The sequence below is a fragment of the Neovison vison genome, chromosome 3, assembly GCF_020171115.1.
Source record: "Neovison vison isolate M4711 chromosome 3, ASM_NN_V1, whole genome shotgun sequence".
Taxonomy (NCBI): domain Eukaryota; kingdom Metazoa; phylum Chordata; class Mammalia; order Carnivora; family Mustelidae; genus Neogale; species Neogale vison.
The window spans coordinates 189,169,337-189,241,425 of record NC_058093.1 but is presented as its reverse complement, the minus strand read 5'-3'; the positions used below and the strand labels follow the sequence as shown (position 1 = coordinate 189,241,425).

General features: G+C 49.7%; 2 pseudogenes; one reads left to right on the top strand and one right to left on the bottom strand.

Moving 5' to 3' along the window:
- Window positions 1–36,059: 36,059 nt before the first annotated feature.
- On the top strand, window positions 36,060–36,178 carry LOC122903674 (annotated as a pseudogene).
- Window positions 36,179–46,268: 10,090 nt separating this feature from the next.
- LOC122903821 lies at window positions 46,269–46,387 on the bottom strand (annotated as a pseudogene).
- Window positions 46,388–72,089: the final 25,702 nt, after the last annotated feature.

Here is a 72,089-nt window from a genome sequence, read left to right as displayed (position 1 = left end):
GAATGGTGTGAAACCCTCAGGGTAGGAGAATCCTACATGGCCCCTTAGCCACCAGCACATGGTAAGATCTCCCTGGTAACAAACCTGCATTGTGACCCATCTTCATGAACTTCCATGTAAACTCCAAGCCTTGGTACTTCACCCTAGAGCAACCAGAATGAACCTGCCATGCTCCTCAGCTGCAATGGTAAATGGATGTGTGCTTTCCAGACATCCACGTGGGAGGGCTATGCTACCCAAACTTTTCACATCGGGAAACCTGGCATAAAGAAACCAAACTCCCCCTCTCCGGTAGAAGGAAACCTTGTTGTTTGGAGCATCTCACAAGCCCCATAGTGTGAAATACGCCATGGCCTCTTGAATCCACTCTTCCATTTGTCGGTCATCATAGACACAAACTCTAGTGTGAGCAAACATCTGACATCCACCCTTATTCTGGTGCTGGATGTCTCGAATAAACCACTGCACATTGGAACTGCCATCCTCTTGGCACTAAATTGAACCATTGCTTGTGTTTACAATTCAATCCTCATATGACTGGTCCACAAGCCTTCTTGATAGGGAAATCTGGAGCCACAACGCAGCATTCTGCCTTCTCCATCGAATGAAGAAGTGCCTGATGAGTCTGCCCAGAAACCCCACATGAGGATCTATCTTCTCGGCCCTCAAGTCAACCCCGATTTATAGGCTGCCATGGCCAGTAGTGCTTTGTCTGACAGAGCCTGAGCCCCAACCCCGTTTCAACCACCAAAGAGCGGGCCCCATATCCAGCATATGAGATGGTCATGGCCCACGTAGGTCATCTCTACCAATCCTTGATATTCAGGCCCCTGTCCCCAGACATTTGCTGGAATCCCTGCCAATGGGGGAACCTGAAGCACAATAGAGAACTCCTCCTTCCCCATGGCAATAAACCTGGCTATTGGGATGGGTGTCCAACCCTCAAATGGGAGCCAGATACAAGACCAATGAGACCACGCTTACTTCTCTGGGCCGCCCTGATCGCAAACAGGCATTATGACTCTCAGCCTGAGCATGCTTTCAAATAATCCATCTCAGTTGCACCACCATGATCCCACATTGCAGACATTGTACGCTTCTAGGCTCACATATTAAAACTTGGTGGGATTTTCCAGGTGCCCAGACCCAGAGCCTGTCTCTGGAATCCCTGTTTTGTGGCACCCCTAAGTTGGAAAACAGCACTCTTCCCTTCCCCGAAAAAGCCACCAAACTCTGGGGAGCTACCAGTATCCATAGAGAGGAAAAGTCCTCCATGGACCCATGAGAACACACGTGCATTCCGAGGCCATCCTGGACACACATTCCAGAGATAAAAGCCTGTGCTACCTCCTTCCAGTCACCCTAATTACATTTCCAGACAAGCTGTCCTCCAGGTCTATGCTATGGCCCTGCGATCACCTCACCACTCTCCCTAATCTGAATTTCTGTTTGCAGACTTCTCTACCAAAACCATGGCACACATGCTCTCCAGGACGGGGTGTCTGGATCCACACCACAGGACTGTCCCTGCCATCGCCAAGGAAACTGATCCCATCAGAGTGGCCCAAACCTTCTAGATTAGGAGAAACTGGCAAAACCCCTGAGCCTAAACCAATATTGGTGGCCACTCCAAACGCAAATGCGCAGTCTGAAACACCCTGATTACCTACATCAAGGCAGACAGCCAAATCAATGGACCTGAGTCAGATTGGTGAACCTAACATACACTAAGGATATCACTGGAATCCTCGGTTCCATTTTCAGACAACTGTCCTCATAGGCCTGTTTTGGAATGCAATCTTAAGATACAAAATGTGGTTCCTGGGCCACACAACAGAACATCTCCAGTCCCCTGAAAAAAAACATTCCTTTCCTTCTGTTCCAAATCCCAGGGTAGTAGAATCCTGCACAGCATCTTAACCACCAGCACATTCTAAGATCTCCCTGGTAACAAACCAGCAATGTGACCCATCTTCAAGATATTCCATGTCAAGTCAAGGACTTAGTACTTCGCTCCAGAGACACCAGAACAAACCTGCCATGTTCCTCAGCTGCAATGGTCAATGGAGTTGAGCTTTCCAGGCATCCACGCGGTAGAGCTCTGCTACCCAAACTTTCCACAAGGGGAACCCAGGAGCAAATAAACCAGACTCAACCTGTGCAGTAGAAGGAAACCTTGCTGTTTGGAGCAGCTCATAAGCTTCAACGTGAAAAACCCTCCATGGCCTCTTGAAGCCACCCCTCCATTTGTCAGTCATCATAGAAACAAACTCCAGGGGCGCCTGGGTGGCTCAGTGGGTTAAGCCGCTGCCTTCGGCTCAGGTCATGATCTCAGGGTCCTGGGATCGAGTCCCCCATCGGGCTCTCTGCTCAGCAGGGAGCCTGCTTCCCTCTCTCTCTCTCTGCCTGCCTCTCCATCTACTTGTGATTTCTCTCTGTCAAATAAATAAATAAAATCTTTAAAAAAATTAAAAAAAAAAAAGAAACAAACTCCAGTGTAAGCAAATATCTGACATTTGCCCTTACTCAGGTGCTGGATATCTCAAATAAGTAGCTGCACATAGGAACTGCCTTATGCTTGGCACTGAATTGAACCATAGCTTGTGTTTACAATTCCATCCTCACCTGACTAATCCACAAGCCCTCTTGATAGGGATTTCTGGAGCCACAACACAGCATTCTGCCTTCCCTATAGAAAGAAGTGCCTGGTGAGTCTGGCCAGAAACACCACATGAGGATCAATCTGCTTGGCCCTTGAGGGAGCCCCGATTTATAGGTTGCACTGGCCACTAGTGCTGTGTCTGACAGAGCCTGAACCCCGACCTAGTGTCAGTCACCAGAGAGTGGGCCCCACATCTAGCATTTGGGATTGCCATGGCCAAAGTGCGTCATCTCTACCCATCCTTGGTTGTCAGGCACCTGTTCTCAGACCTTTGCTGGAATCCCTGCCAATGGTGGAACCTGAAGCACAATAGAGAACTCCTCCTTCCTCATGGCAGGAAACTTGGCTTCTGGGATGGGTGCCCAACCCTCAAAGGCAAAACCAGTTACAAGACCAATGAGAACACGCCCACTCCTGAGGGCCACCCTGGGCCCAAACAAGCATTGTGACCCTCAGCCTGATCATGCTTTCAAACAATCCCTTTCAGTTGTACAACCATGATCCCGCATTGCAGGCCTCGTTCGCCCCTAGGCCCAAATCCTAACCCTTGGTGGGATGTCCCAGATGCCCAGAACCAGAACCCGTCTCTGCAATTTATGTTTCAGGGCAGCCCTAAGATGGGAAACAACACTCTTCCCTTCCCCGAAAAAGCCGCCAAACTGTGGAGAGCTGCCAGGATCCATAGAGAGGAAAAGTCTCCCATGGACCAATGAGACCACACCTGTATTCCAAGGCCATCCTGGACACACAATCCAGAGAGAAATGCCTGTGATACTGCCTTTAAGTCACCCTAATTAAAGTTCCTGATGAGCTGGCCTCCAGGTCTACGCATTGAGCCTGCGATCACATCGCCAGAAATTCGCTAACCCAAATTTGTTTTTCCAGACTTCTCTCCAAAAACCATGGCTCACATGCCCACCAGAATGGGATCTCTGGAGCCACACCACATAAATCGGGCTGCCATCCCCAAGGACACTGTGCATATCAGATTTGCCCAAACCTTCCAGATTAGGAGAAACCTGGAAGGCCCCTGAGTCCACCCAATATTGATGGCCACTCTGGACACAAATGGACGGTGTGAAACACCCTGATCACCTACATCCAGGGAGACAGCCAAGTCAATGATCGTGAGTTAAAATATTGAAACTGAAATGCCCCTAGCCTCTCAATGGAACCCCATTAGGTTTTCAGGCATCTGTAATCAGGGGCCTGTTCTGGAATACCAATTGATGACACATCATGTGTTCCCTGAGACACACGAAAGAACCTCTCCTGTCCCCAGAAGTATAATGTGCTCTTTGACCTCTGCCAAACCCACCGGTTAGAAGAATTCTGCATGGCACCTTAGCAACAAGCACATTCTAAAATCTCCTTGGTAACAAACCAACATTGTGCCCCATCTGCAAAAGATTCCATGTCAACACAAGGCCTTGGTACTTCATCCCAGAGCCACCAGAACAATGCTGCCATGTTCCTCAGCTGCAAGGGTCAATGGAGGTGTGCTTTCCAGGCATACATGCCGGGGAGCTCTGCTTCACAAACCTTCCACATGGGGGAATCTAGAGCAAACAAACCAGACTTCACTTGCCCAGTAGAAAGAAACTTTAATTTTGCAGCAGCTCACAGGCTTCAGCATGAGAACTTCTCCATTGCCACTTGACACCACCTCTCCATTGGTCGGCCATGATAGACACAAACTCCAGTGTGAGAAACATCTGGCATGCACCCTTATTCCGGTGCTGGATGTATCGAATTAACCACTGAACCCTGGAACTGCCTTCTGCTTGGCATTGAATTAAACCGTGGCTTGTGTTTACAATGCCATCCTAACCTGAATGGTCCACAAACCCTCTTGATAGGGAAATGTGCAGCCACAATGCAGCATTCTGCCTTCCCCATCGAATGAAAAAGTGCCTAGTGTGTCTTCCCAGAAACCCCACATGAGTATCAATCTGCTCAACCCCAGAGTCAACCCGACTTAAAGGCTGCCATGGCCACTAGTGCTGTGTCTGACAGAGCCTGAGCACCGACCGAGTTTCAGCCACCAGAGAGAAGGCCCCATATCTAGCATTTGGGATGGTCATGGCCCAAGTACGTCATCTCTACACATCCTTGGTATTCAGGCACCTTTCCCCGGACCTTGGCTGGAATCCTTGCCAATGGGGGAACCTGAAGAACAATAGAGACTATCTCATTTCCCATGGCAATAAACCTGGCTGTTGGGATGGGTCTCCAGCCCTTAAGGGGGGAGCCAGGTACAGGACCAATCAGACCACGCCCTCTCCTTAGTGCCACCCTGGGCACTAACAAGCATTGGGACTCTCAATCTGAGAATGCTTTCAAATAATCCTCTCAGTTGCACCACCATGATCATATTGCAGGCCTGCTATGCCTCAAGGCAGAAATCATAAAACTTATTGGGATTTTCCAGGTGCCCAGACCTAGAGCCCGTCTCTGGATTCTTTGTTTTGGGGCTCCCATAAGATGGAAGACAGCACTCTTCCCGTCCCCGAAAAAGGCAACAAACTCTGGGGAGCCACCAGGATCCATAGAGAGGAAAAGTCTCCCATGGACCCACGAGAACACACCTGCATTCCGAGGCCATCCTGGACACACAATCTAGAGAGAGAAGCCTGTGCTATCGCCTTCCATTCACACTAATTACAGTTCCAGATGAGCTTCCCTCTAGGTCTATGGATTGGGCTTGCGATCAGCTCGCCACTCACCCTAAACAGATTTTGTGTTTGCAGACTTCTCTACCAAAATCATGGCACACATGCCCTCCAGGATGGGGTCTCTGGATCCACACCACAGGACTATCCCTGCTATCGTCAAGGAAACTGTGCCGGTCACAGTTGCCCAAACATTCTAGATTAGGAGAAACCTGCAAGGCCCCTGAGCCTACCCCAATATTGGCGGCCGCTCTGAACATAAATGCACAGTCTGAAACACCCAGATCACCTACATCCAGGCAGACAGTCAAATCAATGATCCTGAGTCAGAATAGTGAACCTAACATGCCCCTAGGACGTTATTGGAACCCTACATTCCATTTTCAGAAATCTGTCCTCAGACGTCTGTTCTGGATTGTGATCTTATGATACAACATGTGGTCCCTGGGCCACACAACAGAACATCTCCTGTCCCCAGAAGGAAACCGTGCATTTCCATCTGTGCCAAATCCCAGGGTAGTAGAATCCTGCAGAGCACCTTAGCCACCAGCACATTCTAAGATCTCCCTGGTAACAAACCAGCATTGTGGCCCTTCTGTAATATATTCCATGTCAACTCAAAGACTTGGAACTTCGCTCCAGAGACAGCAGAACGAACCTGCCAATTTCCCCAGCTGCAATGGTTAATGGAGGTCAGCTTTGTAGGAATCCATGCGGTAGAGCTCTGCTATGCATCCTTTCCACATGAGGGAACCTGGGCAAATATACCAGATTCCACCTGTCCAGTAGAAATAAACCTTGCTGTTTGGAGCAGCTCATAAGCCTCACCATGAAAACCCCTCCATAGCCTCTTGACGGCACCCCTCCATTCGTCAGTCATCATAGACACAAACTCCAGTGTGAGCAAATATCTGACATCCGCCCTTACTCAGGTGATGGATATCTCGAATAAGCACCTGTACATAGGGACTGCCTTCTGCTTGGCACTGAATTGAACCGTAGCTTGTGTTTACAATTCCATCCTCACCTGACTGGCCCCCAAACCCAACTGATAGGGAATTCTGGAGCCACAACACAGCATTCTGCCGTACCTATAGAAAGAAGTGCCTGGTGATTCTGGCCAGAAACACCACATGAGGATCAATTTGCTCGGCCCTCGAGGGTACCCTGATATATAGGTTTCCTGGCCACTATTGCTGTGTCTGACATAGCCTGAGCCCCGACCTAGTATCAGTCACCAAAGAGTGGGACCTACATCTAGCTTTTGGGATTACCATTGCCCAAGTATGTCATCTCTACCCATCCTTGGTTTTCACGCACCTGTTCCCAGAACTTTGATGGAATGCCTGCCAATGCGGGAACCTGAAGCACAATAGAGAACTCTTCTTCTTCATGGCAGGAAACTTGGCTGCTGGGATGGGTGTCCAACCATCAATTGGGGGAGTCATTTACGACTAATGAGATCACGCCCACTCCTGTGGGCTGCTCTGGGCGCAAACAGGCATTTGATCCTCAGCCTCCGCATGCTTTCAAACAATCCCTCTCAGTTGCACCACCGTGATCCCGCATTGCAGGCCTTGTATGCCCCTACGCCCAAATCCTCACCCTTGGTGGGATGTCCCAGATTCTCAGAACCTGACGCCGTCTCCGGAATCCGTGTTATGAGGCACCCCTATGATGGAAAACAGAACTCTTCCCTTCCCCGAAAAAGCCACCAAACTGTGGAGAGCCGCAAGGACCCATAGAGAGGAAAAGTCTCTCATGGACCCATGAGAACACACCTGAATTCCTAGGCCATCCTGGACACACATTCCAGAGAGAAAGGCCTGTGCTACTGCCTTCAAGTCACCCTAATTAAAGTTCCTGATGAGCTGCCCTCCAGGTCTACGCATTGAGCCTGTGATCACATTGCCACAAATTCCCTACCCGAATATGTGTTTCCAGACTTCTCTTCCAAAACCATGGCTCACATGCCGACCAGTATAGGATCTTTGGAACCATACCACAGAATTCGGGCTGCCATCCCCAAGGACACTGTGCATATCAGATTTGCCCAAACCTTCCAGATTAGGAGAAACCTGCAAGGCCCCTGAGCCCACCCCAATATTGATGGCCACTCTGGATGCAAATGGACAGTGTGAAACACCCTGATCACCTACAACCAGGTAGACAGCCAAGTCAATGATCGTGAGTTAGAAGATCGAACATGAAATGCCCCGAGGCCCTCAATGGTACCCCATTAGGTTTTCAGGCATCTGTCATCAGGGGCCTGTTCTGGAATACCAATTTATGACACATCATGTGGTCCTTGAGCCACACGACACAACATGTCCTGTCCCCAGAATGATACCATGCTCTTCAACCTATGCCAAAGCCACAAGGTAGGAGAATCCTGCCTGGCACCTTAGCAACCAGCACATTCTAAAATCTCCTTGGTAACAGAACAGCATTGTTGCCCATCTGCAGGAGATTCCATGTCAACTCAAGGCCTTGGTACTACGCCACAGAGCCACCAGAATGAGCCTGCCATGTTCCTCCCTTGCAATGGTCAATGGTGGTGTGCTTTCAAGGCTTCCATGCTGGAGAGCTCTGCTTCACAAACTTTCCACATGGGCGATCCTAAAGCAAACAAACCAGACTTCACCTGCCCAATAGAAGGAAACCTTACTGTTGGGAGTAGCTCACAGGCCTCAGCGTGTGAACTCCTCCATGGCCTCTTGACACCACCCCTCCATTGGTCGGTCATCATAGACACAAACTTTAGTGTAAGCAAACATCTGACATCCACCCTTATTCCGATGCTGGATGTCTCGAATAAACCTCTACACATTGCAACTGCCTTCCACTTGGCATTGAATTTAACCGTAGCTTGTGTTTACAATTCAATCCTCACCTGACTGGTCCCCAAGCCCTTTTGATAGGGAAATCTGGAGCCACAACACAGCATTCTGCCTTCCCCATCGAATGAAGTGCTTGGTGAGTCTGCTCAGAAACCCCACATGAGGATCAATCTTCTCATCCCTGGAGTCAACACAGATTTATAGGCTGCCATGGCCACTAGTGCTGTGTCTGAAAGAGCCTGAGCCCCGACCGAATTTCAGCCACCAGAGAGCGGGCCCCATATCTAGCATTTCGGATGGTCATGGCCGAAGTACTTCATCTCTCCCCGTCCTTGGTATTCAGGCACCTGTCCTCAGACCTTGGCAGAAATCCCAGCCAATGGGGGAACCTGAAGCACAATAGAGAACTTCTCCTTCCTCATGGCAGGAAACTGGGCTCTTGGAATGGGTGCCCAACCCTCAATTGTGGAGCCAGTTACAAAACCAATGAGACCACGCCCACTCCTGAGAGCCACCCTGGGCACAAACAGGCATTGTGACCCTCAGCCTGAGCATGCTTTCATACAATTCCTCTCAGTTGCACCACCATGATCCCACATTGCAGGCCTCGTACTCTTTAGGCCCAAATCCCAACCCTTCGAGGGATGTCCCAGACGCCCAGAATCAGAGCCCATCTCTGGAATCCCTGGTTTGTGTCACCCTTAAGAAGGAAAATTGCACTCTTCTATTCCCCGGAAAAGCCTCCCAACTATGGATAGCCACCCAGATCCAAAGAGAGGAAAAGTCTCCCGTGGACCCATGAGACAACACCTGCATTTCAAGGCCAACCTGGACACACATTCAAGAGAGAAAAGTCTGTGCTACCGCCTTCCACACACCTTAATTACAGTTCCAGATGAGCTGCCCTCCATGTCTATGCATTGGACCTGTGATCACCTTGCCACTCACCCTAATACGAATTTTTGTTTGCAGACTTCACTACCTAAACCGTGGCACACATGTCGTCCAGGATGGGGTCTCTGGATCCACATGAAAAGACAGTCCCTGTCATACCCAAGGAAACTGAGCCCATCAGAGTTGCCCATACCATCTAGATTAAGAGAAACCTGCAAGGCCCCTGAACCTACCCCAACATTGGCAGCTGCTCTGAACGCAATTGCACAGTCTGAAACACCCTGATGACCTACATCCAGGCACACAGCCAAATCAATGGTCCTGAGTCAGAATAGTGAACCTAACATGCCCCTAGGATGCATTAGAACCCTAGATTTGGTTTTAAGACATCTGTCCTCAGAGGCCTGTTCTGAAATGCAAACTTATGATACATGTGGTCCCCGGGCCACACAACAGAACATCTCCTGTCCCCAGAAGGAAACTATGCCTTATCATCTGTGCCAAAGCTCAGGGTAGTAGAATCCTGCAGAGCACCTTAGGCACCAGCATATTCTAAGATCTCCCTGGTAACAAAGCAGCATAGTGGCCCATCTGCAAGAGATTCCATGTCAACTCAAAGACTTGGTACTTCGTTCCAGAGACAGCAGAACGAACGTGCCCTGTTCCTTAGCTGCAATGGTCAATGGAGTTGAGCTTTCCAGGCATCCATGCGGTAGAACTCTGCTACCCAACCTTTCCACATGGGGGACCCTGTTGCAAATAAACCAGACTCCACCTGTCCAGTAGAATGAAACCTTGTTGTTTAGAGCAGCTCATAAGCCTCAAAGTGAAAACCCTCCATGGCCTCTTGACGCCACCTCTCCATTGTTCGGTCATCATAGACAAACATGGGAAATGTCTCCCATGGATCCATGAGACCACACCTACATTCCGAGGCCATCCTGGACCACAATCCAGAGAGAATAGCCTGTGCTACCGCCTTCCTGTCACCCTAATTACAGTTCCAGACGTTCTGCCCTCTAGGTCTATACATTGGTCCTTGATCACATTGCCACCCACCCTAATCTGAATTTTCGTTTGCAGACTTCTCGCCCAAAACCATGGCTCACATGCTCACCAGAATGGGATTTCTGGAGCCACACCACAGAAGTCTGCCTGTCATCCCCAAAGAAACTGTGTATATCAGATTTTCCAAACCTTCCTGATTAGGGGAAACCTGTAAGGCCCCTGAGCCCACCCCAATATTCCTGGCTGTTGGGGTGGGTTTCCAACCCTCAAAGGTGGAGCCAGTTACAAGAACAATAAGAGCACGTCCATTCCCGAGGGCTGCCCTGGGCGCAAACAGGCTTTTTGACCCTAAGCCTGAGCATGCTTTCAAACAATCCCTCTCAGTTGCACTACCATGATCCCGCATTGCAGGCCTCGTACACCCCTATGCCCAAATCCTAACCCTTGGTGAAATGTCCCAGAGGCCGAGAACCAGAGCCCATATCTGGAATCCCTCTTTTGGAGCAACCCTATGATGTAAAACAGCACTCTTCCTTTCCCCCAAAAAGCCACCAAACTATGGAGAGCCACCAGGATCCATAGAGAGGAAATTCTCCCATGGACCCATGAAAACACACCTTCATTCCGAGGCCATCCTGGAAACACAATCCAGAGATAAAGGCCTGTGCTACTGCCTTCCAGCCAAGCTAATTAAAGTTCCTGATGAGCTGCCCTCCAGTTCTACACATTGGGCCTGCGATCACATCACCAGAAATTCGCTAACACTTATTTGTGTTTCCAGACTTCTCTCCAAAAACCATGGCTCACATGCCCACCAGAATGGGATCTCTGGAGTCACACCACACATCTCTGGCTGCCATCCCCAAGGACACTGTGCATATCAGAGTTTCCCAAACCTTCCACTTTAGGAGAAACCTGTAAGTCCCATGAGCCCACCCCAATATTTCTGGCCACTCTGGACATAAATGCACAGTCTGAAACATCCTGATCACCTACAACCAGGGAGACAGCCAAGTCAATAATTGTGAGTTAGAAGGTTGAAACTGAAATGCCGTGAGGCCCTAAATGGTACCCCATTAGGTTTTCAATCATCTGTCCTCAGGGGCCTGTTCTGGAATACCAATTTATGACACATCATGTGGTCCCTGAGCCCCACGACAGAACATCTCCTGTCCCCAGAAGGATACCATGCTCCTCGACCTGTGCGAAACCCTCAGTGTAGGAGAATCCTGCATGGCACGTTAGTAACTAGCACATTCTAAGATCTCCTTGGTAATAAACCAGCATTGTGGCCCATCTGCCAGAAGTCCCTGTTAACTTAAGGTCTTGGTACTTGGCCCCAGAGCCACCAGAACGAAACTGCCATGTTCCTCAGCTGCAATGGTCAACAGAGTATGCTTTCTAGGCATCCATGCTGGAGAGCTCTTCTTCACTAACTTTCCACATGGGGGAACCTAGAGCAAACAAACCAGACTTCACGAGCCAAGTAGAAGGAAACCTTACTGTTTGGAGCAGCTCAACAGGCCTCAGCATATGAACTCCTCCATGGCCTCTTGATGCCACCCTTCCATTGGTTGTTCATCATAGACACAAACACTAGTGTGAGCAAATATAGGACATCCTCCCTTATTCTGGTGCTGGATGTCTCAAATAAACCGCTGCACATTGGAACTGCCTTCCACTTGGCACTGAATTGAACCATAGCTTGTGTTTACAATTCTATCCTCACCCGACTGGTCCCAGGCCCTCTTGATAGGAGATTCTGGAGTCACAACGCAAAATTCTGCCTTCACCTATAGAGAGAAGTGCCTGGTCAGTCTGGCCAGAAACAACACATGAGGATCAATCTGCTTGGCCCTGGAGGGAACCCCAATTTATAGTTTGCCCTAGCCACTAGTGCTGTGTCTGAGAGAGCCTGATCCCGTCCTAGTGTCAGTCACCTGTGAGCGTGCCCCAAATCTAGCATATGGGATTGCCATGACCCAAGTACGTCATCTCTATTTATCCGTTTTATTCAGACACCTGTCTCCAGACCTTTGTTGGAATCCCTGCCTATGGCGGAACCTGAAACACAATAGGGAGCTCCTCCTTCCCCATGACAGGAGACCTGGTTGTTGGGATGGGCGTCCAACCCCTAAAGTGGGAGCCAGCTACATAGCCAATGAGATCACGGCCACTCCTGAGGGTCGCAGTGCACAAACAGGCATTGTGACCCTCAGCCTGACCATGCTTTCAAACAAGCCCTCTCAGTTGCACCAACATGATTCCACACTGCAGGCCTGTTATGCTCTTAAGCCCTAATTCTAAACCTTGGTGGGATTTTCCAAGGACCCAGACCCAGATCTCATCTCAGGAATCCCTGTTTTGGGCCACCCCTAAGATGGAAAACAGCACTCTTCCCTTCCCCCAAAAAAGCCAGCAAACTATGTAGAGCCTCCAGGATCCAAAGTGAGGTACCATCTCCCATGGACAAAAGAGATCACACCTGCATTCAGAGTCCATTTTGGACACACAATCCAGATAGAAAAGCCTGTGTTATCGCCTTCCAGTCACCCTAATTACAGTTCCTGACGAGTTGCACTCCAGGTCTATGCATTGGGCCTGAGTTCATGCTTTCCACTAACCCTAAGCATTTGTGTTTGAAGATTTCTCTCCCAAAATCATGGCTCATATGCCCTCTAGGATAGGGTCTCTGGATCCACACCACAGGACTGTGCCTGCCATCCCCAAGGAAACTGTGCCTGTCAAAGCTGCCCAAACCTGCCAGATTAGGAGAAACATTCAAGGCCCTGAGCCCACGCCAATATTGTAGGCAGCGCTGGAAGCAAATATCAGTATGAAACACCCTGATCACCTACATCCAAGCAGACAGCCAAGTCAATGTTTCTGGGTCAGAAAATTGAAACTGGCATGCCCCTAGGATCTCAGTGGAACCCTAGATTAGTTTTTCAGGCATCTGTCTTCAGGGTCCTGTTCTGGAATACCAATTTAGGATACAACATGTGGTCCCTGAGCCACACAACAGAACATCTCCTGTCCCCAGAAGGAAATCGTGCCCTTCGACCTGTGTCAAACCCTTAGGGTTGGAGAATCCTGCACAGCACCTTAGACACCAGCACATACGCTAGTTTTTGTATTGCTCCAGACCACAAGGATTACATCTGCAGGACAGGCGGGTCCTGTTGAATGGCTCCAGGATGTCCCATATGGAAGAACTGGAGAGCAGGGTTCGCAGGATGGATGCCTGTACAGTATACATCACATTCCCATTGGTTATTTGCGACAAGACATGTTAGATCTGCTGGCTCTGGGGTTTCTTTCTGCGGGGAAAGTCAAGTCCTGTTGGATGGCTCCAGGACGTCCCATTCGGAAGGACTGGAGAGCAGGGTTCGAAGGATGGATGCCTGTACATCATACCTTGCATTCCTATTGGCTCTTTGCGACAAAACATGTTAGATCTTCTGGCTCTGGGGCAAGCTACCCAGGGGGCTGAGTTGAAATGGACTCTCCTGAGAATGGGTCGTAATTTGGGTTTGTGTCTGTGGAGACCTTGTAATGTGCTGGTGGCTCAAGGGGCTTGCAGAATTCGCCTAACTGAAGGGTTTGATACGGATCCAATAAAAAAACTCCCCATATGGAGAGGAGAGAGGATCTGTTTGGTGCCTCAGAAAAGCCCCAGATTCTGGTCTTCAAACTATTTCCAGGAGAGACACCTGGAAACCAAAACTAGGGTTCACATTAGGGCCTAGGTTCCTGTCTGTTTCAATCTTCTGTCTCTGGGGACACTCTCTGAGTGTCTAAGAGGAGATATTTGCTCAGCTGGTGTCAGAGTGCCCTTCTTAGTACAAGGCAGCCTACACTATTGGCATGGCCTGGGAGGCCTTGGAGGTTTCTCCTAAGCTGTAGGGTTGTGGCCAATGGATTAAGCACAGTTTTCTTGTAGAGGACAGGCACAGTCCTTCAGTGTGTCTCCATTGGCCCTAGCCTGAAGGGTGTGTGGTTTCGGGCTGTGGGCACAGAAGTCTGAAAACAGAAACTCGGGTTAGGTGTGGCACTGCGGGTATGGCAGGCTGGATCCACAGACCAAGAGGGGAGCTCCTCGGCTTATGAAATAAAGGCGAATTGGAGGCAGTCACGCAAGCTTTTGTCTCTGGATGTTGTGTCCACCATAGCCGTGGAATGTAGGGGTGGCCTTAGGGTCTATGGAAGAGTCTCCCTCTTTGAGGAGTTGGGCCAGCTCCAAAGATTTTGGGGTCATTTTGTGGGAAGGGTGGAATCCTGTGGTCTAGCTCAGGTGTTTCTCCAGGAGAGGGACTCCAGATCACAGCCCTGGGTATGAGCGACTGGAAAACTCTAACTCTGGTGAGCTTTGGGAGCATAGGAGCTTGGCAAACCCAATATCCAGGCCCTGAGAGGCCTTACTTTGGCATGGGGCTCACACTGACGGTCACAATGCGAGTTTGTGCCCATGTCGGCACTCAAATTTGTGCTTGGCCTCAGGGGCCATGAAGGTTTCTCCTACCCTGAAGGTGAGATTCCATGCCAACAGCAAGCTTTACAGCCTTGCGTATGAGGAGTTCTGATTTGTGCTTCAGGTACCCACCTGTGCAGGGATTTGATATAATTTCTAGGTTCAGATGTCTGAAAACCCAGGTTAGGAGGAGATGACGGCCTAAGGCCATGGCGTGTCCGATGTGCTGGGTGTGCAGACAGCTGTCTCCTTGTCTGCCGGGATGTCTGGCCTCAGACTGTGTCAGACAGAGCATTAGTCCCCATGGCAGCCTATCCAATTGGGGTGCGGGCGAGACCCAAACAGGTTGATTCTCATTTGGGGTTTCTGGAGAGCCCCATTGGGCAACGTTATTCTTCTTGTGGGCTGGCAGAGGACTGTGTTGTGGTTTCGGAATTCCAAGTCTGTAGGGATTATTTGCCAGGAGTGTGAGGAAGGAAGTCTGAAAACACAAGCTAGCATTAGGTTTGAGGCCGAGGGCACAGCATGCCCACTCTGTAGAGGCTGAATCGAGATCTCCTGAATCTGAGGTCAGGGCGAGTATCAGACGTTGCCTCAGGCTGGAGTTTGTGTCCATGATGGCCCCTTACTGAAGGGGGTGGTGGCGTCATGAGCCAGGGAGGTTTCCCTACGATGGGAATTGTGAGCTGCTCCAAATCTCAAGGTTTCCTTCTGCAGGACAGTCGAGTCCTATTGGATGGTTCCAGGACGCCCCATACAGAAAGACTCGAGAGCAGGTGTCTAAGCATTGATGCCTGGAAATGCCACCTCACATTCCCACTGGCTTCTCAGGGCAAGGCAGGCTCAATCTGCGAGCTCTTGGGTGAGATACCCAGAGAGCTGAGTTGAAATGGACTCCCCTGAGGATGAGTCATAATGTGGGTTGGTGGCCATGGAGACCTTGGAATGGGGCGATGGCTCAGGGACTCTGCAGGGTTCTCCAACCTGAAGGGTTTGACACAGTTCCAAGAAGGAAGCTTCCCATGTGGAGACGAGAGGTGTTATGGTTGGTGCCTCAAGAAAGCCCCATATGCTGGTCTTCGAACCCAGGCCTCTGAGGAGTGACCCCTGGAAACCAAAGCAAGAGTTGAGATTAGGGCCTAGGGGCCTGTCCAGTTCAATCTTGTGGCTCTGCAGACATCTGTCTGAGTGTCTATGTGGAGTTAGTTGCTCATCTTTTGTAAGGATGCCCCTGTTGATCCAGGGTGACTTACAGTAGTGGGATGTCTTGGGATCCTTAAGGATCTCCTTAAGGAGATCCTTGGGATCTCCTATTCTGTGGGGTTGTGAGCAATGGAATGGGCACAGTCTTCTAGGAGTGAGTAGGACAGTCCTGTGGTGTGTCTCCAGAGGCCCCAGTCTGGAGGCTGTGTGTGTCATGGCAGTGGAGACAGATGTCCAAAAACACAAACTCGACTGAGCTCTGGGGCCGAGGTTATGGCAGGAGTGATCTACAGTCCGTGAGGGGAGCTCTTTGCAATTAGAAAGGAGGGTGAATGAGAGGCAGTTGTTCAGGTTTATGTCTCTGGATGTTGTATTCACGATGCTCCATTAATGTAGAGTGGCCTCCTGGGCCCTGGAAGAGTCTCCCTCTCTGGTAATTTGCCCAGCTCCCAAGAGATTGGGGTCATTCTGTGGGAAGGGAGGAGTCCTGTTTTCTGCCTCATGCGCCCCCCCAGTAGAGGGATTCTATAGAAGAACACTGGGTACAGACAACTGGAATACCCGCCCTCTGGTTATGTCTGGAGGCCTATGGACATGGCAATCCCCATATACGGGCTCTTGGTCCAGCCACTGAGAGGCGTTACTTGAATAGTGGACTCACACTGAGGGTCACAATGCGTGTTTGTGCCCAAGGTGGCACTCAATCATAAGCGGGGCTTCACTGAACATTCAGGTTTCTCCTACACTGAACCTTGGACATACCAACCTCAAGGTTTCTTGCAATGGGGAAGGAGGAGTTCTGATTTTTGCATCACGTTCAACCCTGGCCAGTGATTGGAGATAATGTATAGGTTCTGAAGCCTGAAAACCGAGGTTGGGAAGAGATGACGACCTAGTGCCATGGCGTTTCCGATGTGTTCAGTTTGGGGCCAGCTTTCTAGGTGTTGTTCAGGAGGTCTGCGCTCAGGCTGTGGCAGACAGGGCATTAGTGCACAGATAGGCTGTATAATTGGGGTACAGTCAAGTGGCGTGCAGAAGATAATCATTTGGGGTTTCTCGGTAACACCGTAGGGCATTTTTTTTTCTTCTGGAGGGCAGGAAGAGTGCTGCATTCTGGCTTTTGGGCCAGGAGTGTGATTATGTAAGTCTGAGAACACAAGCTTGGCTTTCTTTTTGGGGCGAGGGCATGGCAGGCACACTCTGCAGAGCTGAATCGAGATCTTGTGCATCTGAAGTCAGGGTGAGGTTCAGACGTTGGCTCAGGTTGAAGTTTCTGTCCATGATGGCCCCTTCATGAAGGGGGATCATCAAGAGGCCATGGGGGTTTTCTCATGATGGGAGTAGTGAGATGCTCCAAACCACAAGGATTTTCTGCGGGTCAATTGAAACCTGTTGGATGGCTCTAGGACATCCCATATGTAATGACTCCAGAGCAGGGTTCTAAGGATGGATGCCTGGGCAACCCACCTCACATTCCAATTGTCTCCTAGTGACAGGAAACGTTTGATTTGCTAGCTCTGGCGTAGCAACCGATGGGGCTGAGTTGAAGTGGATTCTCCTGAGGATGGGTCCTAATGTGGGTTTGTGTCCATGGAGATCTTGGAATGGGGCGTTGGCACCGGGGCCCTGAAGGATTCTCCTAACCAGAGGTTTTGACACAGCTCCAATGAGCTAGTTTCCCATGGGTAGACAAGATTTGTTCTCATTGGTGCTTCAGTAACCCCCCATATGCCGGCATTAGAAACCAGAACTCTGAGGAGAGATGCCTGAAAACCGAAGCAATGAATATGACTAGGGCCTAGGGTCCTGTCCGGTTTAATCTTCTTCTGTCTATGGGTCTGAGTGGTGGTAGTTCCTCGGCTGGTGTCAGATCACCCCTGTTTGTCCCGGGAAGTATACACTATTGGGATGGGCTCTGTGACTTTGGAGTTTTCTCCTAATTTGCAAGTTTGTGGCCAATGAAATGGGCAGAATTCCTTTTGGGAGGGAAGGCACAGTCCTGAGGTGTGGATCCAGGGTCCCAAGCGTGGAGGGTGTGTTGGTCATAGCTGTGGGGACAGAAGTCTGAAAACAGAAAGTTGGCTTAGTTTTGTGGACTTAGGTATGGGAGGCCCGATCTACAGATCTTGAGGAGAACTCTTCCGGATATTAACAAAAGGTGAGTGTGAGGACTTGGTCAGGCTTTTGTCTCTGGATTTTGTGTCACCGATGGAATGTTGGTGTAGCCCATGGGCCATGGACGAGTCTCCCTCTCTGAGGATTTGGCCCGATCCGAAGATTTTGGGGTCATTCTGTGGGATGGGAGGAGTCCTTTCTGATTTTTTACCTCAGGTGTGCAACTAAAAGAGGGATTCCAGAGAGAGCCCTGGGGAAGGACGAATGGAGAACCTGAACTCTGGTTAAGATTGGGGGCTTAGGGGCTTGGCAAGCCCATATGCAGGACCTTGGTCCTGCCACGGAGAGGTCTTACTTGAATACAGGGCTCACACTGAGGGTCACAATGCATGTGTTTGCCCAACACAGCCTTCAAGCATGGGAAGGGACTCATGGGCTTTGCTGGTTTCTCCTACACTAAACTTTGGACAACATGCCAACCACAAGGTTTCTTGCCATGGGGAAGGAGGAATTTTGAATTCTGAATTACGTTCACCCCTGGGCAGTGATTGGAGCTAAGGTCTAAGTTCTGAATCCTGAAAACCGAGTTTGGGAAGAGATGGTGACCTAAGGCCATGGTGGGTCCCATGTGCTCAGTGTGTGGTCAGCTGTCTGGGTGTTGGTAAGGAGGTCTGGGATCAGGCTGTGTCAGACAGTGCATTAGTGCCCAGGTTAGACTATATAATTTGGGTACAGTTGAGTGCTGTGTAGGTTTATTCTCATTTAAGTTGTCTGGGAAGCTCATTAGAGCTACATTTTTCTTCTGGAGGGCAGGGAGAGAGCTGCATTGTGGCTCCGGAATTGCCAAACTTGAGGGCTTCGGGGCCAGGAGTGTGAGGACAGAAGTCTGAGAACACAAGCTAGACTTATGTTTCAGGGCGAGGGCACAGCAGTCACCCTATGCAGATCTGAATCGAGATTTCGTGCATCTGAAGTCAGGACGAGGGTCAGACGTTGGTTCAGGTTGGAGTTTCTGTCCATGATGGCCCCTTCATAAAGGGGGCTGAATCTCTAGGCCATGGAGGTTTTCCCACGTTGGGAGTTGTGGGATGCTCCAAACTGCAAGGATTCCTTCTGCGGGACAATTGAGACCTGTTGGATGGCTCCAGGACGTACCTTATGGAATGACTCCAGAGCATGGTTCTAAGGATGGATGCCTGGGCATCCTGCCTCGCATTCCAATTGTCTCCTAGCAACAACAGAGGTGCAATCTGATGTCTCTGCGAGAGCCACTGGGGGGGCTTTGTTGAAATGGACTCTCCTCAGAATGGTTCCTAATGTGTGTGTATGTCCATGAGGACCTCGGAATGGGGTGGTGGCACCAGGACCCTGAAGGATTCTCCTAAGCTTTTGACACAGCTCGAACGTACAATTTTCCCTGTGGAGACGAGATTTTTTATGATGGGTGCCTCAGCCAACACCCATATGCTGGTATTGGAAAGCAGGCCTCTGAGGAGCCATGCTTGGAAAAAACAAAACAAAACAAAACAACGGATCCAATTATGGCCTAGGGGCCTGTCTAGTTCTATCTTCTTCTCAAGGGACATCCATCTATTGTCTGAGTGGAGGTAGAGGCTCAGCTGGTGTCACATGGCCCTTGTTTGTCCTGGGAGGCCTACACTATTGGGATGGCCTCGGGGACTATGGAGGTTTTTCCTAATTTGTACGATTGTGGACAATGGAATGGGCAGAATTCCCATGGACAGGGAAGCACAGTCCTAATGAGTGGCTCCAGGGCCCCCAGCATGGGGATGTGTGGGCCAGGACTGTGGGTAGAGAAGTCTGAAAACACAAACTCAGCTTAGGTTTGAGGACGTAGGTATGGCAGGCCTGATCTACAGACCGTAAGGAGAACTTTTCGGGATAAGAAGAAAGGGCGAATGTGAGGTGCTTATTCAGGCTTTTGTCTCTGGATTTCGTGTCAAAGATGGCAGTAGAATGTCGGGGAGGCCTCTTTGGACATGGACGAGTCTTCCTTTCTGTGGATTTGGCCCGATCCCAATGGTTTTGGATCAATCTGTGAGATGGTAACAGTCCTTTCAGTATTGTTACCTCAGGTGTCCCACCAAAAGAGGGATTCCAAAGCAGAGCCCTAGGGAGGGGTGAATGGACAACCTGAACTATGGTTAAAAATTGGGGACTAGGGGCATGGAAAGCCCAATATGTCATCCCATGGTCAAGACACTGAGAGGACTTACTTGAGGACCGGGCTCACGCTGAGGGTCACAATGCATGACTGGGCCCGTCGCGGCACTCAAACATAACCGGGGCCTCATGGGCCACACTGGTTTCAACTACACTGAACATTGGACAACATGCTAGCCACAAGATTTCTTGCCATGGGGAGGGAGTTCTGATTTGTGCATCATGTTCAACCCTGGGCAGTGATTGGAGATAACGTCTAGTTTCTGAAGCCTGAAAACCGAGGCTGTGAAGAGATGATGACCTAAGGCCATGGCGGATCCGATGTGCTCAGTGTGTGGCAAGCTGGCGGGGTGTGGGTCGGGAGGTCCAGACTCAGGCTGTGACACAAAGAACATTAGTGTCCAAGGAAACCAGTATAATTGGGGTACAGTCAAGTGGCGTGCATGTTGATCCTCATTTGGGGTTTCTGGGTAGCCCCAGAGGGCAATGTTTTACTTCTGGAGGGCAGGCAGAGTGCTGCATTGTAGTATGGAATTGCCAAACTGAAGGGCTTGTGGGCCAGGAGTGTGAGGACGGAAGCCTGAGAACACAAGCTAGGTTTAGGTTTCTGGGCGAGGGCACGGAAAGCACACTCTGCAGAGATGAATCAAGATCTCGTGCATCAGAAGGCAGGACTTGGATCAGACGATCACTCAAGTTGGAGTTTCTGTCCCTGATGACCCCTTCATGAAGGGAGGGGGGATCACGAGGCCATGGAGATTTTCCCACGAAGGGAGTTGTGAGATGCTCCAAATTGCAAAGATTCTTCTGGGGGACCACTGAGAACTTTTGGTTGGCTCCAGGACTCCCATACAAAAGGATTCCAATCAGGGTTCTAAGCATGGATGGCAGGGCAGCCCGGCTCTCATTCCAATCATCTCCTAGTGACAAGATAGGTTAGATCTGCTGGATATGGGGGATCAACTGAGGAGGCTGAGTTGAAATGGACTCTCCTTCGGATGGGACCTAATGTGGGTTAGTGTACATGGAGACCATGGAATGAGGCGGTGGCACCGGGGCACTGAAGGGTTCTCCTAACCAGAGGCTTTGACACAGCTCCAACATGCACATTTCTCACGTGAAGACGAGATTTGTTCTGATAGGTGCCTCAAGAAACAGCCATATGCTGGTATTGGAATCTAGGCCTCAGAGGAGAGATGCCTGGAAACCAAAGCAATGGATCCGTTTAGGGCCTAGGGGCCTGTTCCTGCCAATTTACATCCAGGAACATCTGTCTATGGGTCTGAGTGCAGGTAGGTGCTCAGAGGGGCTCAGAATGCCGCTGCTTGTCTTGGGCAGCCAACACTATTGGGATGGCCGTGAGGACTTTGGATGTTTATCCTATTTGTAGGGTTTTGGCCAATAGAGTGGGCAGAATTCCCTTGGAAAGGGTAGTTACAGTCCTCAAGTTTGCCTCCAGGGGTCTGAGCCTGTAGCGTGTGTGGGCCAGAGCTGTGGGGACAGTTTTCTGAAAACACAAACTCGTCTTGGGTTTCAGGTCGTAGGTATGGCAGGACTGATCTACAGACTGTTAGGAGAACTCTTTGGGATATGAACAAAGGGCGAGTGTGAGGTGCTTGCTCAGACTTTTGTCTCGGTATACTGTGACACCGATGGCCGTGCAATGTCCAGGTGGCCTCATGGGCAATGGACGAGTCCTCCTCTCTGGGGATTTGGTGGGATCCCAAGAGTTTGGGGTCATTCTGTGGGATGGGAGGAGTCCATTTTGTTTTCTTTACCTCAGGTGTTCCACCAAAAGAGGGATTCCAAAAGAGAGCCCTGGGGAGTGGTGACTGGACAACCAGAAATCTGGTTAAAAATTGGGGCCTAGTGGCATGGCAAGGCCATTATGACGCTTAATGTTCTAGCCACTGAGAAGACTTACTAGAGGACTGGGCTCACGCTGAGGGTCACAATGCGTGTTTATGCTCTCACAGCACTCAAGCATGGGTGGGCCCTATGGTGAACACTGGTTTCTCCTACACTGAACGTTGGACAACATGCCAACCACAAGGCTTGCTGCCATGGGTAAGGAGGAGCTCTGATTTCTGCATCACATTCACCCCTTGGCAGGGTTTTGAGTTAAGGTTTAAGTTCTTAATACTGAAAGTCTAGGTTGGGAAGAGATGACGAGCTAAGGCCATGGTGGGTCCAAAGTGCTCCGTGTGCTGTCAGCTGTCTGGGTGATGGTCAGGAGGTCTGGGCTCAGGCTGTGTCAGTGTATTAGTGCCCATGTTAGACTATATAATTTGGGTACAGTAGAGTGCCATGTAGGTCTATCCTCATTTGGGGTGTCTGGGAATCTCCATAGGCAACATTTTTCATCTGGAGGGCAGACAGAGTGCTGCATTGTGGGTCCAGAATTGCCAATCTTGAGGGCTTGGGGGTCAGAAGTGTGAGGACAGAAGTCTGAGAACACAAGCTAGACATAGGTTTCAGGGCGAGGGCAAGGCAGGCACACTCTGCAGAGCTGAATCAAGATCTCGTGCCTCTGAAGTCAGGGCATGGATCAGACGTTGGCTCAGGTTGGAGTTGCTGTCCATGATTTCCCCTTCATAAAGGGGGGGGTCACAAAGCCATCGATATTTTCCCACGTTGGGAGTTGTGATATGCTCCAAACCACAAGGTTTCCTTCTGCAGGACATTTGAGACCTGTTGGATGGCTCCAGGACGTCCCATAAAGAATGACGTCAGAGCAGGGTTCTAAGGCGGATGCCTGGGCAGCCCGCCTCTCATTCCAATTTTCTCCTAGTGACAAGACAGGTTGGATCTGCTGGCTCTGGGGGAGCAACCAAGGGGGCTGAGTTGAAAGGGAATCTCCTGCGGATGGGTCCTAGTGTGGGTTTGTGTTCATGGAGACCTTGTAATGGGGCGGTGACACCGGGGCCCTGAAGGTTTCTCCTAAACAGAGATTTTGAGTCAGTTCCAAAGAGCAAGTTTCCCATGTGGAGACAAGATTTTTTTCTAATTGGTGCTTCAGGAAACCCACATATGATGATTGGAAACCAATCAGAAAGGACATTAGTGCCCAGAGCAGCCTGTATAATTGTGGTTCAGTCAAGTGGTGTGCAGGTTGATCCTCATTTGGGGTTTCTGGGTAGCCCCAGAGTGTAATGGTTTTCTTCAGGTGGGCAGGCAGAGTGCAGCATTTTAGTTACGGAATTGCCAAACTGGAGGGCTTGTGGACCAGGAGTGTGAGGAAGGAAATCTGAAAACACAAACTAGGCTTAGGTTTCTGGGCAAGGGCACAGCAGGCACGCTTTGTAGAGCTGAATCGAGATCTCGTGCATCTGAAGTCAGGGGTGAGGATCAGACGATGGCTCAGCTTGGAGTTTCTGTCCCTGATGGCCCCTTCATGAAGGGGGGTGGATCACCAGGCCATGGAGGTTTTCCCACAATGGGAGTTGTGAGATGCTCCAAACCACAAAGATTCTTCTCTGGGACCATTGAGACATTTGGCTGGCTCCAGGACTTCCCACACGGAACTAGCAGGGTTCTATGGATGGATGACTGGGCAGCCTGCCTCTCATTCCAACTCTCTCCTAGTGATAAGACAGGTTAAATCTGCTGGATCTGGGGGAGTAACCGAGGGGGCTGAGTTGAAATGGACTCTCCTGTGGATGTGTCCTAATGTGGGTTTTTGTCCATGGAGACCATGGAATGAGGCGGTGGCATTGGGGCCGTGAAGGGTTCTCTTAACCAGAAGCTTTAACACAGCTTTAATGCGCAAGTTTCCCATGTTGAGACGAGATTTGTTCTGATGGGTGCCTCAAGAAACAGCCATATGCTGGTATGGGAATCCAGGCCTCTGAGGAGAAATGCCTGGAAACCAAAGCAATGGATATGATTAGGGTCTAGGAGTCTATTCTTTCCAATTTACCTATGGGGACTTCTATCTATGGGTCTGAATACATGCAGGTGCTCAGATGGTCTCATATTGCCCCTGTTTGTCCGGGGAAGCCAACAGTATTGGGATGACCTTGGAGACTTTGGAGGTTTATCCTATTTGTAGGGTTATGGCCAATGGGATGGGCAGAATTCCCTTGTAGAGTGCAGGTCAGTCCTCATTTTGGCTCCAGGATCCTGACCCGTAGGGTGAGGGGGCCAGGGCTTTGGGTAAAGTTTTCTGAAAACACAAACTAACCTTAGGTTTCAGTTCATAGGTATGGCAGGAATGATCTACAGACTGTGAGAACTCTTTGGGATATGAACAAAGGGCAAGTATGAGGCGCTGGCTCATGCTTTTGTCTCCGGATATTGTGTCATTGATGGCTGTGGAATGTCCGGGTGACCTCATGGGCAATGGACAAGTCTTCCTCTCTGGGGATTTGGTGGGATACCAAGAGTTTGGGGTCATTCTGTGGAATGGGAGGAGTCCGTTTTGTTTTTTTTTTTACCTCAGGTGTCGCACAAAAAGAGGGATTCCAGAGCAGAGCCCTTGGGAAGGGCAATAGAACAACCAGAAATCTCGTTAATAATTGGGGTCTAGGGGTATGGGAAGTCTATTATCACGTCTAATGGTCCAGCAACTGAGAGAACTTCCTAGAGGACAGGACTCAAGCTGAAGGTCACAATGCGTGTTTATGCCCTGGCTGCACTCAAGCATGGGTGTGGCCTCATGGTGAGTGCTGGTTTCTCCTACACTGAATGTTGGACAACATGCCAACCACAATGTTTCTTGCCGTGGGTAAGGAGGAGTTCTAATTTCTGCCTCACGTTCACCCCTTGGCCGGGTTTGGAGTTAAGGTCTAAGTTCTGAAGCTTGAAAATCTAGGTTGGAAAGAGATGATGAGCTAAGGCCATGGCGTGTCTAATGTGTTCCGTGGGTGGTCAGCTGTCTGGGTGTTGGTCAGGAGGTCTGGGCTCAGGCTGTGTTGGACAGTGCATTAGTGCCCAGGTTAGAATATATAATTTGGGTACAATAGAGTGCTGTATAGGTCTATCCTCATTTGGATAGCTCCAAAAGGGGAAGCTCCATAGGGCAACATTTTTCATCTGGAGGGCAGGCAGAGTGCTGCATTGTGGGTCCAGAATTGCCAAACTTGAGGGCTTGGGGGCCAGGTGTGGAGGACAGAAGTCTGAGAACACAAGCTAGACATAGGTTTCAGGGCCAGGGAAAGGCCACACATTCCGCAGAGCTTAATCGAGATCTCATGCATCTGAAGTCAGGGCGAGAATCAGACGTTGGCTCAGATTGGAGTTCCTGTCCATGATTTCACCTTCATAAAGTGGGCGGATCACAAGCCATCAAGGTTTTCCCACGTTGGGAGTTGTGAGATGCTCCAAAATGCAAGGATTCCTTCTGCAGGACATTTGAGACCTGTTGGATGGTTCCAGGACATCCCATATGGAACGATGCCAGGGCAGGGTTCTAAGGATGGATGCCTGGGCAGCCCGCCTTGCATTCCAATTGTCTCCTACTGACAAGACAGGTTGGATCTGATGGCTCTGGGGGAGCAACCAAGGGGGCTGTGTTGAAAAGGAATTTCCTGCGGATAGGTTCTAATGTGGGTTTGTGTCCATGGAGACCTTGGAATAGGGTGGTGGCACTGGGGCCCTGAAGGATTCTCCTAGCCAGAGATTTTGAGACAGGTCCAAAGAGCAAGTTTCCCATGTGGAGACAAGATTTGTTCATATGGATGCCTCAGGAAGCTCCCATATGCTGGTATTAGAAACCAAGCCTCTGAGTAGAGATACCTGGAAACCAAAGCACTGGATCCGATTAGGGCCTAGGGGCCTGTCCGATTCAATCTCCTTCTCTGGGGACATCTTCTATGGTATGAGTGTGGGTAGTTTCTCAGCTGGTGTCAGACCACCCCTGTTTATCCCCACGGCCTACACTATTGCGATGGCTGTGGGGACTTTGAAGCTTTCTCCTAATTTGTATGATTATGGACAATGGAAGGGGCAGAATTCACGAGAAGTGGGCAGGCAAAGACCTGATGTGTGGTTCGATGGGCCCCAGCCTGGAGGGTGTGTGGGCCAGGATTGTGTGGTCAGATGTCTTAAATCGCAAACTCAGCTTAGGTTTTGGGATGTAGGTATGGCAGGTCCAACCTACAGACAGTGAGGAGAACTCTTCAGGATATGAACAAAGGGCGTGTGTGAGGCGCTTGCTCAGGCTTTTGTCTCTGAATTTTCTGTCGACGATGGCCGTGGACTGTAGAGGAGGCCTCATGGTCTATGGACGAGTCTTCCTCTCTTTCGATTTGGCCCCATCCCAATTGTTTTGGGTGAGTCTGTAGGATGGGAGGAGTCCTTTCAGTTTTGTTACCTCAGGTTTCCCAGCAAAAGAGGTATTCTGAGACAGAGCCCTTGGGAAGGGCAAATGGTAAACCCGAACTATGGTTAAAAATTGGGGCCTAGGGGCATGGCAACCCCAATATGCCGTCTCTTGGTCCAGCCCCTGAGAGGCCTTACTTTAGGACTGGGATCACGCTGAGAGTCACAATGCCTGTTTGTAACCAAAGCGGACCTCAAGCATGGGTGAGTCCTCATGACGCATGCTGGTTTCAACTACACAGAACGTTGGACAACATGCCAACCACAAGGTTTCTTGCCTGATTTCTGCATCATGTTCAACCCTGGGCAGTGATTGGAGATAAGGTCTAGGTTCTGAAGCCTGAAAACTGAGGTTGGAAAGACATGACGATGTAAGGCCATGGCGGGTCTGATGTGCTCAGTGTGCAGCCAGCTGGCTGGGTGTGGATCAGGAGTTCCAGGCTCAGGCTGTGTCATAAAGGGCATTAGAGCCCAGGGCATCCTGTATATTGTGGCATAGTCAAGTGGCGTGCAGGTTGATCCTCATTTGTGGTTTCTGGGTAGCCCCAGAGGGCATTGATTTTCTTCTTGAGGGCAGAGTGCTGCAGTGTAGTTCTGGAATCACTAAACTGGAGGGCTTGTGGGCCAGGAGTGTGAGGAAGTAAGTCTGAGAACACCAGCTAGGTTTAGGTTTCTGGGCGAGAGCACAGCAGGCACACTCTGCAGAGCTGAATCTAGATCTCGTGCATCCGAAATCAGGGCGAGGATCAGACAATCGCTCAGGTTGGAGTTTCTGTCCCTGATGGCCCCTTCATGAAGGGGGTGTGATCACGAGGCCATGGAGATTTTCCCACGATGGGAGTTGTGAGATGCCCCAAACCGCAAAGATTCTTCTGCAGGACCACTGAGACCTGTTAGATGGCTCCAGAACTTCCCATATGGAATGACTCCAAGCATGGTTCTAAGGATGGATGGCTGGGATGCCCGCCTCTCATTCCAATTGTCTCCTAGTGACAGAACAGGTTGATCTGCTGGATCTGGGGGAGCAACCGAGGGGGCTGAGTTGAAATGGACTCTTGTGAATGGGTCCTAATGTGGGTTTGTATCCATTGAGACCTTGTAATGACGCTGTGGCACCGGGGCCCTGAAGGCTTCTCCTAACCTGACGCTTTGACACAGCTCCAAGGCAAAGTTTCCCATGTGGAGACGAGATTTGTTCTGTTGGGTGCTTCAAGAAAGACCATATGCTGGTATTGGAATCCAGGCCTCTGAGGAGAGATGCCTGGAAACCAAAGCAATTGATCTGATTAGGGCCTAAGGACCTGTTTGTTCCAATTTACCTCTGGGCACATCTGTCTTCGTGTCTGAATGCAGGTAGGTGCTCAGATGGGCTCTGATTGCCCCTGTTTGTCCTGGTTAGCCAACTCTATTGGGATGGTCTTGGAGTCTTTGGAGGTTTATCCTATTTGTAGGGCTGTGGCCAATGAATGGGCAGAATTCCCTTGTAGAGTGCAGGTACAGTCCTCAGGTTTGGCTCCAGGGTCCTGAGCCTTTAGGGTGTGGGGGCCAGGGCTTTGGGACAGTTGTCTGAAAACAAAAACTCGGCTTAGGTTTCGGGTCTTATTTGTGGCAGGACTGATCTACAGACCTTGAGAACTCTTCATGATATGAACAACGGACGAGTGTTAGGAGCTTGCTGAGGCTTTTGTCTCTAGATATTGTGTCACCAATGGCCGTGGAATGTCCAGGTGACCCATGGGCAATGAACGAGTCTTCCTCCTCAGGGAATTTGCCCCAATCCCAAGAATTTGGGGTCATTCTTTGGGAAGAGAAGAATCTGTTTTGTTTTGTTTTGTTTTGTTTTACCTCAGGTGTCCCACCAAAAGAGGAATTCCAGAGCAGAGCCCTGGGGAGTGACAAATGCCAAACCAACCTCTATTTAAGAATGGGGGCTTGGGGCATGGTAACCCCATATGCGAGCTTTTGGTCCAGCCACTGACAGGTCTTACCTAGGGACAGGACACACGGTGAGGGTCACAGTGCGTTTTGTGCCCAATGCAGCCCTCAAGCATGGTCGTGGCCTCATGTGCCACACTGGTTTCTCCTACACTGAACGTTGGACAGCATGCCCACCACAAGATTTCTGGCCAAGGGGAAGGAGGAGTTCTGATTTCTACATCATGTTCACCCCTGGGCAGTGATTGGAGATAAGGTCTATGTTCTGAAGCCTAAAAATGAGGTTGGAAGAGATGACAATTTATCGCCTTGGTGGGTCCTATGTGCTCAGTGTGTGGCCAGCTGTCTGGGTGTCAGTCGAAAGGTGTGGGCTCAGGCTGTGTCAGACAGGACATTAGTACCCAGGGTAAACTGTATAATTGGGGTCTATTCGAGTTAAATGCAGGTTGATCCTCATTTGGGGTTTCTGCATAGCCCCATAGGGCAACGTTTTTATTCTGGAGGGCAGGCAGAGTGGTGCATTGTGACTCCGGAACTGTGAAACTGGAAGGCTTGTGGCCCAGGAATGCGAGGAGGAAAGTCTGAAAACAGAAGCTAGGCTTATGTTTCAAGGCGGGTGCATGGTAGGCACACTCTGCAGAGCTGAATCAAGATCTCGTGCTTCTGAATCAGGGTGAGGATCAGACGTTGGCTGAGGTTGGAGTTTCTATCCATGATGGCCCTTTCATGAAAGGGACGGGGCATCATGGGGCAAAGGAGGTTATCCCACTATGGGAGATTTGTGAAGCTCTGCAGTAAGGGTTCCTTCTGCAGTATAATTATGACCTGTTGGATGCCTCCAGGACCTCTCATACGAAATGACTCCAGAGCACGGTTCTAAAGACAGATGCCTGGGCAGCCTGCCTTGCATTCCGATTGTCTTCTTGTGACAAGACAGGTTCGATCGGTTGGCTGTGGGGGAGTAAAGAGCATCCTGCAATGGGTTACAATGTGGGTTTGTGTCCATGGAGCCCTTGGAATGAGGCAGTGGCACTGGGGCCCTGAAGGATTCTCCTAACCAGATGTTTTGACACAGTTGCAATAAGCACGTTTCCCATGTGGAGACGAGATGTGTTCTGATGGGTCCCTCTAGGAACCCCCTTATGCTGATATTGGAAACCAGGCCTCTGGGGAGAGATGCCTGGAAACCAAAGCATTGGATTTGATTAGGGCCTAGGGGCCTGTCAGGTTCAATCTTCTACTCTGGGGACATCTGTCTATGGGTCGGAGTGGAGGTATTTGCTTAGCTGATGTCAGATCGCCCCTGTTTGTTCTGGGCAGCTTACATTATTGGGCTGACTTCGGGGACTTTGGAGGATTTCTTTTAATTTATATGGTTGTGGCCAATGGAATGGGCAGAATTCCCTTGGAGAGGGCAGGCACAGTACTGTGGTGTGGCTCCAGGGGTCCAAGCCTGGACAGTGTGTGGGCCAGGGCTATGGGGACAGAAGTCTGAAAACACAAACTTGGCTTAGGTTTTGGGACATAGGTACAGGAGGCCCAATCTATAGACCATGAGGAGAACTCTTTGGGATATGAACAAAGGGCGAGTGTGAGGCACTTGCTCAGGCTTTTGTCTGGATTTTATGTCAATGATAGCCATGCAATGTCTAGGTAGCCTCATGTGACATGGACGTGTCTCCCTCTCTGGGGATTTAGCCCAATCCCAAGGGTTTGGGGTCATTCTGTGTGTTGGGAGGAGTCCGTTCTGGTTTTGTTTTGTTTTCTCTTTACCACAGGTGTCCCACCAAAAGAGGAATTCCAGAGCAGAGCCCTGCTTGGGGCGACTGGATAACCCGACCTCTAGTTAAGATTGGGGGTCTAGGGGCATGGCAAGCCCCATATGCGGGCTATTGGTCTAGCCACTGAGACGTCTTACTTGAGGACAGGGCTTATGCTGAGTGTCACTATGTGTGTTTGTGCCTAATGCTGCCTTCTAGCATGGCAGAGCCTCAAGTGACATGCTGGTTTCTCCTACACTGTTTATTGGACAACATAACAAACACAAGGTTTCTTGCCATGGGGAAGGAGGAGTTCTGATTTCTGCATTACGTTCACCCCTTGAAAGGGTTTGGAGTTAAGGTCTAAGTTCTGAAGCCTGAAGAGCTAGGTTGGGAAGAGATGACAAACTAAGACCATGGCGGGTCGGATTTGCTCGAGTGTGGTCACCTGTCTGGGTGTCTGTCGGGAGGTCCGGGTTCAAGCTGAGTCAGACAGGGCACTAGTGCCCAGGGTGGACTATATAATTGGGGTTCAGTCGAGTGGCGTGCAGGTTGATCCTCATTTGGGGTCTCTGGGTAGCCCCAGAGGGCAATGTTTTTCTTCTGGAGAGCAGGCAGAGTGCTGCATAATTGCTCCGGATTTGCCAAATGGGAGGGTTTGTGGGCCCAGAGTGTGAGGACTAAAGTCTGAGAACACAAGCTAGGCATAGGTCCGGGCGAGGGCACTGAAGGCACACTCTACAGAGATGAATCAAGATCTTGTACACCTGAAGTCAGGGCGAGGATTTTCTGTCCAAGGTGGCCCCTTCAGGAAGGAGGTGGGGCAACACGAAGTTATGGAGTTTTTCCTTCGATGGGAGTTTTGAGATTCTCCAAACCACTAGAATTCCTTCTGTGGGAAGGTTGGGAAATGTTGGATGGCTTAAGGATGTCCCATACGGAACAACTCCAGAACAGTGTTCTAAAATTTGATGCCTGGGCAGACCACTTCATATTCCAATTTTCTCCTTGGGACAAGAGAAGTTCAATCTGCTGGCTCTGGGGGAGCAACCGAGGGGTGTGTATTGAAATGGACTTTCCTGAGGATGGGTCATAATATGGGTTTGTGTCCATGGAGACCTTGGAATGGGGCGGTGGCACTGGGGCCCTGAAGGATTCTCCTAACTGGAGGTTTTGACACAGCCCCAACATGCAAGTTTCTAATGTGGAGATGACATGTGTTCTGATCGGTGCCTCAGAAATCCCCCGTATACTGGTATTGGGAACCAGTCCTCTGTGGAGATGCCTGGAAATCAAAGCAATGGATCCGATTAGGGCCTAGGGGCATGTACGATTCAATCTCCTTCACGGGGGACATCTGTCTGAGTGGACACTATTGGGATAGCCTCAGGCACTTTGGAGGCTTCTCGTTGTAAGGGTCTGCCCCTCCCAGAGGAACTTGCTTGTGGACCCTGAATGTAAGGGTGGGGCAGACTGCGTGGAGACATCCAATCAGTAAGCCGTATGTATATCCACTGGGAAAGTTGGAATTCAATTGGCCACCTGTGTAGGGGCGGGGCTTAACCACCCCCATAAAGGTTGCTCTGCCAGGCTGTCAAGGGGGGGGGCTGCTGCAGGAGAGCCGGGGCTCTTGCAGGAGAGCCGGGGCTGCTGCAGGAAGGCCCGGGGCTGCTGCAGGAGAGCAGCGGCTGCTACAGGAGGGATGGAGTCGGCGGAGAGCGGTGAAGTCCGCGGAGAGCGGTGAAGTCCGCGGAGAGCGGTGAAGTCCGCGGAAGGCGGTGAAGTCGGCGGAGAGCGGTGAAGTGGAGCAGAGAGCGGTGGAAGTCGCAGAAGAGCAGGGGAGTCAACGGTGTATAGAAGAGCTGTAACAGCTCTTGTAAGAGCTATAACCGCGTTTGGCGGTCCAGCCTCCAGCCTCCGGCGGCCCCAAGCGCGGCCGCCTGCAGCTTCCAGCCTCCGGCGGCGGCCCCGAGCGCCGCGGCCTGCAGCTTCCAGCCTCAGGCGGCGGCCCCGAGCGCCGCCGCCTGCAGCCTCTGGCGGCGGCCCCGAGCGCCGCTGCCTGCAGCTTCCAGCCTCCGGCGGCGGCCCCGAGCGCCGCCGCCTGCAGCCTCTGGCGGCGGCCCCGAGCGCCGCCGCCTGCAGCTTCCAGCCTCCGGCGGCAGCCCCGAGCGCCGCCGCCTCCAGCCTGCAGCCTCCAGCCTCCAGCCTCCAACGGCGGCCCAGCAGTCCAGTTGTCAGCGGTCCCTCGACGCCTGCGGTCCTGAGACATCTGCGGTCCAGTTGTCAGCGGTCCCTCGACGCCTGCGGTCCTGATGCCTACACACCCTAGATGCCAGCAGTCGGTCCTGACACCTGCAGCCCCTAGATGCCAGTGGTCTGGAGGCGTGAGCAGCCCTGAAATGCCAACGGCCCCTAGACACCAGCAGCCTCACAGCAAAATGCCTCGCCACCCCGAACCACAAGTGGCCTTGTCCGCAGTGGTGGCTTCCTCCGGGTGGAAGCCTGGTCAGAGTAGCATCGTGGGGAGCAGAGTCTGTGTCATCTGGGTTGTCCTCCTTGTCATTGTTGCTTCTTCGTCATTGGGAGTGGCCTCATCCAGGAAATGGTCTTGTCCAGAACAGCCTCTTCTTGGGAGCGGCCTTGTCCGGGGAGCAACTTCATTGAGCAGTGGCCTTGTCTTGGGAGCGGCCTCTTCTTGGGAATGGCTCCAATCATGGAGCCGCCTCATCTGCGGAGCAGCAGCGTCATCTAGAGCGGCCTCGTCCAGAGTGGCCTTCTTGGAAGTGACCTTGTTGGGTTCATCGTCACCGCCTTTTCGTAAGAGGTAGCTCTGACCGATAGTTTGATTCCTGATGCTTGGCGCGAAATAAAGTTTTGCTTGACCTTCGCTTTGTATCAGTCTCCTTCCTTTGATCACGGACCCTAACATTTGGGGGCTCGTCCGGGATCAAACGACGAGAACTGAGCCAGCATCGGAATTTTTTGGAAAAGCCTCTGGAGGTATTGGGTTTCGAGGTATTGCGTTTCGAGGAATTGGGTTTCGAGGTATTGGGATCTGAGGTTTTGGGTTTCGAGGTATTGGGTTTCGAAGTATTGGGTTCCGAGGTATTGGGATCCTATCCGTCTGTCTGGTTGGAGCTCCAGGGTATAGCCCACCGGGGAGAAGCTGGACGCAGCCATGCTCCCCAGGGCTGGAGTGGATGCGGGGACGCCCCATCCCTCTGCTGATAGATCGACAGGGGGTTCTAGTCCCCCTGGGCTGTCGGGGGGTTCGAGTCCCCCTGCGCGGTCGGGGGTTCGAGTCCCCTGCCTTCCCTTTGACAGTTGAGGGGTTCAAGTCCCCTTAGACGGTTGGGGATAAAGATAGCCCCCACCAGTGGCAAGCTCTGGGTAAATTAAAAAAGTGCATAGAAATCAATGCACTCCATAAATTTGGTCAGGAGGACAAAGAGAAAAATCCGATTAGGAAATCCATTGGGCTATACAAAAACAAAAACAACACACCAAAGCTTATGGAATGCCATTAAAACAGTACTTAAAGGGAAATTATAGCAGTAAGCACCTGTTTTAAAGGATGAAGTTAAACTTCTACCTCATACAATATACAAAATTTTAAAAGGATCAGAAACCTATATTGTACTCTATAAGGCAACTGATATATGCTATAATATCAATGACCCTTGAAAACATTAGGCCAAATTAAAGAAGCCAGTGATAAAAGACTACATGTATGATCCTGCTTATATGTGAAATGTCCAGAAAACTCAGATCTATAGGAACAGAAAGTAAATTAATAGTTACTTAAGATAGGTTGCCAAGAGATGGGAGTGACCAATGTTTGAATGGGGTTTCATTTAGGATGGTGAAAATGTCCAGAACTTGATTGGACACAATTCATACTTTTAAAGTATACATTTCAATAAACCATTTAAAGGTTATAGAAACTCTAAAGGAACAACAAATAGAAAGGTAAATAACAAGATAATAGGAGAATATGAAAAAGCTCATGGAGCTCAGGAAAGGAAGTCCCCCCCCCCAGCAGCAGGCTCTGGACGAGGGCCACTGGGGTTGTGGTTATTTGTTTGTTTTTAGTTTTTTGTTGTCTATTGTGTTTTGTTATGGTTGAAGGAATGTGGCAAGCAGAGAGTAAGGGGACGCTAGCTTTCATCTCTCTGTTCCTCATAATAGATGTGGGGCTTCTCCCTCACTCATTTTGTGTGTTAAGGGCTATAACGAGCTACCTGGAGTTAGTCAAATGCCGGGTTAAGGTGTCCAATGCTGATGCTCATTAGAGCCGGGCATGGAAAATAAGTGCCTAGTGGGCCACTTTTGGTAAGCAGAACTGGTACTGTGGGATGAATCAACCTCGAGACAGAGACTTTAAGGAATATTCCCAAGCAGCTGCCGAAACTTCTTTTGTTTCGGGGAATTCCTTGCCTTCTCTGGCCCGACGTGGACTGCCTGGCCCCTCCCCCTTCCTGGCAGGGAAAGCATGGCATCTGACGTGGAATGGGCCCAGGTGGAACATGAGGTCTGTTGGCGAAGGGATGGCTGGGCTGATGGTTAACTGTCTGTTTCAAGGGTTTAATGAGTAATTGTTAAAGTGGCTTCCGAAGTCTTTGATAACCTGAAACTGTGAAGGGTTGCTTGAATGACAAATGGAGTTAAATTTGTTGGACATCTAGATCCTAACCAAATGGGATGAAATGCTAGGGCGCTGTTTGCTGGAACTGGGTTTGTACTTTTTAAATCTGCTGGTGAACACATTCTGTGCTTAACTGATTGATAAATTTGCCATCTAAAGAATTCTGTTGTAACAACTCACCATTGGTTTATATTTAGCCTTAAGTAGAGGTTAAGGTATTTCTAAGAGTACAAAATTCTGTTAAGTGTAATTAAGACTGATGGAAATGAGAAAAGCAACTCTGTATGTAAAAAGTAGGAGATATGTAAAAGAGAAATAAACAGCCCTAAGGCCACTGTCAGAGCTAAATCCATTCGTAAAAGAATGGAAGGGGAGACTGATCACCTCCCATTAGCCAGGGATACCAAAAGGGGAGGATGTCCAACCTGTTTGAATCTGGAAAATGCCTGACTGTGTGAATGTATCTCTATGGCTCCACCGCTTCCACTATGGAGTCTGAATGGACTGCACCCTAAATCTTGCAGGGCTTCATATGGCATAACGGTCATCTACTCCATGGAGTAGCCCAGTCCAGGGTTTATACAGACAGACCTTAAATAAGACGCTCCTAAGTTCCCACGAGGGACACGAGCAGGACAGCATCCAGGGACAGCCCTGCTCCAATGGCAGAGCAGATCACAGCTGTTCTCTCTGGGCTCCTCCACCCAGAATCTGGGAGATGGAACAGGGGAAATTCTGTCCAATGAATTTGGACTCTGCTTAGCACCTCTGTGTTGGCTCTCAGCCCTAGAAAAACGAGAGCCTGAGGGTCCACTTTGAGTCTAGGAAGCCATCTTCCAAGAGGAAGAAAACTCTCTGAAGCTCCATAAGCTGCTCGTCCCTCTTCTCTGATGTCTGGACTCGATGGGTCACACAAGGGCCTATGGGAGGAGCTCGGGAGTCAAGGCTTCAAATCTTGGCCATCGGAGGCTGCCAGGGACCTGACCCGATTGATACACGTGCAGCTTCTGGCACGTTTCTAAATATGCTGGCTCTCTGCAGCCTCTGCATCTTTGAACAACATGTCCATCTGTCTGAAACATCATTCTGTTCCAAGCACTTGGAAACCCTCCACTACCTCCTCCTTTGTACAGAATGGGTATGACCACAAGGCATCAGTAGCCCAAGAAGGCCGGGGGCCAATGTAACTATGAACGAGAGAGATATGGTAGCTAACCAAGCCTGAACAAATTAAGGTAACAGTAGGGTATGAGAAAGTTCAGCTTCCTCCAGCAAGGGGAGGACGGTTCCATGTTATATAGGGTGTCACGTACACTCATCTGAGAATATTGGGTAAGAACCTTATGATTGTCTACGGCCATACCACCCTGAAGGCGCCAGATCTCGTCTGATCTTGGAAGCTAAGAAGGGTCGGGCCTGGTTAGTACTTGGATGGAAGACTGCCAGGGAATACCGGTTGCTTTTGCTTTGATCTCCAAGAGGGAATTTCTTGGGACGGTGGGCTACTGCAGGCTGTGGATGCTACCTTCACGGAGATGGCACAACCTCTCTACGAACTGGCTAAGGGAGGACTCACTATGGTAGAGTGTGGACAGCTGAGGCAGAAGGAGCATTTCGGGAATTACAAAGAGCATTACTGTGTGCCCCAGCATTGGTCATCCCAGATGTTACCAAGCCCTTCCACTTGTATGTGAAGGCAGGGCTGACTAAAGAAGTTTTGACTCAGACTCTAGGGCATGGTGAAGGCCAGTGGTCTATCTTAGCAAGAAACTAGACCCAGTAGCAGCTGGGTTCCCTCCTTGCCTCCGCATAATTGCTGCAACAGCCCTCCTGGTTAAGGATGCGAGTAAATTAACTTTGGGCCAAAATCTTGTTATAACCACCACACACGCGATTAAGGGCCTTCTCCGGACTCCACTAGACCGATGGATGACGAACGCCCAAGTAATGGGGTATCAGGGCCTTCTCCTCAATGAACCAAAAGTGGCCTTCCGACCCCCAGCAGTGCTAAATCCAGCCACACTGCTGCCAGAAGAGCTAGCTGACCATCCACACGACTGTGGGGAGGTCTTAACCCAAGTCACAGGAATAAGGCCGGATCTCAGAGACACTCCCCTCCCGGATGCGGAAATTACTCTGTTCACAGAAGGGAGTAGTTACATGGTCAGTGGAAAAGAGGTATGCGGGGGCTGCAATGGTTTCTCCTGGGCAGAGACTCTAAATGTCAGCCCTGCCACATAGGATCTCGGTGGAAAAGCAAAGCTGATGCATTCACCAAGGCACTACAGATGGCCGAGGCCACAGGCACTAACTGGAAACTACAGTGTGCCTACTGGCCCCAGAGCTCTGAGCAAGGAGAATGAACCAGACTCTCGAAAAGACCCTGCTGACCATAGACTGAAACTAAGACTAAAGAAACTGTGAGTGTATTGTTGCTATACTAAAGAAAATTGGGGCGATAAAATGTTAGTCTTATATGTTCAATATAAGGTAGAACCATCTGAAAAGTCAAGGATTTGACTAATCTCCAAAGAAAAGGGGGGAATGTAAGGGTCTGCCCCTCCCAGAGGAACTTGCTTGTGGACCCTGAATGTAAGGGTGGGGCAGACTGCGTGGAGACATCCAATCAGTAAGCCGTATGTATATCCACTGGGAAAGTTGGAATATAATTGGCCACCTGTGTAGGGGCGGGGCTTAACCACCCCCATAAAGGTTGCTCTGCCAGGCTGTCAAGGGGGGGGCTGCTGCAGGAGAGCCGGGGCTGCTGCAGGAGGGCCAGGGGCTGCTGCAGGAGAGCAGCGGCTGCTACAGGAGGGATGGAGTCGGCGGAGAGCGGTGAAGTCCGCGGAGAGCGGTGAAGTGCGCGGAGAGCGGTAAAGTCCGCGGAAGGCGGTGAAGTCGGCGGAGAGCGGTGAAGTGGAGCGGAGAGCGGTGGAAGTCGCAGAAGAGCAGGGGAGTCAACGGTGTATAGAAGAGCTGTAACAGCTCTTGTAAGAGCTATAACCGCGTTTGGCGGTCCAGCCTCCAGCCTCTGGCGGCCCCGAGCGCCGCCGCCTGCAGCCTCAGGCGGCGGCCCTGAGCGCTGCCGCCTCCAGCCTGCAGCCTCCGGGGGCGGCCCCGAGTGCCGCCGCCTGCAGCTTCCAGCCTCCGGCGGCAGCCCCGAGCGCCGCCGCCTCCAGCCTCCGGCGGCGGCCCCGAGCGCCGCCGCCTGCAGCCTGCAGCCTCCAGCCTCCAGCCTCCAACGGCGGCCCAGCAGTCCAGTTGTCAGCGGTCCCTCGACGCCTGCGGTCCTGAGACATCTGCGGTCCAGTTGTCAGCGGTCCCTCGACGCCTGCGGTCCTGAGACATCTACGGTCCAGTTGTCAGCGGTCCCTCGACGCCTGCGGTCCTGATGCCTACACACCCTAGATGCCAGCAGTCGGTCCTGACACCTGCAGCCCCTAGATGCCAGTGGTCTGGAGGCGTGAGCAGCCCTGAGATGCCAACGGCCCCTAGACACCAGCAGCCTCACTGCAAAATGCCTCGCCACCCCGAACCACAAGTGGCCTTGTCCGCAGTGGTGGCTTCCTCCGGGTGGAAGCCTGGTCAGAGTAGCATCGTGGGGAGCAGAGTCTGTGTCATCTGGGTTGTCCTCCTTGTCATTGTTGCTTCTTCGTCATTGGGAGTGGCCTCATCCAGGAAATGGTCTTGTCCAGAACAGCCTCTTCTTGGGAGCGGCCTTGTCCGGGGAGCAACTTCATTGAGCAGTGGCCTTGTCTTGGGAGCGGCCTCTTCTTGGGAATGGCTCCAATCATGGAGCCGCCTCATCTGCAGAGCAGCAGCGTCATCTAGAGCGGCCTCGTCCAGAGTGGCCTTCTTGGAAGTGACCTTGTTGGGTTTATCGTCACCGCCTTTTCGTAAGAGGTAGCTCTGACCGGTAGTTTGATTCCTGATGCTTGGCGCGAAATAAAGTTTTGCTTGACCTTCGCTTTGTATCAGTCTCGTTCCTTTGATCACGGACCCTAACACTCGTAATTTGTACAGTTGTTGCCAATGGAATGGTCAGAATACCCTTGGAGAAGGCATGCACAGTCCTGAGGTGTCACTCCAGGGGCCCCAGCCTGGAGGGTGTGTGGGCCAGGGCTGTGGGGACAGAAGTCTGAAAACATAAACTTGGCTTATGTTTCGGGACGTAGGTATGATAGGCAGAATCTACAGATTGTGAGGAGAACTCTTTGGGATATGAACAAAGGGCTGGAGTGAGGCACTTGCTCAGGCTTTTGTCTCAGGATTTTGTGTCAACAATGGCCGTGGAATGTCGAGGTGGCCTCATGGGCCATGGATGACTCTCCATCTCCGGGGATTTGGTCCGATCTCAGGAGGTTGGGGTGATTATCTGGGATGGGAGGAGTCCGTTCTGTTTTTTTACCGCAGGTTTCTCACCAAAAGAGAGATTCCAGAGCAGAGCCCTGGGGAGGGGCAAATGGACAAACTGACCTCTGATTAAGAAAGGGGGACTAGGGGCATGGCAAGCCCCATATGCGGCTCTTGGTCCAGCCACTGACAGGCCTTACTTGAGGACAGGACTCACGCTGAGGGTCACAATGCGTGTTTGTGTCCAATGCAGCTCTCACACAAGGGTGGGGCCTCATGGGCCATGCTGGTTTCTCCTACACTGAACGTTGGAAAACATGCCAACCATTAGGATTCTTGCCACGGGGAAAGAGGAGTTCCGATTTCTGCATCACGTTCACCCCTGGGCCTTGACTGGAGTTAAGGTCTAGGTTCTGAAGTCTGAAAAACGAGGTTGGGAAGAGATGACGACATAAGGCCATGGCGGGTCTGATGTACTCAGTGTGCGGCCAGCTGTCTGGGTGTCGGCCGGGAAGTCCGGGCTCAGGCTGTGTCAGACAGGGCATTAGTGCTCAGGGTAGACTGTATAATTGGGGTACAGTAGAGTGGCGTGCAGGTTTATCCTCATTTGGTGTTTCTGGGTAGCCCCATAGGGAAATGTTTATCTTCTGGAGTGCAGGCAGAGTGCTGCATTGTGGCTCCGGAATTGCCATCCTGAGGGCTTGTGGGCCAAGAGTGTGAGGACGGAAGTCAGGCAACACAAGTTAGGCGTAGGTTTGGGGGTGAGTGCACGGCAGGCACACTCTGCAGAGCAGAATCGAGATCTCGTGCATCTGAAGTCAGGAAGAGGATCAGACGTTGGCTCAGGTTGGAGTTTCTGTCCATGACGGCCCCTTCATGAAGGGGGAGGGGCATCATGAGACCATGGAAGTTTTCCCACGACGGGAGTTGTGAGATTCTCCAAACCTCAAGTATTCCTTCTGCAGGACAATTGAGACCTGTTGGATGGCTCCAGGACATCCCATAGGGATGACTCCAGAGCAGGGTTCTAAGAATGGATGCCAGGGCTGCCCGCCTCTCATTCCAATTTTCTCCTTACGATAATACAGGTTCAATCTGCTGCCTCTGGGAGAGCAACTGAGGGTGCTGAGTTAAAACGGACTCACCTGCGGATGGGTCCTAATGTGGGTGTGTGTCCATGGGCACCTTGGAATGGGGCGGTGACAGCAGGGTCCTGAAGGTTTCTACTAACCAGAGGTTTTGACACAACTCCCACGTGCTAGTTATCCATATGGAGACGAGATTTGTTCTGATGAGTGCCACAGTAAAGCCGCATACACGGCTATTAGAAACCAGGCCTCTGAGGAGAGATGGCTGGAAATCAAAACAATGAATCTGATGAGGTCCTACGGGCCTGTCCAGTTCAAACTTCTACTCTGGGGATGTCTGTCTCCGGGTCTGAGTTGAGGTAGTTGCTTAGCTGGTGGCAGAAAGCCCTATTTGTCCCGGGCGGCCTACACTCTTAGTTAAGCCTTGGGGATGTGAGAGATTTCTCCTAATTTGTTGTGATTGACGTCACCACGATATTCCACTGCCATTGTTGACACAAAATCCAGACAAAAACCTCCATGGCCTCGTGATCACCCCCCCCATTCATGAAGGGGCCATAATGGACAGAAACTCCAACTTGAGCCTAAGTCTGAACCTCGCCCTGACTTCAGATGCACGAAATACCGATTCAGATCTTCAGAGGGTGCCTGCCATGCCTTCGCCCCAAAACCTATGCCTAACATGTGTTCTCAGACTTCTGTCCTCACACTCCTCACCCACAAGTCATCCAGTTTAGGAATTCAGGAGCCAGAATGCAGCACTCTGCCTGCCCTCCAGAAGAAAAACTTTGCCATTGGGGCTACCCAGAAATGCCAAATGAGGATCAACCTGCACAGCACTCGAATGTACCCCAATTATGCAATCTACCCTGGGAACTAATGCCCTGTCTGACAGAGGCTGAGCCTGAACCTCCCCAGCAACACCCGACAGCTGGCTCCACACTGAGCACATCGGACCTGACATGGCCTTAGGTCATCATCTCTTCACAACTTCGGTTTTCAGACTTCAAAACCTAGACCTTATCTCCAATCATTGCCCAGGGGTGAATGAGAAGCAGAAATCGGAACTACTACTTCCCCATGTCAAGAATACATGTGGTTGGCATGTTGTCCAATATTCAGTGTAGGAGAAACCAGTGTGCACCATGAGTCCCCGCCCATGATAGAGCCCAACGAGGGTATAAACACGCATTGTGACCCTCATCGTGACTTCTGTCCTCAAGGAAGGCCTCTCAGCGGCTGGAAGATTAGAAGGCATATTGTGCTTGCCATGCCCCTAGGCTCCAATTTTTAACCCGATTTCTGGTTGTCCAGTCGCCCCTCCCCAGGGCTCTGCTCTGGAATCCCTCTTTTGGTGGGACACCTGTGTTAACAAAACTGAAAGGACTCCTCCCATCCCACACATTGACCAAAAACAATTGGGATCAGGCCAAATCCACACAGGGAAAGATTCGTCCAAAGCCCATGAAGCTTCCCCGACATTCCACAGACATCGTTGACACAAAATCCAGAGACAAAAGCCTGAGCAAGTGCCTCACACTCGCCATTTTTTCATATCTCGAAGAATTCTCCTCACGGGCTGTAGATCGAGCCTGCCAAAACTACATCCCCAAACCTAAGCTGAGTTTCTGTTTTGAGACATCTATCCCCACAGTCCTGGCCCACACACCCTCCAGGCTGGGGCCTCTGGAGCCACACATCATGTCTGTGCCTGCCCACTCCACAGAAATTCTGCACATTCCGTTCTCCATAATCGTAAAAATTAGGAGAAACCTCCAAAGTCCCTGAGGCCATCCAATAGTGTAGGCAAACCAGACAAACAGAGTTGGTCTGACAACAACTGAGGTACTACCTCCACTCATACCATAGACAGATGTGACCAGAGAAGAAGATTGAAGTAGACAGGCCCCTAGGCCCTAATCAGATCCATTGCTGTGGTTTCCAGGTATCTCTCCTCAGAGGCCTGGTTTCCAATACAAGCATAAGGGGATTTCCTGAGGCACCAATTAGAACAAATCTTGCCTCCACATGGGAAACTTGCCCTTCGGAGCTGTCTCAAAATCTCGGTTAGGAGAATCCTTCAGGGCTCCAGCGCCACCGCCCTATTCCAAGGACCCCATGGACACAAATCCACCTGAGGTCCCATCCACAGGAGATTCCATTTCATTTCAAACCCCTTGGTTGCTCCCCCAGAGCCAGCAGAACGAACTTGTCTTGTCACTAGGAGACAATTGAAATGCGAGGCCAGCTGCCCAGGCATCCATCCTTAGATCTCTGCTCTGGTGATGTACCATATGGGACGTCCTGGAGCCATCCAACTGGTCTCAAATGTCCTGCAAAAGTAATCCTTGCGTTTTGGAGCATCTCACAACTCCCATCGTGGTAAAACCTCCATGGCTTTGTGATACCCCCTCCTCTTTGTTAAGGGGAAATCATGGACAGGAACTCCAACCTGAGCCAATGCCTGATTCTCGCCTTGACTTCAGATGCATGAGATCTCGATTCAGCTCTGCAGAGTGTGCCGGCCTTGCCCTTGCCCTGAAACCTATGTTTAGCTTGTGTTCTCAGATTTCCATCCTCACACTCCTGGTCCCCAAGCCCTCAAGTTTGGCAATTCTGGACCCACAATGCAGCACTCTGACTGCCCTCTGACTGCATCTCTAGAAGAAAAATGTTGCCCTATGGCGCTTACCAGACACCCCAAATGAGGATAGACCTACAAGGCACTCTACTGTACCCATATTATATAGTCTTAACTGGGCACTAATTCACTGTCTGACACAGCCTGAGCCCGGACCTCCTGACCAACACCCAGAGAGCTGACCACACACTGAGCACATTGGACCCGCAATGGCCTTAGCTCGTCATCTCATCCCAACCTAGCATTTCAGGATTCAGAACTTAGACCTTAACTCAGAACCCTGCCAAGGGGGGAACATGATGCAGAAATCAGAAGTCCTCCTTACCCATGGCAGAAACCCTGTGGTTGGCATGTTGTCCAATGTTCAGTGTAGGAGAAACCAGTGTTCACCATGAGGCCCGCCCATGCTTGAGTACTGTGAGGGCAAAAACACGCATTGTGACCCCGAGCCTGAGTCTTGTCTACCAGAAATTCCTCTCAGTGGCAGTACCATTAGACATCATAATGGGCTTGCCATGCCCCTAGGCCCCAAATTTCACCAGATTGATACAAAGCGAAGGTCAAGCAAAACTTTATTTTGCGCCAAGCATCAGGAATCAAACGACCGGTCAGAGCTACCTCTTACGAAAACGCAGTGACGATGATTCCAGCAAGGTCACTTCCAAGAAGGCCACTCAGGACGAGGCCGCTCTAGATGACGCTGCTCCGCAGATGAGGCTGCTCCATGATTGGAGCCACTCCCAAGAAGAGGACACTCCCAAGACAAGGCCACTGCTCAATGAAGTTGCTCCCCGGGCAAGGCCGCTCCCAAGAAGAGGCCGTTCTGGACAAGACCACTTCCTGGATGAGGCCACTCACAACGACAAAGAAGCAACGATGACAGCAGCAATGACAAGGAGGACAACCTGGATGACACAGACTCTGCTCCCCACGATGCTACTCTGACCAGGCTTCCACCCGGAGGAAGCCACAACTGCTGACAAGGCCACTTGTGGTTCGGGGTGGCGAGGCATTTTGCAGCGAGGCTGCTGGTGTCTAGGGGCCGTTGGCATCTCAGGGCTGCTTGCACCTCGGGACCGCTGGCATCTAGGGGCTGTAGGCATTGGGACCGCTGACCACTGGACCACTGGCATCCAGGGACTGCAGATGTCAGGACCGCCGACCACTGGACGGCTGGCGTCCAGGAGCTGTAGGCGTCGGGACCGCTGACCGCTGGACCTCTGGTGTCTCGGCAGCTTGGGGTTGCTGAAGGCAGGGCCGCCAGAGGCTGCAGGCTGCAGGCGGCGGCTTGGGGCCACCGGAGGCGGGACTGCCGGAGGTTGGTCTGCGGGCAGTGGCTCGGGGCCGCTGGAGGCTGGAAGCTGCGGTTGGTGGCTCAGGGCCGCAGGAGGCTAGAAGCTGCGGGCGGCGGCTCGGGGCCACCCCAGGCGGGACCGCTGGAAGCTGGAAGCTGCAGGTGGCTGGAGACTGCAGGTGGCGGCTCGGGCCGGCGGGAGGCGGGACCGCCGGAGGCGGGGCCTCAGGTGGCCGCTCGAAGCTGCAGGCGGCGGCTCGGGGCCACCCGAGGCTGGAAGCTGTGGGCAGCGGCTTGGGGCCGTCGGAGGCTAGACCGCCAGAGTCGGTTATAGCTCTTACAAGAGCTGTTACAGCTCTTCTATTCACCGTTGACTCCCCTGCTCTCCGCCGACTCCACCACTCTCCGCCGACTCTCCGCTGACTCTCCTGCAGCCGCCCCGTGACAGCCTGGCAGAGTAACCGTTATGGGGGTGGTTGAGCCCTGCCCCTACACAGGTGGCCAATTGAATTCCAATTTCCCCAGTGGATATACATACACCTCACTGATTGGATGTCTCCACTCAGTCTGCCCTACCATTACATTCAGGGTCCACAAACAAGTTCCTCTGGGAGGGGCTGACCCTTACATTCCCCCCTTTTCTTTGGAGATCAGTCAAATCCTTGACTTTTCAGATAGTTCTATCTTATATTGAACATATAAGACTAACATTTTATGGCCCCAATTTTCTTTAGATTAGCAACAATAAACTTAGAATTTTTTAGTCCATGTTCAGCTGGGTCTGTGGGCTGCCGCTCCCATCTGGGGGGCATCCTTACTCTCGGCTCATTTGACGTGACCTGCATGAACCTAGGCCCTAATGCCTTCTACTTTTACTGCCGTGGGGGTGGTTAGGATAACAGTAAGTTGTCCCTTCCAGCGAGGCTTCAAATTCCCCACTTGATAGTGATGTATCCAAAGCAAGTCCCTGGGATGTGGTTCCACCACTGTCTCTGTCCCAGTGCGGGCAGTTTAGATCCGTTCCTTTTAAGACAGGCTGTAATGCCTGCAGTGACTGGGGTATAGACTGATCAGTCATTTCTGCTAGGGCAACCTCCTGTAGCCTAGGACAGAGCGAGGGAGGGTTCCTCCCAAACATTATTTTAAATGGGGTCACCTTGTTTAAATATGGTGTACATCGTGCCCTGAGGAGAGTAAAAGGAAGGAGATTTTCCATCCACTGCCAGCCTCCAGAATTAACTTTGTCAAGGTCTCTTCGAGAGTCTGGTTCATTCTCTCTTCTTGCTCAGAGCTCTGGGGCCAGTAGGCACACTGTAGTTTCCAGTTAGTGCCCGCGGCCTCGGCCATCTGTAGCGCCTTGGTGAATGCAATCAGCTTTGCTTTTCCACCGAGATCCTATGTGGCAGGGCTGTCATCCAGAGTCCCTGCTCAGGAGAAACTATTGCAGCCCCCACATATCTCTTTTCCACTGACCATGTAACTAATCCCTTCTGTGAACAGAGTCATTTCCGCATCCGGGAGGGGAGTGTCTCTGAGATCCGGCCTTATTCCCGTGACTTGGGTTAGGACCTTCCTGCAGTTGTGTGGGAGGTCAGCCAACACCTCTGGTAGCAACATGTCTGGATTTAGCACTGCCAGGGGCTGGAAGATCACTTTTTTTTTTTTTTTCGTTCAGGAGGAGGGCCTGATACCTCATCACTCGGGCATTTGTCACCCACCGGTCTGGTGGAGTCCGGAGAAGGCCCTTGATAACGTGGGTGATGATCAATATGAGATTTTGACCTAGAGTCAATTTGCATGCATCCTTGACCAGGAGGGCCATGGCAGCAATTATGCAGAATCAAAGGGGGAACCCAGCTGCTACTGGATCTAGTTTCTTGCTAAGATAGGCCACTGGCCTTCACCAAGGCCCTAGAGTCTGAGTCAAAACTTCTTTAGTCAGCCCTGCCTTTTCATCCACATACAAGTGGAAGGGCTCGGTAACATCTGGGATGACCAATGCTGGGGCACACAGTAAGGCTCTTTGTAATTCCCGAAATGCTCCTTCTGCCTCAGCTGTCCACACTCTACCACAGTGAGTCCTCCCTTAGCCAGTTCGTAGAGATGTTGTGCCATCTCCGTGAAGGCAGCATCCACAGCCTGCAGTAGCCCACCATCCCAAGAAATTCCCTCTTGGAGATCAAAGAGAAAGCAACCGGTATTCCCTGGCAGTCTTCCATCCAAGTACTAACCAGGCCCGACCCTGCTTAGCTTCCGAGATCAGATGAGATCGGGTGCGTTCAGGGTGGTATGGCCGTAGACAATCATAAGGTTCTTACCCGATATTCTCAGATGAGTGTACGCGACACCCTATGTAACATGGAACCATCCTCCCCTTGCTGGAGGAAGCTGAACTTTCTCATACCCTACTGTTAACTTAATCTGTCCAGGCTTGGTTAGCTACCATATCTCTCTCTCTCTACTTTACAGTTATGTTGGCCCCCGGCCTTCTTGGGCTTCTGATGCCTTGTGGTCATACCCATTATGTACAAAGGAGGAGGTAGTGGAGGGTTTCCAAGTGCTTGGAACAGAATGATGTTTCAGACAGATGGACATGTCGTTCAAAGATGCAGAGGCTGCAGAGAGCCAGCATATTCAGAAACGTGCCAGCAGCTGCACGTGTATCAATCAGGACAGGTCCCTGGAAGCCTCCGATGACCAAGATTTGAAGCCTTGACTCCTGAGCTCCTCTCATGGGCCCTTGTGTGACCCATCGAGTCCAGACATCAGAGAAGAGGGACGAGCAGCTCATGGAGCTTCAGAGAGTTTTATTCGTCTTGGAAGATGGCTTCCTAGACTCAAAGTGGACCCTCAGGCTCTCGTTTTTCTAGGTCTGAAAGCCAACACAGAGGTGCTGAGCAGAGTCCAAATTCATTGCACAGAATTTCCCCTGTTCCATCTCCCATATTCTGGGTGGAGGAGCCCAGAGAGGACAGCTGTGGTCTGCTCTGCCATTGGAGCAGGGCTGTCCCTGGATGCTGTCCTGCTCGCGTCCCTCATGGGAACTTAGGAGTGTCTTATCTAAGGTCTGTCCGTATAAACCCTGGACCAGGCTACTCCATGGAGTAGATGACCGTTATGCCATATGAAGCCCTGCAAGATTCAGGGTGCAGTCCATTCAGACTCCATAGTGGAAGCGGTGGAGCCATAGAGATACATTCACACAGTCAGGCACTCTCCAGATTCAAACAGGTTGGACATCCTCCCCTTTGGGTATCCCTGGCTAATGGGAGGTGATCAGTCTCCCCTTCCATTCTTTTACGAGTGGATTTAGCTCCGACAGTGGCCTCAGGGCTGTTTTTCTCTCTTTTTACATATCTCCTACTTTTTACATATAGAGTTGCTTTTCTCATTTCCATCAGCCTTAATTACACTTAACAGAATTTTGTAATCTTAGAAATACCTTAACCTCTACTTAAGACTAAATATAAACCAATGGTGAGTTGTTACAACAGAATTCTTTAGATGGCAAATTTATCAATCAGTTAAGCACAGAACATGTTCACCAGCAGATTTAAAAAGTACAAACCCAGTTCCAGCAAACAGCACCCTAGCATTTCATCCGATTTGGTTAGGATCTAGATGTCCAACAAATTTAACTCCATTTTTCATTCAAGCAACCCTTCACAGTTTCAGGTTACCAAAGACTTCGGAAGCCACTTTAACAATTACTCATTAAACCCTTGAAACAGACAGTTAATCATCAGCCCAGCCATCCCTTCGCCAACAGACCTCATGTTCCACCTGGGCCCATTCCACTTCAGATGCCATGCTTTCCCTGCCAGCAAGGGAGAGGGGCCAGGCATTCCACGTCGCGCCAGAGAAGGCAAGGAATTCCCCAAAACAAAAGAAGTTTCGGCAGCTGCTTGGGAATATTCCTTAAAGTCTCTGTCTCGAGGTCGGTTCATCCCACAGTACCAGTTCTGCTTACCAAAAGTGGCCCACTAGGCACTCATATTCCATGCCCAGCTCTAATGAGCATCAGCATTGGACACCTTAACCCGGCATTTGACTAACTCCAGGTGGCTCGTTATAGCCCTTAACACACAAAATGAGTGAGGGAGAAGCCCCACATCTATTATGAGGAACAGAGAGATGAAAGCTAGCATCCCCTTACTCTCTGCTTGCCACATTCCTTCAAACATAACAAAACACAATAGACAACAAAAAGACAAAAACAAACAAATAGCTACAACCCCGGTGGCCCTCGTCCAGAGCCTGCTTCTGGGGGGGGGAACTTTTTCATATTCTCCTATTATCTTGTTATTTACCCTTCCATTTGTTGTTCCTTTAGAGTTTCTATAATTTTTAAATGGTTTATTGAAATGTATACTTTAAAAGGATGAATTGTGTCCAATCAAGTTCTGGACATTTTCACCATCCTAAATGAAACCCCATTCAAACATCAGTCATTCCCATCTCTTGGCAACCTATCTTAAGTAACTATTAATTTACTTTCTGTTCCTATAGATCTGAGTTTTCTGGATATTTCACATATAAACAGGATCATACATGTAGTCTTTTATCACTGGCTTCTTTAACTTGGCCTAATGTTTTCAAGGGTCATCGATATTATAGCATATATCAGTTACCTTATAGAGTACAATATAGGTCTCTGATCCTTTTAAAATTTTGTATATTTTATGAGGTAGAAGATTAACTTCACCCTTTAAAACAGGTGCTTACTGCTATAATTTCCCTTTAAGTACTGTTTTAGTGGCATTTCATAAGCTTTGGTGTTTTGCATTTGTTTTCATATAGCTCAATGGATTTCCTAATTTGATTTTTCTCTTTGTCCTACTGACCAAATTTATGGAGTGCATTAATTTCTACACACTTTTTAATTTACCCAGAGCTTGCCACTGGTGGGGGCTATCCTTATCCCCAAACCGTCTAAGGGGACTTGAACCCCTCAACTGTGTAATGGGAGGCAGGGGACTCAAACCCCCCGGGACCGCCCAGGGGGACTCGAACCCCCCGGGACCACGCAGGGGGACTATAACCCCCCAACCGCACAGGGGGACTCGAACCCCCTGTCAATCTATCAGAAGAGGGATGGGGCGTCCCCGCATCCACTCCAGCCCTGGGTAGCATGGCTGCGTCCAGCTTCTCCCCGGTGGGCTATACCCTGGAGCTCCAACCAGACAGACAGATAGGATCCCAATACCTTGGATCCCAATACACCCAATCCCAATACACCTGATCCCAATACACCTCCAGAGACTTTTCCTAAAAATTCCGATGCTGGCTCAGTTCTCGCCGTTTGATCCCGGATGAGCCCCCAAATTTTAGGGTCCGTGATCAAAGGAACGAGACTGATACAAAGCAAAGGTCAAGCAAAACTTTATTTCGCGCAAAGCATCAGGAATCAAACGTCCGGTCAGAGCTACCTCTTACGAAAAGGCGGTGACCATGATCCCAACAAGGTCACTTCCAAGAAGGCCACTCCGGACGAGGCCGCTCTAGATGACGCTGCTCCGCAGATGAGGCTGCTCCATGATTGGAGCCACTCCCAGGAAGAGGACACTCCCAAGACAAGGCCACTGCTCAATGATGTTGCTCCCCGGGCAAGGCCGCTCCCAAGAAGAGGCCTTTCTGGACAAGACCACATCCTGGATGAGGCCACTCCCAACGATGAAGAAGCAACGATGACAGCAACAATGACAAGGAGGACAACCTGGATGACACAGACTCTGCTCCCCACGATGCTACTCTGACCAGGCTTCCACCCGGAGGAAGCCACCACTGCTGACAAGGCCACTTGTGGTTCGGGGTGGCGACGCATTTTGCGGTGAGGCTGCTGGTGTCTAGGGGCCGTTGGCATCTCAGGGCTGCTTGCGCCTCGTGACCGCTGGCATCTAGGGGCTGTAGGCGTTGGGACCGCTGACCACTGGACCGCTGGCATCCAGGGGCTGCAGGTGTCAGGACCGCCGACCACTGGACGGCTGGCGTCCAGGGGCTGTAGGCGTCGGGACCGCTGACTGCTGGACCGCTGGTGTCTCGGCAGCTTGGGGCTGCTGAAGGCAGGGCCGCCAGAGGCTGCAGGCTGCAGGCGGCGGCTCGGGGCCACTGGAGGCGGGACTGCCGGAGTCTGGAGCCTGCAGGCGGCAGGTGGCGGCTTGGGGCCGCCGGAGGCGGGACCGCCAGAGGCTGGAGGCTGCGGGCAGCGGCTCGGGGCCGCCGGAGACTGGAGGCTGCGGGCGGCGGCTAGGGGCCGCCGGAGGTGGGACCGCTGGAAGCCGCAGGCGGCTGGAGGCTGCAGGCGGCGGCTCGGGGCGGCGGGAGGCGAGACCGCCGGAGGCGGGGCCTCAGGCGGCCGGTCGAAGCTGTAGGCTGCGGCTCGGGGCAACCAGAGGCTGGAAGCTGTGGGCAGCGGCTGGGGCCATCGGAGGCTGGACCGCTAGAGGCGGTAATAGATCTTAAAAGAGCTGTTACAGCTCTTCTATTCACCATTGACTTCCCTGCTCTCCGCCGACTCCACCGCTCTCCGTGGACTCCACTGCTCTCCGCCGAGTCTCTGCTGACTCTCCTGTAGCCGCCCCGTGACAGCCTGGCCGAGTAACCGTTATGGGGGTGGTTGAGCCCTGCCCCTACACAGGTGGCCAATTGAATTCCAATTTCCCCAGTGGATATACATACACCTCACTGATTGGATGTCTCCACTCAGTCTGTCCCACCCTTACATTCAGGGTCCACAAGCAAGTTCCTCTGGGAGGGGCTTACCCTTACACAGTTACCTGTACCCAGGGCTTTGCTCTGGAATCCCTCTTTTGGTGGGACACCTGAGGTCAAAAAAAAAAAAAAAAACAGATTCAACCCATCGCATGGAATGACCCCAAACTCTTGGGATCAGGCCACATCCCCAGAGAGGAAGACTCATCCATTGCCCCTGAGGCCACCCAGACATTCCACGGCCATCGGTGACACAATATCCAGAGACAAAAGCCTGAGCAAGCGCCTCACACTTGCCCTTAGTTCATATCCTGAAGAGATCTCCTGACGGTCTGTAGATCATTCCTGCCATACCTACGACCTGAATCCTAAGCCGAATTTGTGTGTTCAGATAACTGTCCCCACAGCCCTAGCCCACACACCCTATAGGCTCAGGCCCGTGGTGCCAAGCCTGAGGATTGTACAGGCCCTCTCCAAGGGAATTCTGCACATTCCATTGTCTACAACCCTACAAATAGGATAAAACTCCAAAGTCCCAGGGGCCATGCCAGTGGCGTAGGTTGCCCAGGACAAACAAGGGCAATCTGAACCCATCTGAACATCTACCTGCACTCAGACCCATAGGCAGATGTCATTAGAGGTAAATTAGAATGAACAGGCCCCTAGGCCCTAATCGGATCCATTGTTTTGGTTTCCAGGCATCTCTCCTCAGAGGCCTGGATTCCAATACCAACATATGGCTGTTTCTTGAGGCACCCATCAGAAAAATTCTCGTCTCCACATGGGAAACTTGCTCTTTGGAGCTGTCTCAAAACCTCTGATTAGGAGAATCCTTTAGGACCCCGGTGCCAAAGCCCCATTACAAGGTCTCCATGGATAAAAACACACATTAGGACCCATCTGCATGTGATTCCATTTCAACTCAGCCCCTTTGGATGCTCCCCCAGAGCCAGCAGATCGATCGTTTCTTGTTGCTAGGAGACAATTGGAATAAAAGGCAGGCTGCCTAGGCATCCATCCTTAGAACCCTGCTCTGTCGTCGTTCCATATGGGACATCCTGGAGCCATCCAACAGGTCTCAAATGTCCTGCAGAAGGAATCCTTGCATTTTGGAGCATCTCACAACTCCCAACTTGGGAAAACCTCGACGGCTTTGTGATTCCCCCCCCTTTTTGAAGGGGAAATAATGGACAGGAACTCCAACCTGAGCCAACATCTGATCCTCGTCCTGACTTCAGATGCACGAGATCTTGATTCAGATCTGCAGAGTGTGCCTGCCTTGCTTCGACCTGAAACCTATGTCTAGCTTGTGTTCTCTTACTTCCGTCCTCACACTCCTGGCCCTAACTCCTCAAGTTTGGCATTTCTGGACCCACAATGTAGCCCTCTGCCTGCCCTCCAGAATAAAATGTTGCCCTATGGAGTTCACAGAAACCCAAATGAGGATAGACCTACACGGCACTCTATTGTACCCAAATTATATAGTCTAACCTGGGCACTAATACACTGTCTGACACAGCCTGAGCCTGGACCTCCTGAGCAACACCCAGACAGCTGACCGCACACTGAGCACATCGGACCTGCCATGGCATTAACTCCTCATCTCTTCCCAACCTAGCTTTTTAGGCTTCAGGACTTAGACCTTAACTGCAAACCCTGCCATGGGGGCAACGTGATGCAAAAACCAGTACTCCTTCTTACCCATGGCAAGAAACCTTGAGGTAGCCATGTCTTCCAAAGTTCAGTTTAGGAGATTCTAGCGTTCTCCATGACACCGGCCCATGCTTGGTTTATGCCAGGGCATAAACATGCATTGTGACCCTCAGCGTGAATCCTGTCCTATAGTATGTACTTTCAGTGGCTGGACCATTAGACGTCATAATGGGCTTGCCATGCCCCTAGGTCCCAATTTTTAACAAGATTTCTGGTTGTCCAGTAGCCCCTCCCCAAAGCTCTGCTGTGGAATCCCTCTTTTGGTGGGACACCTGAAGCAATAAAAAAACAAAACGAACTACTTCCATCGCAAAGAATGACCCCAAACTCTTGGGACCAGACCAAATCCACAGAAAGGAAGACTCGTCCATGGCCCATGAGACCTCCACGACATTCCACGGCCATCGTTGACACAGAATCGTGATAAAAGCCTGAGCAAGCGCCTCACCCTTGCCCTTTCTTCATATTCCGAAGAGTTCTGCTCACGGATTGTAGATTAGTCCTGCCATACCTACGAGCCAAAACCTAAGCCGAGTTTGTGTTTTCAGATACTCTCCCCACAGCGCTGGCCCCCATACCCTACAGGCTCAGGCCCCTGGAGCCAAACCTGAGGACTGTACCTGCCCCTCCAAGGGAATTCTGCCCATTCCATTGGCCACAACCCTACAAATAAGATAAATCTCCAAAGTCCCCGAGGCCATCCCAATAGTGTTGGCTGCCTAGGACAAACAGGTGCAATCTGAGCCCATCTGAGCACCTACCCGCACTCTGACCCGTAGAAAGATGTCCCCAGAAGTAAATAGGAATGAACAGGACCCTAAGCCCTAATTGGATCCTTTTTTTTTTTTTTTTTTTTGGTTTCCAGGCATCTCTCCTCAGAGGCCTGGGTTCCAATATCAGCATATGGGGGTTTACTGAGACACCCATCAGAATAAATCTCAGCTCCACACGGGAAACTTGCGTGTTGGAGCTGTGTCAAAGCCTCAGTTTAGGAGAACCCTTCAGAGTCCCGATGCCACTGCCCCTTCCAAGGTCTCCATGGACACAAACCCACATTAGGACTCATCCACAGGAGAGTCCATTTCAACTTAGCTCCCTCGGTTGCTCTCCTAGAGCCAGAATATCAAACCTGTCTATTCGCTAGGAGACAACTGGAATGCGAGGCGGGCTGCCCAGGCATCCATCCTTAGATCCCTATTCTTGCGTCGTATGGGATGTCCTGGAACGATCCAACAGGTCTTCATTGTCGATCAGAAGGAATCCTTGCAGTTTGGAGCATCTAACAACTCCCATCGTGGGTAAACCTCCATGGACTCGAGATGCTGACCCCTTCATGAAGGGGTCATAATGGACAGAAACTCCAACCTGACCTAGGTCTGAACCACGCCCTGACTTCAGATGCACGAAATCCCGATTCAGATCTACAGAGGGAGCCTGCCATGCCTTTGCCCTGAAACCTAGGCCTAACATGTGTTGTCAGACTTCCGTCCTCACACTCCTCACCCACGAGGCATCCAGTTTGGGAATGTCGGATCCAAAATGCAGCACTCTGCCTGCCCTCCAGAAGAAAAACTTGGCCCTTGGGGCTACCCAGAATCGCCTAATGAGGATCAAACTGCACGCCACATGACTTTACACCAATAATACAATCTACCCGGGGCACTAAAGCCCTGTCTGACACACCCTGAGCATGAACCTCTCGATCAACACCCAGATAGCTGGCTCCACACTGAACACATCGGACTCAACATGGCCTTAGGTCATTTTCTCTTCCCAACCTCGGTTTTCAGACATCAAAATCTAGACCTTATCTCCAATCACAACCCAGGGGTGAATGAGATGCATAAATCAGAACTACTACTTCCCCATGGCAAGAATACTTGTGGTAGGCATGTTGTCCCACGTTCAGTGTAGGAGAAACCAGCGGGCACCACGAGTCCCCGCCCATTCTTGAGTGCAACGAGGGCATAAACATGCACTGTGACCCTCAGCGTGAGTTCTGTCCTCAAGGAAGGCCTCTCAGTGGCTGGACCATTAGAATGCATATTGGGCTTGCCAAGCCCCTAGTCCCCAATTTATAACTAGATTTCTGGTTGTCCAGTCACCCCTCCCCAGGACTCTGCTCTGGAATCCATCTTTTGGTGGGAAACCTGAGGTAACAAAACTGAAAGGACTCCTCCCCTCCCACAGATTGACCCAAAAAAATTGGGATTGGGCCAAATCCACAGAGAGGGAGACTTGTCCATGTCCCATGTCGCCTCCCCGACATTCCACGGCCATCGTTGACACAAAATCCAGAGACAAAAGCCTGAGAAAATGCCTCACACTCGCCCTTTCTTCATATCCCGAAGAGTTCTCCTTACGGTCTGTAGATCAGGCCTGCCTTACCTACGTCCCCAAACCTAAGCTGAGTTGGTGTTTTCAGAAATCTGTCCCCAGAGTCCTGGCCCATACACCCTCCAGGCTGGGGCTCCTGGAGCCACACATCAGTTCTTTGCCTTCCTATTCCATGGGAATTCTGCCCATCCCATTGTCCATAATCGTACAAATTAGGAGAAACCTCCAAAGTATCCAAGGCCATCCCAATAGTGTTGGTCGCCCGGAAAAACAGGGGCAATCTGACACCAGCTGAGCAACTACCTCCACTCATACCATATACAGATGTCACCAGAGAAGAAGATTGAACTGGACAGGCCCCTAGGCCCTAATAGGATCCATTGCTGTGGTTTCCACTTATCTCTCCTCAGAGGCCTTCTTTCCTATACCAGCATATGGGGGTTTCCTGAGGCACCAATTAGAACAAATCTTGTCTCCACATGGGAAACTTGCTCTTTGGAGCTGTCTCAAAACCTCTGGTTAGAAGAAACCTTCAGGGCTCCGGTGCCACCGACCCATTGCAAGGTGTCCATGGACACAAACCCACATTAGGACCAATCCACAAAAGATCCCATTTCAACTGAGTCCACTTGGATGCTCCCCAAGGGCCAGCAGATCAAACCTGTCTTGTTGCTAGGAGAAAATTGGAATCCAAGGCGTGCTGCCCAGGCATCCATTCTTAGAACTCTGCTCTGGCGTTCTGTATGGGATGTCCTGGAGCCATCCAACAGGTCTCAAATGTCCTGCAGAAGGAATCCTTGCGTTTTGGAGCATCTCACAACTCCCAACGTGGGAAAACCTCGATGGCTTTGTGATCCCCCCAACTTTTTTGAAGGGGAAATCATGGACAGGAACTCCAACCTGAGCCAACGTCTGATCCTCGCCCTGACTTCAGATGCACGAGATCTTGATTCAGATCTGCAGAGTGTGCCTGTCTTGCTCTCGCCCTAAAACCTAAGTCTAGCTTGTGTTCTCAGACTTCCGTCCTCACACTCCTGACCACCAAGCCCTCATGTTTGGCATTTCCGGACCCACAATGCAGCACTCTGCCTGCCCTCAAAAATAAAATATTGCCCTATGGAGCTTCCCAGACACCACAAATGAGGATAGACATGCACAGCACTCTACTGTACCCAAATTATGTAGTCTAACCTGGCACTAATACACTGTCTGACACAACCTGAGCCCGGACCTCCTGACCAGCACCCAGACAGCTGACAGCACACTGAGCACATTGGACCCGCCATGGCCTTAGCTCGTCATCTATTCCCAACCTAGCTTTTCAGGCTTCAGAACTTAGACCTGCACTCCAAACCCTGCCAAGGGGTGAACGTGATGCAGAAATCAGAACTTCTCCTTACTCATCGCAAGAAACCTTGTGGTGTTACAACGTTCTGTGTGGGAGAAACTAGCATTCACCATGAGGGCTCGCCCATGATTGAGTGCGGCGAGGGCATAAACAAGCATTTTGACCCTCAGCATAAGTCCTGTCCTCAAGGAAGTCCTCTTAGTGGATGGATCATTAGACGTCATAGTGGGCTTGCCATGCCCCTATGCCCCAATTTTTAACCAGATTTCTGGTTGTGCAGTCGCCCCTCCCCAGGGCTCTGCTGTGGAATCCCTCTCTCAGTGGGACACCGAAGGTAAAAAAAAAAAAAAATGGATTCCTCCCACCCCACAGAATGACCCCAAACTCTTGGGTTCGGGCCAAATCTTCAGACAGGAAGACTCCTCCATTTCCCATGAGGGCACCCGGACATTCCACAGCCATCGGTGACACAATATCTAGAGACAAAAGCCCAAGCAAGCACCTCACATTTGCCCTTTGTTCATATCCCAAAAGTTTCTCTTCACAGTCTGTAGTTCAGTCCTACCAAACCTATGACCTGAAACCTAAGCCAAGGTTGTGTTTTCAGACAACTGTCCCCACAGCCCTGGCACACACACCCTACAAGCTCAGGCCCCTGGAGCCAAAACTGAGGACTGTACTTTCCCTCTCTAAGGGAATTCTGCCCATTCCATTGGCCATAGCCCTACAAACAGGATAAACCTCCGAAGTCCCTGAGGCCATCCCAATAGTATTGGCTGCCCAGGACAAACAGGGGCAATCTGAGCCCATCTGAGCACCTACCTGCAATCAGATGCGTAGACAGATGTCCCCAGAGGTAATTGGAATGGACAGGCCCCTACGCCCTATTCGGATCCATTGCTTTGGTTTCCAGGCATCTCTCCTCAGTGGCCTGGATTCCAATACCAGCATATGGTGTTTCTTGAGGCACCCATCGGAGCAAATCTCGTCTCCACATGGGAACTTGCACATTGGAGCTGTGTCAAAGCCTCTGGTTAGGAGAACCCTTCAGGGCTCTGGGCCACCATCTCATTCCAAGTTATCCATGGACACAAACCCACATTAGGACCCATCCGCAAGAGAGTCCATTTCAACTCAGCACCCTCGGTTGCTCCCCCAGATCCAGCAGATCTAAGCTGTCTTGTCACTAGGAGACAATTGGAATGAGAGGCAGGCTGCCCAGCTATCCATCCTTAGAACCCACCTGGGAATCGTTCCATATGGAAATTCCTGGAGCCAACCAACAGGTCTCAATGGTCCCGCAAAAGAATCTTGGCGGTTTGGAGCATCTCACAACTTCCATCATGGGAAAACCTCCTTGGACTCGTGATCCAACACCCCCTTCATAAAGGGGCCATGAGGGACAGAAACTACAAGATGAACCATCGCCTGATCCTCACCCTTGACTTTTGATGCATGAGATCTAGATTCAGCTCTGCAGAGTGAGCCTGCCATGCCCTCACCCAGAAATCTATGCCTAGCTTGTGTCCTCAGACTTCCGTCCTCACACTCCTAGCCCACAAGCCCTCCAGTTTGGCAATTCCAGAACTATAAGGTTGCACTCTGCCTGCCCTCTAGATGAAAAACATTGCCCTTCTGGCTACCCAGAAACCCCAAATGAGGATCAACCTGCATACCACTAGACTTTATCCCAATTATAAAGGGTGCCATGGGAACTAATGCTCTTTTTCACACAGCCTGAGCCTGGAGCTCCCGGCCCACACCCAGCCAGCTGGCAGCACACTGAGCTCAATGGACCCGTCATGGCTTAAGGTCGTCATCTCTTCAAAACCTTGTTTTTCAGACTTTAGAACCTAGACCTTATTACCAATCACTGCCCATGTTTGAACATGATGCAGAAATCAGAACTCCTTCCCCATGGCAAGAAACCCTGTGTTTGGCATGTTGTCCAACTTTCAGTGTAGTTGAAACCAGTTTGGCCGATGAGGCCTCGCCCATGATTGAGGGCCTCCTTGGTTACAAACATGCATTGTGACCCTCAGCATGAGCCCAGTCCTCAAGTAAGGCCTCTAAGTGGCTGGACCAAGAGACGGCCTATTGGGCTTGCCATGCCACTAGGCCCCAAATGTTAACCATAATTCAGGTGGTCCATTCGCCCCTCCCCAGGGCTCTGCTCTGAAATCCCTCTTTTGGTGGGACACCTGAGTTAACAAAACTGAAAGGACTCCTCCCATCCCACAGATTGACCCTAAACAATTGGGATTGTGCCAAATCCACACAGAGGAAGACTCGTCCTTGGCCCATGAGGCCTCCCCGACATTCCACGGCCATTGTTGACACAAAATCCAGAGATAAAAGCCTGAATAAGCGCCTCACCCTCGCTCTTTCTTCATATCCTGAAGATTTCTCACAGTCTGTAGATTGGGCCTGCCATACCTACGTCCCCAAACCTAAGCTGAGTTTGTGTTTTCAGACTTCTGTCCCCACAGCCCTGGCCCACACAACCTACAGGGTGGAGCCCCTGGAGCCACATATCAAGACTGTGCCTGCACACATCACTGGAATTCTGCCCATTCCATTGTCTACAATCATACAAATTAGGGGAAACCTCCAAAGTCCCCAAGGCCATCCTAAGAGTGTAGGCCGTCCTGTACAAACATGGGCCGTCTGACAACAGCTGAGCATCTATCTCCGCTCATACCATAGATGGATGTCCCCAGAGAAGAAGATTGAACTGGACATACCCCTAGGCCCTAATCGGATCCATTGCTTTGGTTTCCAGGTATCTCTCCTCAGAGGCCTGGTTTCCAATATCAGCATATGGGTGTTTCCTGAGGCTTGGTTGCTTTAGTGCTGCGAGGGCAGAAACATGCATTGGGACCCTCAGCGTGAGTCCTGTGCTCAAGTAAGGCCTTTCAGAGGCTAGAACAAGAGATGGCATATTGGACTTGCCATCCCGCTATGCCCCAATATTTAACCAGAGGTCGGGTTGTCCAGTCGCCCCTCACCAGGGTTCTGCTCTGGATTCCCTCTTTTGGTGGGAAACCTGAGGTAACAAAACAGGAATGACTCATCCCATCCCACAGATTTACCCAAAACACATGATATCAGGCCAAATCCACAGAGAGGGAGACTGGTCCATGGCCCATGAGGCCACCCCGACATTCCGCGGCCATTGTTGACACAGATCCAGAGACAAAAGCCTGATCAAGCGCCTCACACTCGCCATTTGTTCATATCCTGAAGAGTTCTCCTCATGGTCTGTAGATCATGCCTGCCATACCTATGTCCCCAAACCTAAGCCTAGCTTGTGTTTTCAGACTTCTGTCCCCACAGCTATTACCCACACATCCTCCACGCTTAGCCCATTGGAGCCACACATCAAAACTGTGCCTTCCCTTTCCAAAAGAATTCTGCCCATTCCATTGGAAACAACCTTGAAAATTAAGAGAAACCTCCAAAGTCACCGAGGCGATTCCAGTAGTGTAGGCCACCCAGGACAAACGGGGCGATCTGACAACAGCCGAGCAACTACCTCCACTCAGACCCATAAACAGATATCCACATAAAAAACGATTGAACTGGATAGGCCCCTAGGGACATCCCACTACTCTAAGCCACACTGGACAAACAGGGACATTCTGACACAAACTGAGCAACTATATCCATGCAGACAAGCAGACAGATGTCTGCAGAGGCAGAAGACTGAACCAGTCAGGTCCCTAGGCTTAATCTGAACTCTTCCTTTGGTTTCCAGGTTTCACTCCTCAGAGGCCTGGGTTCGAAGAACAGCATAATGGGCTTTCCTGAGGCACCAAACAGAACCTCTCTCATCTCCACATGGGGTGCTTTCTTATTGGAGATGTATCAAACCCTTCAGGTAGGCAAATTCTGAAGGGCCCCTGAAACACCAGCACAGTCTAAGGTCTCCATGCACACAAACCCACATTATGACCCATCCTCAGTAGAGTCCATTTAAACTCAGCACCCTGAGTAGCTTGACCCAGAGCCAGCAAATCAAACATGTCTTGTTGCAAATAGTCAATGGGAACGCGAGGTATGCTATACAGGCATCAATCCTTCAAACCCTGCTCTCCAGTCCTTATGTATGGGACGTCCTTTTAGCCATCCAAAAGGACTTGACTGTCCTGCAGAAGGAAATACTGTGGTTTGGAGCAACTCACAAACTCAGTGTGGGAAAATCACCTTGGCCTCATGAAGCCCCCGCTTCATGAAGGGACCATCACGGACACAAACTCCAGTATCATCCAACGTTGATCATCACCCTGAATCCAGATGCAGGAGATCCCAATTTAGCCTCTGCAGGGTGGGCCCGCTGTTCCCTTTGCCCCAAACCTCAGCCAAGCGTGTTTTTTCAGACTTCCGTCCTCACACTTCTGGCCAATAAGCCCTCGCAAATGGGAATTCTGGGGTCACAACGAAGCACTCTACCTGCTCCCCAGAAGGAAAACATTGTCTATACTGTTGCCCAGAAACCCCAAATGAGGATCAAACTGCTTGGACCTCGGCAACACCCTAATTGCATAGGCTACCCTAACCACTAATGCTCTGTCTTACATAGCCCAAGCCCAGACTTTCCAACAGACAAAGAGACAGCTGGCTGCAAACCAAGCACATTGGACCCGCCAAGGCCTTAAGCCATCATCCCTGCCCAACTGGGTTTTCAGGCATCGGAACCTAGACCTTATCTCCAGTCCCTGCACAGGGGGGAACCTGACACACAAGTCAGAAGTCTTCCTTCCCCATGACAAGAAAACTTGCTGTTGGCAGTGAGTCAAACCTTCAGTGTAGGAGAAAACTGCATGGCCCATGAGGCCACACCCATGATTGAGGGCCGCCTTGGGCACAAACATGCATTGTGACCCTCAGCGTCAGTCCCTTAATCAAGTAATGCATCTCAGTGGCTGGAGCAAGAGCCCTCATATGGGGCTTGCCATGCCCATAGGCACCCAGGCCTAACCAGATGGCCGGTATTCCAGTTGTCAGTACACACTGCTCTGCTCTAGAATCCCTCTACTCGGGGGACACCTGTGGCAGAAAACAGTACTCTTCCCTTCCTACAGAATGACCCCAAACACTGGGGAGCTTGGCCAATCCCCAGAGAGGGAGACTCTTCCTCGGCCCATGAGGCAACCCCTACATTAAACGGCCATTGTGGACACAACACCCAGAGACAAAAGCCTGAGTGAACGCCTCTCAATCGCCCTCCTTTCATATCCAGAGGAGCTCCCCACACGGACTGAAGATCAGGCCTGCCATAACCTTGGACCCAAACCTGAGCCAAGTTTGTGTTTTCAGACATCTATCCCCACAGCCCTGGCAAATACAGCTTCCAGGTTAGGTCCTCTGGAGCCATACCACAGAACTGTGACTGCTCTCTCCTAAGAAACTGTGCCCATTCCATTGGCTACAACCCTTCAGAAGAGGGGAAATCTCAAGGACCCTGAGAACATCCCACTACTGTATGCCGCCCTGGACAGACAGGGGCATTCTGACACAAGCTGAGCAACTACCTCCATGCGGGCATGCAGACAAATGTCCTCAGAGACAGAAGATTGAAACAGACAGGCCCCTAGGACCTAATCTGAACTCTTGCTTTGGTTTCCAGTTGTCACTCCTCAGAAGCCTGGGTTCAAAGTCCAGTATATGGGACTTTCCTGAGGCACCGAACAGAACACCTCTCGTCTCCACATGGGGAGCTTACTTGTTGGAGCTGTGTCAAACCCTTCAGGATGGAGAATCCTGCAGAGTCCCTGAGCCACTGCCACATTTGAAGGGCTCCATGGCCATCAACACACATTATAACCTATCCCCAGGAGAGTCCATTTCAACTCAGCCCTTTGGGTAGCTCGCCCAAGAGCACACAGATTGAGCCTGCCTTGTCCCGAATGAACAGTGGGAATGTGAGGTGGCGTTTCCAGGAATCCATGCTTAGACCCGTGCTCTCGAGTCTTTCCGTAAGGGGCGTCCTGGAACCATGCAATAGTACTCGACTGTCCTGCATAAGAAAACCTTGAGGTTTGGAGTAGCTCATAACTCCCATTGTAAGGAAAACTCCCTGGCCTCATGAAGTCCCCACCCCCTTCAGGAAGGGGACTTGATGGACACAAACTCTAGCCTGAGGCGACCTCTCATACTTACCATGTCCTCAGATGCAGGAGATCTCGATTCAGCCTTTGCAGAGTGGGCCTGCCGTGCCCTCGGCCCCAAACCTAATGCTAGCTTGTGTTTTCAGACTTCCTTCCTCATACTACTGGAAAACAATGCCTCCAGACTTGGGATTCTGGAGCAATAATGCAGCCCTTTGCCTACCCACTAGAAGAATAACATAGCCCTATGAGGCTCTCCAGAAACCCCAAATGAGGATCAACCTGTTCAGGCCTCGACCGTACCCCAGTTGGATAGGCTGACCTGGGCACTAATGTTCTGTCTGGCACAGCCTGAGGCCTGACGTCCAGACAGACAAGGAGACAGCTGGGTGCAAACCAGCATAACGGACATACCATGGCCTTAGGCATTCATCTATTCCCAACCTGGGTTTTCAGACATCTGAACCTAGACATTATATCAAATCCCTACACAGTTGGGTACCTGAAGCACAAATCAGAACTCTGCCTTCCCTATGGCTCTAAAGCTTTCTGTTGGCATGGATTCACACCTTCAGGGTAGGAGAAACCTTCATGGACCCTGAGGCCACGTCCAACCTTGAGTGCCGCCTTGGGCACAAACTCGCATTATGACCCTCAGCGTGAGCCCCATGTCGAAGGAAGGCCTCTCAGGGTCTGGACCAAGAGCCCGCATATGGGACTTGCCAAGTCCCTATGATCCCAATCCTCACCGGAGTTTGAGTTTTCCAGTCGCCGGTACCTGGGGCTCTGCCCTGGAATCCCTCTATTGTAGAGACATCTGAGCCAAACAACAGGACTCCACCCTTCCCACAAAATGACCCCAAACTCTTGGGAGCAGGGCCAAATCCCCAGAGAGGGTTACTCATCCATTGTCCCTGAGGCCACCCCTATAATCCATGGCTATCCTGGACAGAACATCCAGAGACAAAAGCCTGAGAGAACGCCTCCCACTCACCCTTCTTTCATAAGCTGAGGAGCTTCCCTCTTGGTCTGTAGATCGGGCCTACCATAACCTCATGCCACACCTAAGCCGAGTTTGTGTTTTCAGAGTTCTGTGCCCACAGCCTGGGCCCACACACCCTCCAGGATAAGGTCTATGGAGACACACCAAATGACTGTGACTGTCCTCTCCATGGAAGCTGTGCCCAATCCATTGACCATAACCCTACAGGTTAGGAAAAACCTCCAAGGCCCATGAGGCCATCCCAATGGTGTAGGCTGCCCTTGACTATGAGGTGCACTCTGACACAAGCTGAGCAAACTATCTCCACTTAGACACTCAGACAGTGCCCCCAGAGACAGAAGATTGAAACGGACAGGCTCCTAGACCCTAACCTGAACCATAGATTTGGTTTCATGTGTCCCTCCTCAGAGGACTGGATTCGTAGACCAGCATATGTGGCTTTTCTGAGGCACCAAACCGAACCTCTCTAGTCTCCACATGGGGAACTTTCTTTTATTTATTTATTTATTTTTTACTTTTTATGTATAGTCTTTATTCTTCTGTTCTCAAAACATCAACCGTACCAAAAATTTATTTAACTTTATGGGGATGAAGAGTTTTTTTTTTTTTAAATTTTTTTCCAATTTATTTATTTTCAGAAAAACAGTATTCATTATTTTTTCACCACACCCAGTGCTCCATGCAAGCTGTGCCCTCTATAATACACGTCACGTGGTACCCCATCCTCCCACCCCCCCGACACTTCAAACCCCTCAGATTGTTTTCCAAAGTCCATAGACTCTCATGGTTCACCTCCACTTCCAATTTACCCAAAAGCACATACCCTCCCCAATGTCCATAACCCTACACCCCTCTCCCAACCCCCTCCCCCCAGCAAACCACAGTTTTTTTCATGAGATTAAGAGTCACTTATGGTTTGTTTCCCTCCCTATCCCATCTTGTTTCATGGATTCTTCTCCTACCCACTTAAGCCCCCATGTTGCATCACCACTTCCTCATATCAGGGAGATCATATGATAGTTGTCTTTCTCCGCTTGACTTATTTCGCTAAGCATGATAAGCTCTAGTTCCATCCATGTTGTCGCAAATGGCAAGATTTCGTTTCTTTTGATGGCTGCATAGTATTCCATTGTGTATATATACCACTTATTCTTGATCCATTCATCTGTTGATGGACATCTAGGTTCTTTCCATAGTTTGGCTATTGTGGACATTGCTGCTATCAACATTCGGGTGCACGTGCCCCTTTGGATCACTACGTTAGTATGTTTAGGGTAAATACCCAGTAGTGCAATTGCTGGGTCATAGGGCAGTTCTATTTTCAACATTTTGAGGAACCTCCATGCTGTTGTCCAGAGTGGTTGCACCAGCTTGCATTCCCACCAACAGTGTAGGAGGGTTCCCCTTTCTCCGCATCCTCGCCAGCATCTGTCATTTCCTGACTTGTTGATTTTAGCCATTCTGACTGGTGTGAGGTGATATCTCATTGTGGTTTTGATTTGTATTTCCCTGATGCCGAGTGATATGGAGCACTTTTTCATGTGTCTGTTGGCCATCTGGATGTCTTCTTTGCAGAAACGTCTGTTCACGTCCTCTGCCCATTTCTTGATTGGTTTATTTGTTCTTTGGGTGTTGAGTTTGTTAAGTTCTTTATAGATTTTTGACACTAGTCCTTTATTTGATATGTCGTTTGCAAATACTTCTCCCATTCTGTCAGTTGTCTTTTGATTTTGTTAACTGTTTCCTTTACTGTGCAAAAGCTTTTGATCCTGATGAAATCCCAATAGTTCATTTTTGCCTTTGCTTCCCTTTCCTTTGGCGATCTTCCTAGGAAGATGTTGCTGCGGCTGAGGTCGAAGAGGTTGCTGCCTGTGTTCTCCTCAAGGATTTTGATGGATTCCTTTCTCACATAGAGGTCCTTAATCCATCTTGAGTCTATTTTTGTGTGTGGTGTAAGGAAATGGTCCAGTTTCATTTTTATGCACGTGGCTGTCCAATTTTCCCAACACCATTTATTAGAGAGGCTGTCTTTTCTCCATTGGACATTCTTTCCTGCTTTGTTGAAGATTAGTTGACCATAGAGTTGAGGGTCTATTTCTGGGCTCTCTATTCTGTTCCATTGATCTGTGTGTCTGTTTTGTGCCAGTACCATGTTGTCTTGATGATGACAGCTTTGTAATAGAGCTTGAAGTCCGGAATTGTGATGGCACCAACTTTGGCTTTCTTTTTCAATATCTCTTTGGCTATTCAAGTTCTTTTCTGGTTCCGTATAAATTTTAAAATTATTTGTTCAATTACTTTGAAAAAGATGGATGGTATAGGAATTGCATTAAATGTGTAGATTGCTTTAGGTAGCATAGACATTTTCACAATATTTATTCTTCCAATCCAGGAGCATGGAACATTTTTCCATTTCTTTGTGTCTTCCTCAATTTCTTTCATGAGTACTTTATAGTTTTCTGAGTATAGATTCTTAGCCTCTTTGGTTAGGTTTATTCCTAGGTATCTTATGGTTTGGTGTGCAATTGTAAATGGGATTGACTCCTTAATTTCTCTTTCTTCTGTCTTGTTGTTGGTGTAGAGAAATGCAACTGATTTCTGTGCATTGATCTTATATCATGACACTTTACTGAATTCCTGTACAAGTTCTAGCAGTTTTGGAGTGGAGACTTTTGGGTTTTCCACATAGAGTATCATATCATCTGCGAAGAGTGATAATTTGACTTCTTCTTTGCCGATTTGGATGCCTTTAATTTCCTTTTGTTTTCTGATTGCTGAGGCTAGGACTTCTAGTACTATGTTGAATAGTAGTGGTGATAATGGCCATCCCTGCCGTGTTCCTGACCTTAATGGAAAAGCTTTCATTTTTTCTCCATTGAGAAGGATATTTGCTGTGGGCTTTTAATAGATGGCTTTGATGATATTGAGGTATGTGCCCTCTATCCCTACACTTTGAAGAGTTTTGATCCAGAAGGGATGCTGTACTTTGTCAAATGCTTTTTTCAGCATTTATTGAGAGTATCATATGGTTCTTGCTCTTTCTTTTATTGATGTGTTGTATCACATTGACTGATTTGCGGATGTTGAACCAACCTTGCAGCCCTGGGATAAATCCCACTTGGTCGTGGTGAATAATCCTTTTAATGTACTGTTGAATCCTATTGGTTAGTATTTTGGTGAGAATTTTCACGTTTGTGTTCAACAAGGATATTGGTCTACAGCTCTCTTTTTTGATGGGATCCTTGTCTGGTTTTGGGATCAAGTTGATGCTGGCCTCATAAAATGAGTTTGGAAGTTTTCCTTCCATTTCTATTTTTTTGGAACAGTTTCAGGAGAATAGGAATTAGTTCTTCTTGAAATGTTTGGCAGAATTCCTCCGGGAAGCCATCTGGCCCTGGGCTTTTGTTTGTTTGGAGATTTTTAATGATGGTTTCAATCTCCTTACTGGTTATGGGTCTGTTCAGGCTTTCTATTTCTTCCTGGTTCAATTTTGGTAGTTTATATGTTTCTAGGAATGCATCCATTTCTTCCAGATTTTCAAATTTGTTGGCGTAGCGTTGCTCATAGTATGTTCTTATAATAGTTTTTATTTCTTTGGTGTTCGTTGTGATCTCTCCTCTTTCATTCATGATTTTATTTATGTGGGTCCTTTCTCTTTTCTTTTTGATGAGCCTGTCCGGGGGCTTATCAATTTTATTAATTCTTTCAAAGAACCAGCTCCTAGTTTCATTGATTTGTTCTCTTGTTTTTTTGGTTTCTATTTCATTGATTTCTGGTCTGATCTTTATGATTTCTCTTCTCCTGCTGGACTTAGGATTTCTTTCTTGTTCTTTCTCCAGCACCTTTAGTTTTAGGGTTAGGTTGTGTACCTGAGACCTTTCTTGTTTCTTGAGAAAATCTTGTACCGCTATATATTTTCCTCTCAGGACTGCCTTTGTTGTGTCCCACAGATTTTGAACCATTGTATTTTCATTATCATTTGTTTCCATGATATTTTTCAATTCTTCTTGAATTTCCTGGTTGACCCATTCAATCTTTTTTTTATTCTAATTTATTTATTATCAGAAGAACAGTATTCATTATTTTTTCACTACACCCAGTGCTCCATGCAAGCTGTGCCCTCTATAATACCCACCACCTGGTACCCCAACCTCCCAACCCCCGCCACTTCAAACCCCTCAGATTGTTTTTCAGAGTCCATAGTCTCTCATGGTTCACCTCCCCTTCCAATTTACCAAAATTCTCTTCTCCTCTCTAATGCCCCTTGTCCTCCATGCTATTGGTTATGCTCCACAAATAAGTGAAACCATATGATAATTGACTCTCTCTGCTTGACTTATTTCACTCAGCATAAACTCTTCCAGTCCCTTCCATGTTGCTACAAAAGTTGGGTATTCATCCTTTCTTATGGAGGCATAATACAGTAGAAGAATGAAACTCGACCATTCTCTTACACCGTACACAAAGACAAACTCAAAATGGATAAAAGACCTCAACGTGAGACAGCAATCCATCAGAATCCTACAGGAGAACATAGGCAGTAATCTCTTCGATATCAGCCACAGCAACTTCTTTCAAGATAGGTCTACAAAGGCAAAGGAAACAAAAGCGAAAATAAACTTTTGGGACTTCATCAAAATCAAAAGCTTCTGACCCATTCATTCTTTGGAAGGATGCTGATTAGTCTCCATGTATTTGGGTTCTTTCCAAACTTCCTCTTGTGGTTGAGTTCCAGCTTCAGAGCATTGTGGTCTGAAAATATGCAGGGAATGATCCGAATCTTTTGATACCGGTTGAGTCCTGATTTAGGACCGAGGATGTGATCTATTTTGGAGAATGTTCCATGTGCACTAGAGAAGAATGTGTATTCTGTTGCTTTGGGATGAAATGTTCTGAATATATCTGTGATGTCCATCTCATCCAGTGTATCGTTTAAGGCCTTTATTTCCCTGTTGATCTTTTGCTTGGATGATCTGTCCATTTCAGTGAGGGGAGTGTTAAAATCCCCTACTATTATTGTATTATTGTTGATGTGTTTCTTTGATTTTGTTATTAATTGGTTTATATAGTTGGCTGTTTCCACGTTGGGGGCATAGATATTTAAAATTGTTAGATCTCCTTGTTGGACAGACCCTTTGAGTATGATATAGTGTCCTTCCTCATCTCTTATTATAGTCTTTGGCTTAAAATCTAATTGATCTGATATAAGGATTGCTACTCCTGCTTTTTTTCTGATGTCCATTAGCATGGTAAATTCTTTTCCACCCCCACACTTTAAATCTGGAGGTGTCTTCATGTTTAAAATGAGTTCCTTGGAGGCAACATATAGATTTTTTTTTTTTATCCATTCTGATACCCTGTGTCTTTTGATTGGGGCATTTAGCCCATTAACATTCAGGGTAACTATTGAGAGATATGATTTAAGTGCCATTGTATTGCCTGTAAGGTGACTATTACTGTATATTGTCTCTGTTCCTTTCTGATCTACCACTTGTTGGCTCTCTCTTTGCTTAGAGGACCCCTTTCAGTATTTCCTATAGAGATGGTTTGGTGTTTGCAAATTCTTTCAGTTTTTGTTTGTCTGGAAGCTTTTAATCTCTCCTTCTATTTTCACTGATAGCCTAGCTGGATATAGTATTCTTGGCTGCATGTTATTCTCGTTTAGTGTTCTGAAAATATCATGCCAGCTCTTTCTGGCCTGCCAGGTCTCTGTGGATAAGTCAGCTGCCAATCTAATACTTTTACCATTGTATGTTACAGACTTCTTTTCCCCGGCTGCTTTCAGGATTTTCTCTTTGTCATTAAGGTTTGTAAATTTTACTATTAGGTGATGGGGTGTGGGCCTATTCTTATTGATTTCGAGGGGCGTTCTCTGAACCTCCTGAATTTTGATGCTCGTTCCCTTTGCCATATTAGGGAAATTCTCCCCAATAATTCTCTCCAGTATACCTTCTGCTCCCCTCTCTCTTTCTTCTTCTTCTGGAATCCCAATTATTTTAATGTTGTTTCTTCTTTTGGTGTCACTTATCTCTCGAATTCTCGCCTGATGGTCCTGTGGCTGTTTGTCCCTCTTTTGCTCAGCTTCTTTATTCTCTGTCATTTGGTCTTCTATATCGCTAATTCTTTCTTCTGCCTCATTCATCCTAGCAGTGAGAGCCTCCATTTTTTATTGAATCTCATCAATAGCTTTTTTTATTTCAACTTGGTTAGATTTTAGTTCTTTTATTTCTCCAGAAAGCGCTTTTATATCTCCCGAGAGGGTTTCTCTAATATCTTCCATGCCTTTTTCATGCCTGGCTAGAACCTTGAGAATTGTCATTTGAACTCTAGATCTGACATATTACCAATGTCTGTATTGATTATGTCCCTAGCCTTAGGTACTGCCTCTTGTTCTTATTTTTGTTGTGAATTTTTCCGCCTTGTCATTTTGTCCAGCTAAGAGTATATGAAAGAGCAAGTAAAATACTAAAAGGGTGGCAACAATCCCAGGAAAATATGCTTTAACCAAATCAGAAGAGATCCCAAATTGTGAGGGGGCATTTCTCCTCCCTCACGATTAGGTGAGGGATCTCCTCTGATTGGGAAATCCCAATCTCTTCTGATTGGGATCTCTTCTGATTTGGGGATAAAAAGAAGTTCAAAAAGAAAGAAAGAAAAAAAGAATTAAAAAAAGAGGTTGAATTAAATATTCAATCAAGAATTAAAAAAAGAGGGTGCCTGGGTGGCTCAGTGGGTTAACCCGCTGCCTTCGGCTCAGGTCATGATCTCAGGGTCCTGGGATCAAGTCCCACATCGGGCTCTCTCTGCTCAGCAGGGAGCCTGCTTCCTCCTCTCTCTCTCTGCCTGCCTCTCTGCCTACTTGTAATCTCTCTCTGTCAAATAAATAAATAAAATCTTTAAAAAAAAGAATTAAAAAAAGAATTAAAGAAAGATTGAAGAGATTGGGATCTCTTCTGATTTGGGGATAAAAAGAGGTTCAAAAAGAAAGAAAGAAAAATAGAAAAACAAAGAATTAAAAAAAGAGATTGAATTAAAAATTCAATCAAGAATTAAAAAAAGAATTTAAAAAAAGAGATTGAAGATATTGGGATCTCTTATGATTTGGGGATAAAAAGAGGTTCAAAAATAAAGAAAGAAAAGAAAGAGAAAAAAAGAATTAAAAAAAGAAAACGAATAAAGAAAAGTATATATATATATATATATATTTATATTTATATATGATAAACTAGTTAAAACGTTAAAAAAGAAAAGGGTAAAAGTTAAAAAAATTTTAGCAGAAGAAGAGAAAAAATGAAAAAGAAAAAAATTAAATTAACTGCAAGACTAAAAAATCACAGGGAGAAAGCCATGAGTTCCATGGTTTGTTTTCTCCTCCTCTGGAATTCTGCTGCTCTCCTTGGTATTGAAACTGCACTCCTTGGTAGGTGAACTTGGTCTTGCCTAGATTTCTTGTTGGTCTTCTGGGGGAGAGGCCTGTTGTAGTGATTTTCAAGTGTCTTTGCCCCAGGCGGAATTGCACCGCCCTTACCAGGGGCGGGCTGAGTGATCCGCTTGCCTTTGCTTTCAGGAGCTTTTGTTCCCTGAGCGCTTTCTGTAGAGTTCCGTAGGATGGGAATACAAATGGCGGCCTCCTGGTCTCTGGCCCGGAGGAGCAGAGAGCCCGGAGCCCCGCTCCCCAGTGCACCCTCAGCGAACAGCTCCTAGTAACTCCCGTCTGCCTAACCTCCAGCCGCGCTCCGAGCTCACCAAGCCTGCGACCGGTTCAAGGCAACACCGAACTGTGAGCTTACTGTCAGCTCTGTCTCTGTAGCCAGCTTTCCTGTTCCAATATCCACAAGCTCTGCAACACTCAGACACCCCCGATCCTTCTGTGACCCTGCGAGACCTGAGGCCACACCGACCCCGAGTGGGCTTCACCCCGGTTTAGCCTCTGGAGCGATGTCCCTCAGCAGAACAGACTTTTTGAAGTCCTGATTTTGTGCTCCGTTGCTTCGCGGCTTGCTGGGAGCTGGCCCCTCCCCCCGGGGTGTATCTTCCATTCGCTTTGGATTCACTTCTCCGCCAGTCCTACCTTTAAGAAAGTGGTTGTTTTTCTGTTTCTAGAATTGCTGTTCTTCTCTTCGTTCTGCCGATGGATTTGCAGGTGTTTGCAATCTTTAGACAAGCTCTCTAGCTGATCTCCTGCTAGCTGAAGTAGTCTCAGCCTGCTACTTCTCCGCCATCTTGCCTCCTCCCCAACCCAACGACTTTTGAATTCAGTGCCAAAAAAAGGCAATTCCAGTGTGTAGCAGCTGATTGAAATATCCATCACTTGAGTAAGTGCCGATGTCAGTTTGCTCATGCTGGAGTTTGTATCTATGATGACCAACAAATGGATGGGTGGCCTCAAGAGGCCATGGAAGATTACCCACACTCGGGCTTGTGAGATGCTCCATACAGCAAGGTTTCTTTTTATCATACAGGGGAGTCTGGTTTGTTTTTTCCAGGGTTCCCCATGTGGAAAGTTGTTATCAGAGCACTCCTGCTCTGTAAAGTACACCTACATTGACCATGGCAGCTGAGGAACATGGCAGTTTAGTTCTGGTGGCTCTGGGGAGAAGTACCAAGACTTGAGTTGTCAAGGACTCTCATAAAGATGGGTCACAATGCTGGTTTGTTGTCAGGGAGATCATAGAATGTGCTGCTTGCCAGGGGGCCTTGCAGGATTCATCTACACAGAGTGCTTGATTCAGGTCCAAGAGCACGGCTTCCTTCTGGGGACAGGAGATGTTCTGTTGTGTG